We start from the raw sequence: 62,535 nt of genomic DNA on the forward strand, positions 1-62,535 counted from the left end.
TGGGTGGAGCTTAAGGGCTCCTAGTGCCCAAGCTCCGCCCATTGTGGAAGAGAGCCTCTGCCTCCTAGTCTTTTCCTGGCTGCCTTCGGATCAAGGTGTAGAACTCCCAGCTTCTTCTCCAGCACCAAGTCTACTTGTGTGGTGCCATGCTACCCATCATGATGATAATGGACTGGACCTCTGAAACTGTAAGCCAGCCCCAATTAAATGTTGTTCTTTATAAGAGTGGCCTCGATCATGGTGTCTCTTCACAGCAGTGGAAATCCAAACTAAGACATAAGCATCGGTTTGAGGATGGCAGATCCCCTGGACAGTTGTGAGCTGCCACATAGTTGCTGGGGATTGAACTTGGGACCTCAGGAAGAGCACCTAGTGTGCTTAACCACTGAGCCATCTTTCCAGCACCTGTCTAGCTATTTCTGATCTGGAATGAGTAGCTAAAAGACCTGTTGGATAGTGACGTAGCCATCCTGTTTGTTAAATTATATGTAAATCAAATCTGAGATGTATCACTGAAACACTGTTTGGGGTTGGGGTTAGAGGGGCCACTGAGTGGTAAGGAGCAGTTGTTGGCCTCCAAGAGCACCTGGCGTGTATATAATGTACAGACAGAGTGTGGTGATTTGAATAGGCGTGGCCCCATAGACCCACGTGTTTGAGTGCTTGGTATTAGGAAGTGGCATTATTAGGAGGTATGGCCTTGTTGGAATAGGTGTGGCCTTGCTGCAGGAAGAGGGGGTGGGCCTTGAGGCCTCATGCTGAAGCTACCCCCAGTTGATACACAGTCCCCTTCTGCTGCCTGCCGATCAAGATATAGAACTCTCGGGGTTGGGGATTTGGCTCAGTGGTAGAGCGCTTGCCTAGCAAGCGCAAAGCCCTGGGTTCGGTCCCCAGCTCCGAAAAAAAGAAAAGAAAAAAGAAAAAAAGATATAGAACTCTCAGCTCCTTCTCGAGCACCATGTCTACCTGCGTGCTGCCATGCTTCCCACCATGATGATAATTTCTGAACCTGTGAGCCAGCCCCAATTAAACGTCGTCCTTTATAAGAGTTGCATTGGTCACGGTATCTCGTCAATAGCAGTAAAACCCTAAAGACACGTATGAAAGGCAAGACACTCATAGACAAAAACTAAATCCTTTTTTTTTTAATTTTTTCTTTTCTTGAAAATAGATTCTTTTCTCATTCAATATATCCTAACTGTAGTTTTCTCTCCCTCTACCCCTTCCAGTTCCCCCCTCCACCTCCTTGGCCCTCTGGATCCACTCCCTTTCTGTCTTTCATTAGAAAAGAACAGGCTTCTAGGAAATAGCAACCGAACATAACAAAGTAAAGTACAGGATACAACTATCATTTAAAATGTGGAACGCTTCACAAATTTACACATCATGCTTACACAGGAGCCATGCTAAGCTCCTCTACGTCCTTTCCACTTTAGGTGCTGCCAGAGGGAATGCAGTCTAAACATTGTTTCGTTTTGTTTAAGATTTATTTATTTATTTCATGTATTTGAATACACTGTAGCTGTCTTCAGACACATCAAAAGAGGGCATCGGATCCCATTACAGATGGTTTGTGAGCCACCATGTGGTTGCTGGGAACTGAACTCAGGACCTCTGGAAGAACAGTCAGCACTCTTAACCTCTGAGCCATCTTTCCAGCCCTAACTTTTTCTTTAGTTCTTTTTTCCAGCATCCATGTTGATGGCTCACAACAAACTGCTAACTCCAGGTCCGGGGAATCTGATGACCTCTCCTGGCCTCTTTAGGTAACTGCACTCATGTGCACATACCGCCACACAGATATACACACACAGAGTTCAAACTAAATCTGGGGACTGGAGAGATGCTTTGGTCGTTAAGAACACTGCCAGCTCTTTCAGAGGACCCAGGTTCTAGTCTCAGCACCCACGTGGCTGCTTACAATTATCTGTAATTCCAGTTCTGAGCGATCTGATGCCACCTTCTGGCCTTCGCCGTGGTACCTATGCATGTATGCAAGCAGAACATTCATTCCCATTTTTGAAAAATCTTTTTAAAAAGACTGCTTGAAGATAAGACTAAAAGAGATCATAATAAGCACAAAAAACATTCAATTATAGGCAGGGCTCAGTGCCTGGGACAGAAAAATCAACAGGCTAAGTATACCATAAATAGATTTAACGGGACTCTGATTCGCCCACAGAGGGCTTGGTTTGAGTTCGCTGCTAATACGGTGTAAGTGGAAGGACAGAGGTGGGGTCACGCACGCTTGGGCGAGGATGCTCAATATTGGACGAGTCCAGAGAGGTTGAGGGGCTGGGATTCGGGCTTTAAGGAAACAGCTCAGTGCCCAGCTGCTCTTTTTAGTTAGGAAAGGACACATTGGTGCGATCTGGAAATACTCAAAGGGAACACAGAGGATTTAAGCTTGTTCGTGGTGGTTTCGGAGAGCTAACTAAGAACGGATGTAGCCAGGAGAAGGTGGACTCAGCTCACAATGGGGCTGCTTTAATGATTGGAGCTGTCCAAATATGGAGCAGGCTGCCTCCTGTGGCCCCCACCACTTCCCAGGAGGCCTGCAGAGGGCTGAGACCTGGCCAGGCCTCTTTTGCAAGTCACCTCCTGGCTTTTCTGTCTGAATAGCTTTTTAAACTAACCTGCTTTTTTTTTCCGGCTAGCTAATGTCCTCCTTTATTCGTGCCTCTGAAGGTCTTTGATCACACTTCATCTTTCTGCATTGCACGCTGCGTCTTTCCGTCTCTTCCTGTCCTCAAGTGATTGAGTATGTAGTTCTGAGCCTTGCTGGAAGACGGTAACCTTTCTTATTAAAGCCTTGCAAACCAGCGGAGTACAGCATTGCACACAAAACAAACTGAGCCCCAATTTTTTTTTTTTTTTTTTTTAAGGCAGGTTCTCACTAAGCTGGCCTGGAATTCACTATGTAGATCAGGTTAGTCTACACCTCATCCTCAGCTGCCTCTGCCTCCTAAGCGTTGGGATTATAGGTGGGCATGACTACGCCGTGCCCGTTTCTCCTTCTTTTTGAAGCGAGATAGACCCTTTTATTTGTTTCTCCCAACTTTATTTCTACATAAAAGTAACCAGGGATTCTGCCTCCGGGAGTCTGGGTTCAAGATCAGTTTTGCCAACCTCTAAGCAAGAGGGCTCAGAGATAAGGACAGGCTGACAGGAGACAAAGACCTAGTTGGCATGATCATATGCCTGGGGCCAATGCTGAGCTAAAAAATTATACTATTAGTTTAAGGGAGCATTCCAACCTTCAGTAAAAAAGAAACTTGCAAAGAACATTCCAGAAGGGCAATGGAAGATGGTAGGGGTACCTATGAGACTAAAGGCGTCATTTCTGGGAGCCCCATAAGGCAGCTTTGTTTTAATCCTAAGCTTCACAGCCAATCTCATAGGCCAGTGGTCCAGGGGCCAAAATAAATCCAGTTTATTCCTGAATGGAAAAAAAAATCAATACACTGGAGTTGAGCCGATGAGTGCTGGGACCTTTGTGCTGGCACAGCCCCTTTGCAAGTCACTGATGGGTTGAGGAGGGTGGGACTCTCATTCATTGAAACCGTACCTACTCAATAAATGCGCAGATGCTGGGGGCTAGGCCTTGTACTGAGTGTGGACAAGACAGACAAGCTCTGTTCGCGTGGATCTCAAATCTGGATGTCGTAAAAGACGCTAGGAGGCGGGCAGTGAGCAGCTAAAGGAAATGTACAGCGCGTTTTCCATAGATAAGTGTTAGGGGAGGAGACCCTTGAATAATGAGATAGCGGGCATACTGGGGAGGGGAGCGGCTTTAGATAATAAAAGCATCTCTCGGGAGGGGACATATAGATGCGGAAGATGGCCCGGGACGGGGGCGGGGACCGGGGCGGGAGAAGAACCAGGAACTCATGTTGTAAGGTGCACCTACAGCCTGTGAAAGAGGGGGCTACACAAAAACAAAGAAAGGAACAAAAAATGAAACCCAGTGAGCATCTCAAACAGAGAGGTCATGACCTTCCTGCTCTCAGCGCCTCTTGCAGTTGGTGTGAAAAACACGAAGGCAGGCAGAACTGGAGTACAAGGAGGAGGAAGACCCACCCGCTCTCCATCACCGCACCCCCACCTCGCAGGCCGTCACCTGATCCTCCAGAAGAGGCTGTGACCTAACCAGTTTCCACCTTGCTTCTAGGCAGTGCATTGCTATACACTAGAATTTTTGTTTGTTTGTTTCGTGTAGGGTTCTGTTGGTCCTATTCCAAGTATCAATCAGAACTGCATGCCAGCCTCCACTCCTTGGAAATAATTAAATGACGTACTTGATTTTTTTTTTTTTCAGTCGGGTAAAGCACCGTGATTTGCATCTGCTGAAGGCATCTATCTTAAGGCTTGAGGCGGAGCCTTGTGGGACGGACTTAAGTGTTGGGGGGGGAGGCGTTGCTAAACACTCAAGTAGACGAAATGCTTTATTTTGCAATCTATTTCCCTTCGTGGAGCCGCTTTTTGTGAAGATATTCGTGAATTCAATGCAAAGGTCCTCCTCCCTGTTAAGTATGGCTTCCCATCTTCCTCTGCCTTTTAAATTTATTTATTTTTTAATGTTTTAGACAAGGTCCAACATCGAAGGCTGGTTCTAAACTCAAGTGTCTGGACGTGACCTTGAACTCTTGATCGAGTCGCTTCCACCTCTGTGTGCTGGGATCACAGGCGGGCACCACACTTGGCTCTGTGTGGCCTCTTTATATTGGCAAAATTACGTTCCATGCTAGGCTCTCTACAGACCTCACCGACACAACAGATGATCTGTGGTTTAAGAATAGATTTGGGATTGAAGGCTCCTTTTCTCCCATTGGGGGAAGTGAAAGTCTATATAGCAGCCTTCATTTTTGAAGCCAAAGCCAAGCTACCTAGCACAGGCGCAGCTGTTACAGCATAACCTGTGACTTCTATGCAGACATGTGTCAAAGGCTGTGTGAGCTTCTAAAACCGAAATAAAACTTCCTCCTTCCTCCCCCAAGAGTGGGATTCCCTGTCGGGGCACAGAACCCGCAGGGGAAGGAAGGGCTGGTGTTGGCGTGCGATGGAGATGGGGCTTTCGGCTGGGGGTGTGGGATGCGGTGTTCCCGAGGCGACAGATGAGCGCTTTTGGCTGTGTGGGAAGGGAACTGCGGAATTCCTCCCCTTGGTTGCTGAGGGGGGCTCTGAAGGAGACATTAGGATGCAGAGCACGGCTCGCGCTGCCCAGGGCGCGGAGGCAAGCCAAGGACACCAGTCCCTGCGCGCCTCGGTCCCCGGCGTTCCGGCGCCTCCCTGCCACCACGCGGTCCCAGGAAGTCCCCCCTCAGCGGCGGGGCCCCCAGCACAGAGCGCCCACCCGTGAGCTCCGCGATCTATTCCTGCACGCGGACGGAATGGGAAAGCCGCGACCGCGGAAGGTCGGGCTCGCCCTCCGCCCGCCCCGGGCCGCAGCGAGCACAGCGCGGACGCGGAGGCGGCCTGCGCGCGCACACCGCGCGCGGCCTCGATCCGGTTACTGGGGACGGCGCGCGGGAGGAGGCGGGGCCTGCCGGCAGCGTGGGCGCGCAGCGCGCGCGCGGGAGGGCGCCGGGGGAGGGGGCGGGGCCGCGCCGCCCGCGCCGCGCTGGGCTCTCTCGGCCAATGAGCGGCGTCCACATGCCGCGGCGGCGGCGAGAGGGGAGGCAGCGGCGGATAAATGCTATTAGAGCAGCCTCCGCGGAGCCGTCCCCGACGCCACCTCCCGTCTCCTCCGCCGCAGTTTCCTCCGCCGCTGTCGGGGGTGCAGAGCTGAGGGGCTCGGGCAGGCGCGCCGCGCAGCTCCTCTCCAGTCGCCCGCCTCGCCGTCCTCCCCACCGAGGGCTCGCCCGGGCGCCCCTCCTCAGCCGCGCCGGGTCTCCTCAGCGCAGCGCCGCGGCCTGCGTTACCTGCGGCCGGCTGGCAACTGAGGCAACGCACACTCGCGGCGGGGCGGGAGGCTCGCAGCCCCTCGGGCGGGCTCGGCGAGGCCCGGCCGCGTGCGGCGGTTTCTAGGGGAGGGGGCTCGGGTGATTCAGCGCCCGGTCAGGCGGAAGCGGCCGCCGCCGCGGAGGAGGAGGAGAAAGAGGAGGGGACAGCTGTCCGCGCCCGGGCGCCCGCGGTGGCACGAGCCCGCGGCCCGAGTGCGAGGCGGAGGCGAGGAGGCCGCGGGGACGCGAGGCGAGGCCGGCCGGGGCCCCCGCAGCCATGGAGAACGCTCACACAAAGACCGTGGAGGAGGTGCTGGGCCACTTCGGCGTCAACGAGAGCACGGGACTGAGCCTGGAGCAGGTCAAGAAGCTCAAGGAGAGATGGGGCTCCAACGGTAGGTGCGGGGCGCCGGGGCTGCAGCGGCGCGGCGCGGGCCCGAGCGCAAGGGAAGATGGCTGACCCGGCTCCACCTCGTGGGGCTCGGCTCGGCTCGGCGCCCGACGGCTGCGAGAGGCCCGGCGGTCCGCGCGCGGGTCCGGGCCATCGCCGACCTCTAGGGGTCTCGAGCTGGTGACCTTCCCGGCGCTCTGCAAGCTGGGGGGGGGGGGAGGGAGGAGGAGAGAAAGAGAGGGAGGAGGCTCCTGCGGCTGGGCTGAGTCCCCCGCGGATTTATGAGGCGTCGATGTGGTTGAGAAACCCTCCGACCGTTTCTCGTACTCCCCAAAGTTGCACATCTGGCAGAAGTGATGACCCAGCTGAAATGACTGCATGGTTCAGGAGGCCGGAGAGGGCTTAAGAGCAGTTCCGAGACCATTGATTACCAGGGCTGCATAATTTTCTCGGGGTATCAAAGTGGAAAGAGGTCGTTCGCCGTTCGTGTGCCTATATCTGCCTTTCAGACAACGGTGGTGGTGAATTCAGCAGTTTTTGTAAAAAGCGCTAATAAAATGTCTTCATTCTTCTTTCTGCTCTCCTCCTGACACGTTGCCTGTCGGATTTCGGCGTTCTAGAATTGCCGGCTGAAGAAGGTAAATAATTCTATTAACGTGTTATTTTAGAGAGATGATGTGTGTGCAGACACCGACTGATTGATGTGGACAATTGACACAATTTTTTTTTCCTTCTTTTTCTAACAGGAAAGACCTTGCTGGAACTTGTGATCGAGCAGTTTGAAGACTTACTAGTTAGAATTTTATTGCTGGCAGCATGTATATCTTTCGTGAGTATTTAAGAAATTATTTTGTCTACCCCTAAAAGTTGAAAGTATTTCTTGATATACCAGAAAATAAATAATGGCCATTGAGTTTCCGTGTTTAAAAACAGTAAGACAAAATAACCCAAGAACTAGAGGAAAAATGTTAGAAGCTGTTTTGATAAGGTAATAGCCACTTTTGCAGTGCAGTGAGAAATGGATCCTGATTGTGCAGGGTCTCCGAAATGCTTGTGCCCTACCAGTTTTTAGTATCAGAAAGTTTCTCCTTGGAAGGCCTTTTCTGTTGGGGTTCTTCCATTGGTTATCATGTTGTAAGATCACACTAAGATGATGTTGGGCACTTTGTAAATGGAGCGGACAAAAGAAATAGTCCAGCTGCTTTGCCTCCCTGGTAGTGGCAAGGTGACAGTTGTTCCTGACAGTGACAAGAATGATGACGGCAGAGATGGCACCAGTGTTGACCAAATTTGGTCACTGACCTTTAGGGTGGCATCTAACCTGGACCCCTGTCTTGGGTGATGCCTAGACCAAGAGAACAAAGTCCAGCACTCTTGGTTTTAAATATTAAAGAGGGAAGGAGGGCAGAGGTGGGGTTTTTGTTTCTTTTTCTTTCTTTCTTTCTTGTTCTGGGTGTGCTTGAGCCAGTGTGGTTGCTAAGAAACTAGTGAAACGCAGACACCTGCCCAAGAAGGACTACTAGAGGTGGCAAGGGTATTTCTAGGTTATTAACATTTTACTACTGCATTTTCCTCCAGGCAGTGGACTTTATGGTTTCTTTAAAATGGTATAGTGGTGTGCAGATGCTCTTAGTCTTCATAACACACACCAATTTTTTGTTGTTAGAACATTGTTTTCTTATGCTATGATAGGAAGTGAAAATCATACAGTGCTGTTTTGGGCTTCACAAAACTGGTGACTGTATGGTTTCAATTAGGAATTCACGTTTAAGTCTGACCCAGGGGTTCTGTCTGTGATCATGGCCTTTATGAAGAAAGCATAGAGGATTGTTTAGAGAACTTACTGAGTTCAGGTAAAGGAAAGATGAATTTTTAACTATTTTTAAAATAAATGTTGGTGGCAAGGTGACCTTTAGGAGCACTTGTGTATGTGCATTTTGTCCTGAGACTCTAGTTTGTCGTGTTGTCTAAGTATTGCCTGGCCATTACTAGTTCAGTATTAAGAATCTTACCTGTGGTTTTCACTGAATAAAATGTAGACTCCCACAGCAAACCGTTCAGCATACTAGTGAGTCGTTTACTCTGTGCTTCTTATATATATTGTATATCGTTGTGGTTAGTGTCAATGGTCATTTCATTCGTAAACAAGATGAGTGGCGCTGATGACAGGGAGCATGGTGCCGGGTGCTAAAGTAGGTTCTGTATCTAGGAGGTCTTCAAGGTTTGTATTTATTCAGGCTGCATCTGGAAGTCTGTAATCATTCACTAAGGCCATCAAGGACTGGGAATTAGAAATTAACCAGCTGATACAGACAAGCTGCAGGCAAAGTGCGTCCTTACTGCTTCCTTTCGTACTACTGAGGCAGTCTTAGGAACATGCCACTTTTCAGTGAACAAGTTACTTGGATTTCACAGAGTTTCAAATTGTAGTGGACAGTTTGACTTTTTATCAAGCAGAATTAATGATTATAGATACATTTTGCATTGGAGTAATTAGGAATTTATTATTTCTAATCATTTTCAAATTTGAAGTGCTTAACATTTTTTTGTGATAAGGAGTTAGTGTTAGTAGTTGAGTTCATTTTCAACAATTACTTGGAATTCTTGTTCAGGAAATGAACTGTTAGGTTTTTGTGATCTGACTTGTTAAATGGCTAAAGAATACGTGTTTAGGAAGTGTTTTTTATGGAATTGACTGCCTTTGGTTTATGTGATCGAGATTGTGGATGGATTAGGATAACTCTTCAGAGGCCGCTTTAAAGCCTGTCCCAGCTCTAACCTTTAGTGCCTGTGGTTAAGTCTATACTAAACCATTAAAAAGAATAAACCTTTAAAAAGAAATAAACTCCAAGGTTGCTTTATTTCAAAAGAAAAGGTTCAGGAAGTGGGGGCATCAATACAGCTGGGATAGAGTAAGACCGTATCTTAAAAGCTACAAAAATGGAAAAAAGAAAAATTGCACTCTAGAAGATGGCCTTTGTTGATGTTCTTCATGGAGAGCTGATGGTGCTATATGGTGCTTGATCTGTTCTTATTACCTTCTAGTTCAGTTACTGCCTATGTGTGTATGTGCAATGTATGGGTATACTTGTTCAGGTATGTGGGTGTACTTGTGTATGAATGTGTGTGCAGAGGCCAGAAGTTGATATCAGGTGCCTTGCTTAATAATTCTCCTCACCTTACATACTAAGGCAGAGTTGCTGGATTAAACCCAGAGCTCACTGATTGAGCTAGTTCAGGTAGCCAGCTTGCCTCTGCCTCCTGAAGGCTTCAGTTACAGCCAGGCCACGCAGTCTAAGCTCAGGGCCTTACACTTAGATTGTAAGCACTGCCTGCCTAGCCCTTCTTCAGTTCCTTCTGTTTTGGTGTTTGTTTTTGATACAGGGTTTCTCGATGTAATCTTGGCCATCCTTGAACTCACTCTGTAGACCAGACTTATGGCCTCTGCTTCCCAAGTGCTGGGATTAAAGGCATGCGCCACCAGCATCATCTTTACTGTGTTGTAGACTGGTCTCAAGCTCCCTGTGTACGTCCAGCCCAGCCTTACCTGATGTTCTTACCTCACTTAGCTTGACTCTTAGAAGCCAGGATGGCAGGCTTGTGCCACCAACTTGAGATTATTTCTTTTCACGGCGTCCAAATGAGGGCCCCGACTTAGTTGTGGTAGTCAGTGTATTCTTACAGGCACAACAGGAGGATCACAGCCAAACGCTCAGGGTCTGCAGTAGCAGTGAACAGGCAGGTCTCATAAACCACCTGTTCTCTTCAGGTTAGAAAGATATTAATGATTTATTTCAAATATCAGATTAGTAAACTGTTAACTACAGTTAATGTTTTGCTCTGGCCAAAAAAAAAAAAAAAAAGAAAAGAAAAAGAAACCACATTAATGGTTACACTTGTGGCCCATGGGGACAGTTTAATTTTTAGTATCCACCAAAGCTGTTTCTTTTAAAAAGGTCAATTCAAATATGGTAGTGCGTGCCTGTAATTGTAATTAGTATTTGGTAGCTAAGTAGTGGGTTAGGAGTTCAAGGCCATCCTTGGGTAGACAATGAGTTTGAGGTTAGCCTGTGGTATACAAGACTGTCTCTGCAAAATGCATCTCCCTTTGCACATGGGTTAATTTGACACCATTCACTAATTCTGTTTCATTTGGGTTTCCATTCTCTTAGGTTAGTAACTTTACGTGTTCTACATATGGTCACCTAACTGGAATGCCTGCCCACTCCTCCCGTCCATAGTTAACACCTGACGTACACACTAGGGATAATGGGAACGTGGAGTCTGTTGCCTTGAATGATCCTTTTGAGAAAGTGAAGCAGAGGGGCTGTGGTAAAGGTGTTGACTCTAGGGAGAGGCGTGCAGGCTTTTAGTGGGTTCTGTGTAACCTCACAAGATAACCTTTGAAGAAAGATCTGCAGGAGAAATGAGTATCATTAGGGCTATGCTGGCATTAGCTGATCCATCTAGACAATAGTGGTACCAATGATAAAATCTGCATGGGTTTCTTGTTGCCCCAGTTCCTATTTTTACAATACTTAGATTGATTCTAAAGTACTTTTTTGTTGTATTGAGACTGGATCTGTCTTTGTAGTTCTGCCTGTCCTGGAGACCAGGACTATATAGACTGTGCTGGCCTTGAACTCAAGAAATCCTCTTAGCACTACTGGGTCATATGTATCTTCAGAACCTTAAATATAGGAACAAATTTGTTTCTAGGGTTTTGAGACACTTATGAAATATGCTATTTAGTTTGCTGGTTTCAATGATCCTCAGGAAGTGTTTGATAGTGCATTTTATGGTGATTGAAATTTTTATAAATTTTCTTAGTACAATTTAAAAAGTGTTTGAAGAGGAAACATTAATGTTTTTCCTCACTTTCCATACTGTAGGGATATACTCCAGGGCTGATTCTCTTGCCCCAGCCTCTGTGTGCTGGGGTCACAGGTGTGTATGGTATGGCCATGCATGGTTTTTTGAAGTGTTTTACAGAAGAAAATGAATTGTAATTTGTGTTAGGTTTTTTGGTTTTGTTGTTTTGACTGAAGGAATTTTATTTTATTTATTTATTTTTTGTCACTCAAGTTACTTAGCAAATCATTTATTGATAATCTTTTGTGGTGATACTGTAAAGTCCTTAACTTCCATTTCTTTGAAATAAATTTTTTTTTTCTTTTTGAGATAGGGTGTTTATGTATAACAGCCCTGGCTGTCCCAGAACTCACTCTGTAGACCAAGCTGACAAACTTACAAAGATCTGCCTGCTTCTGTCTTCTTATAAAATTCTTAATGTAAATTTTATTTACTGATTCAAAGGCACAGTGCAAGTTTCTGAAGATACAAGGAAGATGAAAATGGCATTTTTGATCTTTCTTCCCCTCAGCATATGATGCTGGCACTAAACCTGGGCCCTTTACCCGACATGCAATTATTCTCCCACTAAACTATACTCCAGCTTCTTTGCTGTCTGGGTGGTCTTGAGAGTTCAGCCTTAATTGAGTGTGGCAATACACAATTTTAATCCCAACACTCAGGAGGCAGAGGTAGTAGATGGATCTCTGGGAGCTCCAGGCCAGCCAGCCAGGGATACATAGACTCTTGACTGGGGAAGAAAAGCTCAGCTCACAATCCTGTCATAATGTGACAACCTTCTCTCCCATATACATAGCAGAACATGGCCTTTTTTGTGTTAGAACAAACTTGGTTTACTCATTATTCGTAGTAGAATTAGTAGTACTGCCAGGTTAAGTGTAATACTTGTAATACCAGTCTTGAGAAAGCTAGTGTAGGAAGGCTGATTCAAGTTGAAGGTCAGCCTGTCCTGGAAAGATGGCTTAGTGGTTAAGAGTACTTGCTATACTTGTAGAAGACTTGGATTTGGTTCCAGAACCTTCTTCAGGTGGCTCAAACCATCTGTAGCTCCAGTTCTAGGTGGCCCTTTTGGGTTCAGTGGATACCAGCATACATGATGTGCATATACATATTCTCAGGCACACACACACAACCTTAAAGTTATGAGCACTAGTAGTGCCATAGTGCCATTTCTAGTGAGCTTGGATGGAACCCCAGACCCTCCCGTATTTTAGGAAAATGCTCTACCTCTGAGTTACACACTAATCCAGAGATGGAGCTATAAAGGAATGTCAGTAGAAAGATACCTATCCTGCACTGCTTCAGCTTAAAACCTAGTGCATAGTGACTTGGAATAGGGCTGGCAAGTTAGGGGAAAGGCCCCGTTACTGTAACAACACAGTTCAGAGAGAAGAAGAAACACTGTCTTTGTCTAAAACTACACAGCCCTCTTCCTTTCAGTTCCTGGTGGGTTGTTGGTTACTCCTTTACTCCCAGACTCTCACCTCAGCTTTGTATTTAGCTCTACAAGCTCTTGTTTCATTGTTTCCCCACTTGTCCAGTATTAGACCAGAGCATCCTCTGAGCCCCTAGGGAGGCAGCAGTGAACAAAGGCAGTATAAAGAGAATCCTTGATGTCCAACCTAGTCTCAAAGAATTAAGACCTATTTCCCCTCTTGTGTAAATCTATTTTCTTTAACTGAGGAAAACCCATAATTATAACTAAACTGACCAGACCACAAGAGAACATCTGGGGTTTTCCTCCTCCCATCAGTTGTTTGTCAGGACTGGTTTTCCCATCTTTATAGCCCGATAGGATTTCTTATCAATAGAGCCAAAACCACAGACACCGAAAAACACTGAGCATAGATTTGCTTTATCAGTTAAATGTGATTGATCTTTAATTTGAGATACAGGATTTGAGTTTCTGGGTCATTTATTATTTTACGGTGGACTATCTTTAAGAATTTTTTAGATATGTGAATATATATGTATGTTTGTGTTACTGGCAATTTAAAGCTGAACTGGGGCCCTGGAAGAGCAGCAAGGGGCGCTTAGCCACTGAGTGTCTCTTGAGCCTCAGCTTTGTTTTTGTTTTAATGAAGTATTCAAGAAACTGCTGTGAAATTCTCCCTCATCCCTTGTATTGGAGACTGACCCCAGGACCTGGCATATGTTAAGCAAAGTCTCTAGCCACTAAACTGTCTTGAATGGATGGTCCTTAAACTTTAAATAGGTTTGGATGATATTCTTAGCAAATTTGGTCTCTAGTTTCTCACACAACAATAATTAGTCTATCTGTAGAACCTTCGAGTGTGGGTAACCTGTGCTTTCTATTCAACAGGACTCATGGAAGGCAAATTTAGTGCACCAGTCAAATTGGGATTCTTGCATTTGATAAATAGTCATGAGAACAGTCACATCTCTTGACTTACTAAGGTTTTCGTTACTCTAGTAATTCTGACACTGCTCGCCTTTCCTTCGCTCCAGCTGTTGAGGGATGGTGCCCTAAGTTGTCGCCAGGATTGGCTGCCAAGAAGGAAATTCATACCCACTTTAACAAGGTGTGAAGCTTATCTTAGAGTCACTAATGCCTCACTGACCTTTTGGAAAAGGCCCTAGTCACTCATGAAGTTGAGCAATTTTTCTTCTTTAAGTGCTAATTAAATTTCTTATTCTGATATGTTCTCCTTGGCAAATGTTTGGAAGGCTGTATCAGCAGCTGTGATCCTGCATCTATCAAAATTTATAACTTCCTAGAGAAGTTTTCATTTTGGCGGAGATCCTGGCCTTAATACTGGGCATGCCCTGTTGAAAGCTTGCAGTAGTGTTTATCACATTCATTCTGGTCTCCTCCTGCCCTACTTGTCAATGGTAGTGGACATGTGTCAGAGCCTGTATACTTTTTCTTTGATGTGATTCTTTGCTAGCTCAGCATTGTTCCTCTTGAGAGTTTCATACTGCCTGAATCACCTGTTGGTAATTTGCTATTTGTGGGTTGTTTTGTTTTTTAAAAAACCTCATTGAGAATAAATGCTATGTGGGCTCATTACTTTAACTTTATTTTACTTATAACACAGGGGTGTACACACGCGCGCGCGCGCGCACACACACACACACATTGTGTGTGTTTGTTTGTTTGTTTGTTTGGAGACAGGGTCTCTTTATTATGTCCTGGAACTTAGATCTACTGGCCACTGCCTCCTGAGATCTAGGATTGAATGTTTGGGGGAGGGAGGGTGTGCACAGGTCACATGTCACATGATTATGGAATCAGTTTTCTCCTCTCCCTTTTCTGTGGGTTCCAGTGATCAAATTCAGATTGTCAAGCTTGTAGAGTATCTTTACCTGATGAGCCATCTTGCTAGCTCCTATATAATCTTTTAAAGAAAAGGTCTTCATTGTGAAATGTGTTCATCTTAAGCAATACAGCCTCCCATCCCATCCCACCCCCACATGCAGAGCAAAGCCTACCTTCCAGATTCAGTCATTCAGGTTGGCAGTTTCTGATAAAATTGCCACTGACATTTGTTGGCGCCTGGCCCTAGAAAATGGAAAGCTTGTGTGCATATATGACATGGACATTGTCGTATGGAGATCAGAGGACAGATCCTTCCATTGTGAGTTTGAGAATTGAACTCAGATCATCAGACTTGCCTAGCAAGTGCTTTTACCCACTCACCGTCTCACTTGCCTTTCTGGGTAACTTTTAACTCAGATCTGCAAGGCTCGCCTGTGTCATGACCCTTTTGGGGCGGTTGAATGATCCTTTCACAGAGGTCATCTAAGGCCATCAGAAAACATAGGTATTTATATTACAGTTCATAACAAGCAAAATTACAGTTATGAAGTAGCAATGAAAATAATCATATGGTTGGGGGTCACCACAGCATAAGGAACTATTTTAAAGGGTCGCAGCATTAGGAAGGCCGAGAACCACTGCCTTGGATGTTCTTTGTTGCCTCACCGTGTTCTCTTTATCATCTTTATAGTATCTTGGTTATTCTGGTTGGTTGGGTGAGAATAAGGATGTTACCTCAAGCTGGCAATCATCCTGTACCTTTTTGGAGTAGTTTTCCTTTTACCATGTGATTGAATTTCGATCACTCTAGGCAGCAGGCCTTTTACATAATATGCCGTCTCCCCAGCTCAGTTTATTTTACTTATTTGGAGGGGGAATTCCTGTAATTTCTGAAGTGCTGTATTGCAGTACTAGGTGCTGTGTGGTAAATTGCTTTAAAAATACATCCCCAGTCTCAGAAGGTCTGATGTGACCTTCACCACCACTGAGAACTTAGGGATTAACTTCTGAGAAGTTGAATTTGAGTGAATAGTCAATTTTTTTTCTCTAAATGATTGTTTGGTTGGTTTTTTTTTTTTGGTTCTTTGAGCCAGGTTTTTCAGTTTGTAGACCAGACTAACCTTGAACTAACAGGGATCCTCTGGCCTCTGCCTCCCAAGTGCTGACATTAAAGGCATGTAACATCACATCTGATTTTGTTTTTTGTTTGTTTGGTTTTTTTTGTCTTTTTAGAATTTTTTTTTCTTTTTCTTTTTTTTCGGAGCTGGGGACTGAACCCAGGGCCTTGCGTTTGCTAGGCAAGCGCTCTACCACTGAGCTAAATCCCCAACCCTTTTTTGTCTTTTTAAACTGTAAATTCAGGCCATATATGTCTATGAATTGATGTAAATTTTTAAGAAGTTTTTTATTAATTGATGTGTATGGGTGTTTTGCCAATGTGTATATTTGATTACCAAATGTGTACAGGGCCCTGGAGGGCAGAAGAGAGCATTAAAACACACACACAATTAACTAAATCAGTGTGGGTATAGGTGTTTACCTTTATTGTAATAAAATCAGGATTTTTAAGTTTATTTGAAATATTTACCTATGAAGTGAATGAGATTCCTTCTTCCCATCAAAATAAAACAAAACAAAACAAAACAAAAACTATTTGTGCTCTGACGTTCCATTTAAAAGAAAAAATCCTTTTAATAAGAGTTGTTAAGAAGTTAATCTTAACTCAGGTAAGAAAAGGATATAAACCAATTGTTTCCATTACTACATTTTGCCTTATTTTTAAGAACAAGGGTTTTTATTTTCTATAATAACTTCCACAATGTGATCTTTTATTATGAAAGTAACTAAGCCTAAAAGCACATAGTAGGTCTAACATGTGCCATTTTCCTTTTAGGTTTTGGCTTGGTTCGAAGAAGGTGAAGAAACGATTACAGCCTTTGTAGAACCTTTTGTAATTCTGCTTATATTGGTAGCCAATGCAATTGTGGGTGTATGGCAGGTAAGCGAAAAGTTTCTGCAGCAGTGTTAAGTGTTACATTGTAGTAATCTGGTCATTTTTCTAAACATTAGCTGTTTTGTTTTTTTGTTTTTGTTTTTGTTTTAACATTTTATGTATGTGAATACACTAGCTGTCTTCAGACACACCAGAAGAGGGCATCAGATCCCATTACAGATGGTTGTGAGCCACTATATGGTTGCTAGGATTTGAACTCAGGACCTCTGGAAGAGCAGTCAGTGCTCTTAACACTGAGCATCTCTCCAGCCCATTGTTTTTATTTTTTAAAGACAAGGACTATTCACAGAGCCCTGGCTGTCCTGAAACTGTATATACCAAGGTGGCCTGGAATGCACAAAAAGAATCCAGATGTGGTGAAACAGCCCTTTACTCCCACCCAGTCCTTACTTGGGAAGCAGAGACTGGTGATCTCTGTGAGTTTGAGGCCAGCCTGGTCTACAGAACAAGTTCCAGGACAGCCAGAGGTATACGGAGAAACCCTGTCTGAAAAAAAGGCTGTGTGTGTGTGTGTGTGTGTGTGTGTAGGGGGAATGGAGAGTGAATGTGGATGAGAGGCTGGGCGTGGTGGATCTTGCAGTGTAGCACTGAGTAGTTGGAGGCAGGATCTTTTGAGAGTAGTCTGAGCAACAATAGGAAGACGCCATTTTCAAATAAGAACGTTGATAACGAGAAGCTACAGAAAACCAAAGGATGTGAGGACTGTACTCTGCCTTTATACTTGATGATGATTTTTGAAAATGTCTCTTATTTTCCTTGGCTGGCAGAATAGGAAGAGGCTGTAAGAATTCTTAGAACCTAAATTGTTTGCAATTTCTCTCTATTACATAGGCTTTGCCTGCACACAGGCTGAAAGCTTATTTACTATAGAACAGAAATTGCGTCCTTCAGAATTGCTCCACAGGGATCTACCTCAAACAGACCAACATGCTTTGTTTAGAGTTTGACAAGACGGTCGTTTTCAAGTTGGCTTTCTTTTCCCCTTCAGTGTTACTTTAGAAATGAAGTAGAATGCTTAACATTCTTTGTTTGGTTTTTTTTTTTTTTTTTTTTTTTTTTCCGGAGCTGGGGACCGAACCCCGGGCCTTGCAAACCTCCCCTTGGCCAAATCCCCAACCCCTTTTTTTTTTTTTTAAATATTTATGTATTTTTGGTAACAGCATTTTAGCCCAGGTTAGCTGCAAGCTCAAGAAAGACTATTCTGTGTCAGCCTTCCAAGTATTTGGGATCACAGGGGATCGCTGGACCATTCGGATTGCCATCAAGCGTACTTTACAGTCCTGGGGTGGGTTTAACTCCAACTCTCAGGAGGTGCAGGCAGAAAGCAGTTTGCTGGCCTCTGTTTTAATACCCCACCCTCACCCCCATGTTAAAATTTTGAGGCAGGATGGTGGCCAGGCATACCTGTGACATCAGACTCCGTTTTTTAGGGGTTTTGTTTTTGTTATTGTTTTTGTTCAATACAGGGTTTCTCTGTGTGGTCTTGACTGTCCTGAAATTCACTTTGTAGACCAAACTGCCTTGAGCTCTAATGTATTGTGTTTTGTTTTTGAGGCAATAGTAGCTCATAATATAGCCCAGGATGGCCTCCAACCCACAATTCTCCTGCCTCAAACTCCAGACTGCAAGGATTCCAGGTATGCATGACCACATATTTATTTTATTTTTGAGACAGGGTCTCACTAGATAATTCTGTCAGGCCTAGAACGTACAGAGGACCTCTGTCTACTGTACTGAGTTAAATTAAAGGTATGTATCACCTTGTTTGGCCTGGCTTTTTACTGTATACATAAGTTTGTAAATGTTTGTATTAAAAATGCCAATTGTTGCAGCTGAGAGATGGCTCAGCAGTTGAGAGCACTGACTGCTCTTCCAGAGGTCCTGAGTTCAAATCCCAGCAACCACATGGTGGCTCACAACCATCCATAATGGGATCTGATGCCCTCTTGGGTATCTGTAAAGACAGAGCACTCATATGTAAAAGTTTTGTTTTGTTTTGTTTTGTTTTTTAACCAAAATGCCAGTTGTTTAGTACAGGTGTCATTAATAATGCTTTTTAATATTAAAGATTGTAATTGTAATTTCTAATCTAGAAATATTTAAGCCAGGCAGTCTGGTTTACCGTACTTGGTTTTCCTTTATACAGGAGAGAAACGCTGAAAATGCAATAGAAGCTCTTAAGGAGTATGAACCTGAAATGGGCAAGGTGTATCGACAGGACAGAAAGAGTGTGCAGCGGATTAAAGCGAAAGATATAGTTCCTGGGGATATAGTGGAAATTGCTGGTGAGCTGAGTTCCTTTTTATTTATTCCTACAGTTTATTTTTAAGGTTCTTTTCTCAAGGTTCAGAATTATATTTAGCTTTTTGTGTTTAGAGGTTTTTGTTTTGCTTTTTAATTTTATGCATGTGAGTGATTTGCTAGCTCAGGACTGTCTGCACTGCACATGTGCCTGGTACCTGTGGAGGGCATTGGATTCCTTGGAACTGGAGTGAGCTGACATGGGGTTGCTGACTGAACCTTCTCGAGCCCTGTTTTCTTTAGTAATTCTATTCAAAATTAACAAGTGGGTCTCTAACCTCGTACCTTCTCTCCCCCCCACCCCTTAATTGTATTTGTTCATGTGCTTAGTCTGCGTGTTTGTCTGTGTAACTTTAGTTATGTGAGCTGCCATGTAGGTGCTAGGAATTGAAGCCTGGTTCTGGAAGAGCAGCCACTGCCCTTAACCCCTGAGTCATCTCTCCAGCCCCTCCACTTTCTTTTTATAGTTGTCGGGTGTTTTGCTGCTGTTATAGTTTGTTTCCGTTGTTTTTAGAGACAGTGTTTTCCTGTAGACCAGGCTGGCCTTGAACTCAGAGATCCACCTGCCTCTGCCTCCTGAGTGTTGGGATTAAAGGCATTGTTAATATTTTTAAAAATGGTGAGGTAAATAAATACTCAAAAAACAAAGTTGGATATTCAAAAAAAAATAAAAAGAATGAATTTTAAAATTTGAATATAGTCAGTTGTCATTCCCTACATTTAAGGCTATGTTCCTTTGACCTATTTCTGAATCCTTCATGGGCAGTGCTAACTCCCTGCTAGATAGCCACTTCTGCACATGCATTATGGGAAGTATGGACAGTGTTTTGGCCTTGTGCTCATGTGCTTGCTTCTTGGATTTTGATCATTCTAAGAGGTGCAAAACAGAGATCGCTAGTTTTTTCGTAGTTTTTTGTTTTTTGTTTTTTTTTAAGCGTCTTGCACTTCTTCCTTTTTCGTCCACTTGGTAATGCTGACCAAAGCATGGGATCACAAGTGTGGGTTAAATGCAGCTGATAAATGTCTTTATGATAAAATTTGCTCTGCAGGACAGATCTAAATGTATTTAGGGATAGGCACTTAAGTGAGTGGATATTTTGACAGTCATACAAATGTGTGGTTAATAGCCACCAGCCGCTCTAAATATGTCCTGTTCACCTTCTCTAGTTGAGGAAAATTAATCCCTGTTATGTCTAATGTACACACATGATGACCACATGTGTGGCATGTACATGAGTCACATTTCAGTTTGCTGGTGGCTCACATCACTGTTTGTAGCATCTCAGTAATACATGGTTGATATGCCATACAACCTTCTTTTTATTTTTTTTTTTTTTTTTTTTTTTTTTTTTTTTTTTTTTTTTTTCGGAGCTGGGGACCGAACCCAGGGCCTTGCGCTTGCTAGGCAAGTGCTCTACCACTGAGTTAAATCCCCAACCCCGCCATACAACCTTCTTTTCCACAGTGTTCACAGAGTTCTGTAGCCATCGTTAACTCCAGACTTTCATCCATTCAGAGAAATCTCTCTTTTCTAACAACTGTTGTTGTCTTCCTTTCACTATTCCCTAACAGCTTGTTTGGATTGTTATGTATTTACTTACTCTGAGATGTCGTGCACAATGTATGGTGCTTTGATATCCAGACACATTATTTTGTGTGACCATTACAGATGGCTTATGTAAGCCTTTGACCTATCTAGAACACACAGTCATGTAAAGTTGACTTGACAGAGAGTAAGATTACAATGCCCATCACTCATTATTTCTGCATCATTTTTTTTTTTTCTTTTTTTCGGAGCTGGGGACCGAACCCAGGGCCTTGCGCTTGCTAGGCAAGTGCTCTACCGCTGAGCTAAATCCCCAACCCCTTCTGCATCATTTTTAATGCCAGAATATTTCTGATGAATGGAAACATAGTAGACAAGCTGTATTTAATCGTACAGTAAGGGAACGTAAGTGGTTCTAAATTTTCTCTATTAATCTGTTAATCTTATAAATGTGAATTAAGCTATAATAGCAAAAGAGTGTCTGAATTTAGATTTGGCAGTGGCTTTGATGCATGCCCTGTGGGGGCTTATTCAAGGGTACTGTCTGCATCACTGCCTTGGTAACAGGATGAACAGTGGCACAGAGCGTAGTTACGCACGCGCTCCTATCCTGCAGCGTCCTCTGGAGTGAGCTCTACCTTAAAGTTATCGTGCAAATGATCCGAGTGACCCAATCTCAACACAGAATTGCTTTCAACCTTCTGTAAGGAACAGATTTTATATTTCCTGATTAGTTGCTCAGTAGTAGGGACAGCACTTTCCACATTTACTCAGTAATACAGAGGAATAATTCTTGTTGTTTTTGTTTGGTTTTTTTTTTTTTTCCCCGCAGCGGGGGACCGAACCCAGGGCCTTGCGCTTGCTAGGCAAGCGCTCTACCACTGAGCTAAATCCCCAACCCCCAGAGGAATAATTCTTAAACCTGACTATTTAAAGAATAATAATGAGATTAAGTAACATAAAGCCAGCCTCATGCAGGGTGGCACACACCTTGGCACTTGGGAGGCAGAGGCAGGAGGGATCTCTTGAGGTTGAGGCCAGTCTGGTCTACATACTGAGTTCTAAGACAGACAGAGGTACATAGACTCTGTCTCAACCCCCCCCGCCCCCCCCATATAAAATATGCACATATGTGACTTTGCTAGGCCATTGAGTACAAGGCAAGGTTATGGCAAGGCAAGAGATAACCCAATTCATTGAAGAAAGCCAGCATTGTCTTCCTCTGCCTAAACGCAGGACAGAGAAAATTTACCTCTACAGAATTAGGCAGTTAAAGTGAGTTGAACTTCTTTGACATAGTTCCCTCTAGCCCAGGCTAGTCATGAGTCATTAGGTCTATACTGCCATCCCATCTCTGTAGATTCTAAGGAACTTTATGAATGTACAGTAAGGTGGTTAGTTGTGACCATGAGGCTTGCTTGCTGGGTTTTTTGTTTAGTTGGTTTTGTTTTCTTAATTTCTTTTAGGAAGCCATCAAAGTCGAGCAGCCTAGCTTTGTCTGTTTAACAAGCACAATCTTACGAGCTGGGCAGCCATGAGAGCAGAGATCAAAGCAGGCCATGGGATTTCAAGCGTTGGCCTCTGTTTTGGTGTAGGTCCTTATAAACTCAGGCCAGGTTTGAACTCAAGATCTTCTGCCTGCTGGAATTACAAATGTGTGTGACTATGCCAGATTGGCAGATTTGGGGTTATTTGATGGTTGTGGTGAGGGGGGCATTGTGATAAAACCAGATGGTATTTTGAGTTCTGTGTTATTTACAGCAAAGCCTTTTTTAAAGCAATCACTTAAAGAGTGTAAGAATAAGATGGACACTCATTTCTGTGGTCCCAGCACTTAGCATACCACTAGTGGGGGGGGTGGTAATTTTGTTGTTTGTTTTTCTAGGCAGGGGGAGTCTGCGTAGATAAACCTAGAATGCTATGTAGATGAGGCTGGCCCCCAAGTGCTGGGATTAAAGGCATACATGACCATGTCCCCCTGTTGTTTATCTTGCATTATGGGTGTTTCCTGAGTATAGGTGCCTGCAGAAGCCAGAAGAATACATTGGATCCTTTGAGACTGGGATAACAGATGGATAACTGTATGAGCTTCTATATGGGTACTAGGGATTGAACCTAGGTCCTGTGGAAGAGGAGTTCCTAACCCCCGAGCCGGAGTTAGGCATCTCCCCAGCCCTGTTTTTTTTTTTTTTTTTTTTGGTTTTTTTTTTCGGAGCGGGGGACCGAACCCAGGCCCTTGCGCTTCCTAGGCAAGGGCTCTCCCCCTTAGCTAAATCCCCAACCCCAACCCAGCCCTGTTTTTAAGTACAAAAACAAAGGCTATTTGGTTGGTTTTGTTTAGAGAAAGCCTAACTTTATGGGCAGGTTGATTGTTTAAGTCTGAAGTGGAGCTGGGTGGTTTCTGAATTTCTAAAAGTTCCTACTGTCCCAGGATGCTGTTTTTGTTTTAAAATGACTACAGCTTTTGCAGAATACCAAAGTTCCGTTCACAGCTTCCGTTCCATGGATTCCTCTGGCGTCTGTACGTAGTACATATAAATTCAGACAGGCATATGTGTGAGCGCACACACAGAGAACAAATAAAAAGAAAAAATAGTTTTCCAAGATACGATTCACTGTTTTGCCCTGGTTGGCCTGGAGCACAGATGATCTGCCTCTTCCAGAGCATAAATGTGGATTCTGTCCTGCAGATCATACTAACATTTAAGTATAGTTTAAACAGTAATTACCCTGGGTGAGCAATTTATGGTTAAGCAATTTAATGAGATATTAGTTTTTTATTTACAGAAAAGGTGTGCGCACGCTTGCTTGCTCTTTCACCCCAAGAGGGCCTTCTGATCCACCATGTGGGTGCTGGGATTTGAATTCAGGATCTCTGAAGGAGAAAACCAGTGTTCTTAATTTCTAAGCCATCTCTCCAGCATGCAGGGTTTTATGTGTTTATAATTGTCAAACTGGACCAGAGAGATGCATAGCAAGTGCTTTATGCACTGAGCCATCTTTCTGGTCCGCACCCACATAAAACATGGGGATGCATGGCCTCTCTCCTCTGATCCTGTTACTCTATTGGGTGAGCAAAGGAACTCCACACCAAGTTGGCTACACTAGTTGAGGTGAGCTCTGGGTTCAACATGGGATTCACTCAGTAAATAAAGTGGGGAATGGTTGAGGATGACATCTGATGTGAACCTCAGACTTCCACACACATATCTGTCCTGTCCCCTTATTTATTTGTTTATTTATTTATTTATTCATTTATTCGTTTATTCGTTTACTTATTTATTGTGGTAAAGATTTATTTATTGTATATGAGTACACTATAGCTGTCTTCAGACACATCAAAAGAGGGCATCGGATCCCATTACAGATGGTTGTGAGCCACCATGTGGTTGCTGGGATTTGAACTCAGGAACTCTGGAAGAACAGTCAGTGCTCTAACCACTGAGCCATCTCTCCAGCCCCCCAAAATTTTTTAAAAGTCAAACTTATATTTTAAAAAAAGGGCAAGAAAGGGCTGGGATTTAGCTCAGTGGTAGAGCGCTACCTAAAGCGCAAGGCCCTGGGTTCGGTCCCCAGCTCGAAAAAAAAAGAACCAAAAAAAAAAAAAAAAAAAAAAAAAAAACAAGAAAAACAACCTAGTAAAGTGTTGAGCGTGTTTGTTTTCCTTCAGCTTTCCCTCTGTGAAGTTGTTTCACAGTGAGGATGTGAGAGAACAGAGCTGCCTAGAGATAATAAAGGTCAGGGCATCTAGACTCAGGCAGTAACACTGGAAATAATAACGTGGGTTGTTTGTACAAATAAAGTCCTAAATTCTTCATGTTAGCATGTATGTTAAGCAAAGCAAGGACTTGAGTTGAGCTCAGCTCAGGTCATACCCTTGAAAAGACCCTCAGTTAAGTCCTGGCACCCAGTTTGGGAACCTCACAACTGCCTGTAACTCAGCTCCAGGAAGATCCCAGGCCTCTGGCCTCCTCAGTCTCCTGCACACACCACACACATGCGCATAGATAAAAACAAAGCTTAAGAAAAAAGAAGAGCGGGCTGGGGACTTAGCTCAGTGGTAGAGCTTACCTAGGGAGCGCAAGGCCCTGGGTTCGGTCCCCAGCTCTGAAAAAAAAAAAAAGAAAAAAGAAGAGCCACGACTCCCAGTTGGAGCACTGGCTGCTCCTGCAGAAGACTCGTTCCTTTCCCAACACCCACTTGATGGCTCAGAAAAAAGTAACTCAGTTCAAGAGACTCTGGCACCCAGGTCCAGGGCATCCAACATGTCTTGGCCTCTGCAGACAACAGACACACATGAGATAAATGCAAGTCTCTCTTGATGGGGCAAAATACTTTTTAAAAGTAAGTGTAGATATATTAAGCAGAGTCTTTGAGGTCAAAACCCTTTAACATTGGGAGGACAGGTCATAAGACTGAGAGATGAAGCACTGTGGGAGGTTCCCCCACCCCCAACCCCTCAGACCGGGACAGACCAGTTGATCTTGAAGCTTGACCTGATTACATGGGGCTGGCATTTCCTGATTTCCCGTAGTTACACCCCCACCGCATGACTCAGTAGTACTCACAGTGTCACTTTCCCATTCTTGACACTGAGGTTAAGATGGGGGGGTTAAAACCGTGGGAAGCAAAGGCTTACCTTTTCTGAGGTACTGAGACTTGAAAAATACAGTGTTTCAGCTTTGCTTGTGTTAGAACATTTAGAGGATTGGGATTTGGAGAAAGTGGCTGGGACATGAGAGTAGAATGTGATTCCTGCTTCCATGAACTAATGCGCCCTCCAGAAGTAAACGATGCGGCTCATAGCTCAGCATTTCAGGGCTTTCTGAATGCGCGCTAGAACTCTGCCTGCTGACTGAACTACATACCCAGCCCGTCCTCTCTTCATTTTCAGACCGCATCTCACTCAGGTGTCCGTGCACACCTCAGCCTCCTGAGTTAGTGTTAATACCAACCTGTACCACTAGGCCGAGCTTCTGAAGTCTCTTACCTGTCTGTCTTATCCATCAGTAAACACTTTATTTAGCTTCCTCTAGGTGCCAGGTGTGGTGTCTAGTAAGAAGCTATTGGAATTTTTTTTTTCTTTTTTTCGGAGCTGGGGACCGAACCCAGGGCCTTGCGCTTGCTAGGCAAGCACTCTACCACTGAGCTAAATCCCCAACCCCTTTGGAATATTTTTTATAAAGACATTTCATATTTGTGTTTTAAAAGAAAGCTCCCCCAAAGCCACCATGGGAACAGATTCACAGTGCTGTGGTGCTTTGTAATGTTTCCCCCTTGTTCATGCTGAGACCTACGACAGCTTAAGGAAAGGGGGCTTTCAAGAGTAAAGAATGCCATTTTTTTCTATATAGCCAGAAAAATTTAAGAAATATAAATTAGCATTCAGGAGACAGAAGCAGGCAGATCTCATGAGTTTGAGGCCAGCCTGATCTACAGAGCAGATTTCAGGGTAGCCAAAGCTACACAGTGAAACCCTGTCTCAAAAAACAACAGAAAAAATTTATTACAACTTATTTCAAGAGCCATTTCATTCATAAGACAGCTTCTGATCTTACTTTTTGAAAGGGCTTCTTAAAGTTATATATGTATATATTTTAGTGTACATAAAATTGATTAAGGGGTTGGGGGTTTAGCTCAGTGGTAGAGCGCTTGCCTAGGAAGGCAAAGGCCCTGGTTCAGTCCCCAGCTCAAAAAAAAAAAAAAAAAAAAAAAAGAACCAAAATTGATTAATAAAAGTTTGCTGCTAGTAAGTTAGCTCTTTTGATAAAAGTTCCTGTGTTAAGCCTGACAACCTAGTTGGATTTCTGGGGCGTGGTAGAGAGAACTGATTTCTGTACATTGTCATCTGACTTCTACTTAAAGACTGGCACGGCACACAACTAAATAATAAAAATGTAATTAAAATTAAAAAAAAATTTTTTTTGAGACAGGGTTACTTGGTGGAGCCCTGGCTGTCCTGGAACTCACTCTGTAGACCAGGCTAGCCTCAAACTCAGTTCCTCTACCTTCCAAGTGCTTGGGACTATAGGCATGCACCCCACACCCAGCTAAAATAAGAATACTTTTTATTCACCTACATACGTGTATGTTTAAACTATTTTCCTTGTGTGTATCATTTATGTTTAGGTAGAAAAAGATGTTTATGCATCCTTAATGCTCCTTGTAGGGCAAAGAAAACTTCCATTCATTTGTAAATTATGCAAAATAATAATTTTTTAAAACTTACTCTTAACTGTATTCTTGGTTGCCTAACCTTTAAATTGTATTTTTGTTCAGAGTGAAAATCAGTATTGTTATGGAAAGGAAAGGGCTAAGAACTTAAGGAGCCAAGAATTACATGTGAGCAGTGTCAGGTGTTAGCAAATGGAAGGAGGTTTATAACAGATACGCTCGTTCTTCCTGCCTCAATCCAAAGAGGAAAAAAATGTGGAGGAAAAAATTGCAGAGCACTCCCTTGGCAAGAATAAGAACTTTCCACTACCGAGTGCCCTCAGGCACTGACAAGCCCATTAGGGAACATTACTGGATGTGATCAGCAGTGTTGCCTTGCCTGCTTCCCAGGCACAGCCGTCTGAAACTCACAGAAGCCTGTGCTGTAAAGGAAGTTAATATTTCCTTTATAAAAGGGGTTCCCCACCACCACCGGAGCTGGGGACCGAACCCAGAGCCTTGTGCTCGCTAGACAAGCGCTTTATCACTGAGCTAAATCCCCAACCCCTTTTTTTTTCCCCTTTAAAAAAATATGAGACAGGTCTTACTTTCATAGATTTTTTTTTTATTTTAAACTCCTTAGTAGATCTGTTTCCAGATGTGCCAACCAGATTGACCCTTAGCAGAAGATGTGAAGGAGTCATAGCAAGTTAGAGAAGTCTCTCATTCATTGAGCTTCCTGAAGTAAAACTCTCTTTACTTCCTGGCCTTGGTGAAACAAGGTCATGGGTTGGCCAAGTTGATGCAAAAAAATGCTAGCACATGATGCGTTGTGACAACTAACCTGGGCATACTTCTTCACGCCTGTTCACAAAGACGGTCTTGTAATGTGAACAGCATAATGCTACAGCTGTAGGATGCCACTTTGTAAGTGCTAAGCAGTTGGGCTCCCCTCCGGAAGCCAGTATTTCTGGTGTGCAAGAGAATGGAATGGAGACAGTTCTAAACAAGCTCTTCAGAATCTGAACCTGTGGTTATGAGTATTTTCCCCACACTAGCTTTGTTTTTTAAATGTATTTCTGTGTGTGGGTGTGGTGTGGTGTGGTGTGGTGTGGTGTGGTGTGGTGTGGTGTGGTGTATGTGCACACCAGAACGGTTAGAGAACAAGTTAGGAAGAATTCATTGTCTCCTATAGGCATGGTTCTGGGGATTAGACTTCTAGTTGTCAGGTTTGCTGGCGGTCGATTTTACCTGCTGAGTGAGTCATCTTGCTAACCCTCCTTGTATTAAATTTTAACACTTGATCTTAGCCAAATGCTTGAGAAGTGGTGTAAGATGTGAGTCAGCAGAGGGAAATGGTCACATAGATTCAGTCAGCCCCGTCAGCCTGAGACTCACTGTCCATGGGAATCAGACTAGACTGCCGTTTGACCTTGTGGAGATCACCTGCCTCCCAAGAGTTGAGAGTCAAGGCCTGGCATCAGGTGTTGCCTGTTCATGAGTCTGATATACTTTTTTTTCTTTTTCTTTTCTTTTCTTTTTTTTTTTTCTTTTTGGAGCTGGGGACTGAACCCAGGGCCTTGTGCTTGCTAGGCAAGCGCTCTACCACTGAGCTAAATCCCCAACCCCTACTTTTTTTTCAAGATTTATTTTTATTTATATGAGTACACTACAGCTGTCTTCAGACACATCAGATCCCATTACAGATGGTTGTGAGCCGCCTTGTGGTTGCTGGGAAATGAACTCAGGACCTCTGGAAGAGCAGTCAGTGCTCTAACCACTGAGCCATCTCTCCAGCCCCGCAGGTGTACATTTTCATTTTGTCTTTTAAACTGTTAACTGAAGTTCTGTTTAGATCCAGTCACTGTCACGGTGATCCAACACAATTGGAGTAAGAACAGTACTCCTTCCGAGTATGATGGTGCACGCTTAATTTCAGCGTGGCCCATGGAGAGTCTGGAAGATCTTTGTGCTTCAAAGTCTGCTTGGTCTACCCAGTGACACCTAGGACAGCTATGGCCCATGGAGACCTTGTCTCAAAAAAACAATGCTCATAGGAAGTAAGGAAACAGAAAACAGCACCTCCTATTCTTTAGAATCTGGAATTCAAAGGATTTTGGAATAAAGAAAATCCCTCACCAAATACAGGCACATGGCTTCAGAAAATCTGCCACCCGTGGGATTCTAGAAAGAAGCCAGTCCTTATCATACAAACCCTCTGGAGTTTGGGGGTCCCAAACCAGCCAACCTGACTTAGCACCTAGTCAGCAGCTTACAAAGAAAGCAAGCAGTTTCTTGACTTGGTGAGGTCAGCTCCCACAGTCACCATGACAAAAAACAATTCTCTCTAGGTGTGGTGGTCAAGCACACCTTTCATTCCAGCAGTTGGCAGACAGAAGAAGGTAAATCTCTGAGTTTGAGGCCATCCCGGACTACACAGACAGACCACGTCTCAGACGAGAGAGAGGAAGTGGGGAGAAGGAGAGGGGGAGAGAGAGGGACAGAATAGAATAAATATGACACCTATAGGGCTGGAGAGATGGCTTAGTGGTTAAGAGCACTGACTGCTCTTCCAGAGGTCCTGAGTTCAATTCCCAGCAACTGCATGGTGGCTCACAACCATCTGTAATGGGATTCAGTGACCTCTTCTGGTGTGTCTGGTTTGTTTTAGCTCTAGGTAGTTACTTCAGTGTTAGATTGAGCCAAAGTCATTTCCTGTGTATTATGGGCAGCTTACTTTTCTTTTACTCAGGAGATAATCACACTGAGAAAAAGTTGTACCTGATAGTTGAGTATAATGTCTGAGGACTACATTAACCACACAGCCATTTCATTCCTGCCTAAGACCATGGAGCTGACCAAAATTCATGCGTGCGTGTACTTTTTTTTTTTTTAACTGTTCAAGGCCAGTTGAAAGACCTGATAGTCCCCTGGGATCATTTAGGCACGAGAGGAACTTTTGGCTCCTTTGGTCTTTGTTTCACTAGTTATTCCATTTGTGTGAGGATAAGTCAAAGGCCTTATTTGACAACTGCTTTACTAGGAAGTGTGTAGGAAGTTTTTCTGTTGGTTGACTTTTGTAGTCTGGACACTGATTAGAATTGATTAGATGAGGTCTCCCTGGCACACCCTGGGATCTAGCTGACTTTAGAAAACAAGGGTAAAAGTACTTCTTTCCATCCCTCTGGCCATATTATATAGGCCTCTAAGTAGAATTATTGAACACCCAGAAGGTCAGTTACTCCAGTCAGGTACTAACACCAAACACTTTATTACATGTATATTTTAGAACGTTCTTGTAATTGTTGATCTTTGACCTTAGACACTTGGGTACCATTTACATCATCCCATTTTCATCCTTTACACACCTTAAGTAAATTATTCAAAGCTAACTTGCATAAGCTTTCTGCTTTTCCATTGTAGAAACATCCACCAATATAGATTTTTTTTCTTCATTAAAATGTCTTTATTAAAATACAGTCTTTTACACATTTACCGGTTCCCTTTCTTAACATGAGAAAATAGAATTAATGATTTCTTACTAAATTTTTGAGAAATTTCCCGGGGGTAGGATGTGACTAAGCAATTCACCCTGGGAGCCAATGTTAGGCTTGCTTAGAATTGGCACAAAGCTTACTAAGGCGTGCAGGCGACCTCAGAGTCAAACTGAAAAGTCTTTACCCAGGATGCAGCGGGGCTTTCCTTTAGCCACATAGGTAGTTCTCCCTTTCCCTAGGCTTCCCAGCCTATTACCCTAGATCTTCCATAAGCTCTGGAGGCTTTGTGTGGTTAAGGTTTATTATAAAATTGGCTGCACGGCTCTGCCCGTTTCCTCCTCTTGTTAAGGAGTATGGCATTTAGCCTGTGCCACAGTGAGCATGAGACAGCGTTGGTTTAACTTAGGTCAGACGCCCTGCGTTCTGAGAAATAGGCACGTTTACCTTAACTTTTATCTGTAGGCAGGTGCCCTGCTGTCAGTGGAGTTTTATGTTTTCTGTGTGACTAGTTACATTAAGTGTGAAGTGTGCACTGTAAGCACTCAGTGTTACTTTGGCTTTTTGTTTGTTTTTTTAAAAACTCAGTGACCACATGAAACAACCATTTTCTCTTGGGCAGGAGTGAAAGGCTCCCTCAAGTGAAGAGAGCTCCAGGTTTCAGTTGGAGCTCTGTACAAAAGAACAAGACCGATGAGCCAGCAGCAGTTCAGTTCAGCCCGAGACAGAGGGCAAGGCTGGGTGTGCGTGAGAAGAGAAAGGGCAGCGTGGGTAGGCTGTGTGGCTGGGGCATGAGACAGGGGGGCACACACAGTGTAAAACGTGTCACTGGAAGCCCAACAGTTCCGTGAATAGCGGTACAGCAGAGTAACGGTCTTCATATTAGGGGAAGTGGTCGACCTTATAGCGCTGCCATAGATGTTTCATTTAGTATGTATGTTTAGGTATTGGCTTTACCTCACTCTAGTGCTGTTTGTGTTATTCAGAAATTTTAACCTGTACATTCATTGCTGGGTGTGGAGGCACGGCTTATAAGCTCGGCATTCTGAAGGCAGACAAGAGAGTCTGAATGGAGATCTTGTTTCAGGAAAGCAAGGATTTGTAGTGAGTGGCTCACTTTCCTAACATATACATGGTCAGTCTTCAGCACCATTAAAATGTGGGTGGGGTTAGCGAGAGAAGGCTTGTCGGTTAGAAGCACTACCTGCTCTGAGAGAGGTCCAGAGTTAGGTTCACCTACATCAGGTAGCTTCCAACCATCTTCACTCTAGCCCCAAGGGATCTGACGCCTTTTCCTTGACCTCCATGCACACATACACAAGAGCGTAAACATACACACCCCACTTCTCTTCTCTCCTCACCTTTTTGGGGACAGGTGAGGATAGGGTTTCACTGTGGCTGTCTTGAGTGTTCTGCCTGCTGAGGTTAAAAGTAGCATCATAGTTTGCCCCTTCTATTTTATTACACATGTGTGTATAATATGTGTGCATGTGATGTCTCAGTGTGCTACAGAGTGTGGAAGTTGGTTCTCTTCTCTGTTTCCAACATGAGGTCCAAGGATTAAATTGAGGTCCTCAACTTGCTCTATGAGAGCTTTACCTGATGCCATCTTGTTAGCATTAGACAATTTTTCCTCTTTTTAATTGTCTGATAGGTATTTTGCCTACTCACGTGTCTAATCACCATATTTCCAAAGAAGCCAGAAAAGGGCATGGGGTCCCTTGGGATTGGAGTTAAAGGGAGTTCTGAGCCACCATGTGGATGTTGGGAGACAAACCCAGGCTCTCTACAAGAGCAGCCAGAACTCTTGACCTCTTGAGTTCTCTCTCTAGTTCCCTTAGATGGAAATTTGTAAATACAGTTACTGTGTACCCTCTCAGTTACAGCGCAGTCATGAATAACATTAGCTATAGATTGCTAGCGCCTCTGTGCCTCATTGGACAAAAGTCTTGTCTGCAGCTCCCGTGGGATCATTACACCAATCATCTCAGACATCAAAGAAGCGTTTGAAATTTTCCATTTAGAGTTATAATGCTTCCAGTTGACCTTGTACTCACTTCACAATGTTGAAAGGCCCAGGGAATCAGATTAACTTATAACATGCAGAAATAATGCAATTAAGAGAGTGGTGGTGGCACCACTAGGTATCTTGGCTGAGTGAGAGGATCTCCTCAAGTTCAACACTTTTACGAAGTCTGTCTTACAAACCTACTTGAAAAAAAAGCCAGGCCTGGGCACTCCAAATTGACCAGTTGACAAAAACCAGCTGGTATTTTTTGTAAGTTTTTTTTTTTTATTTTGTTTGTTTGAACATTCTTTATCTTAGTTTTTACTTTGATTTGGTTTTATGTTTTTGTGGGGGGGGTTATTTTTGTTTTTTGAAAGAACATAAAGTTGGTGGGTCTTGAGGCAGAGAGAGTCTGGGAGGAGAAAACATGATCAAAATATATTGTATGAAAAAACCTTAAATTTAATCAGAAACAAAACCAGAGTCACCAAGATGGATTAGCAGTAAAGGTGTGTGCCGCCTTCTGATGATCTGAATTCAGTCCTTGGAACCCACATAAGAGACAACCGACTTCTGAAAGATAACCTCGGACCTCATTCATGTTGGGATGTCCCCATGCACATACAAAATAAGTAAAAATGTAATACAAATTTTAAAGGCTAAAACAAAAAATAGTACATTTACAGATTTTGGGGGGGGCAATTTAGTGATTTGTTTGTTTGTTGAGGCAGGGATTCACTACTTAAGCCTGACTTACCTGACATTCCGAGACCTGCTTTTGCCTATGGAGGACTGGTGTCAAGCCTGGTCTTCTTACCCCTCTTGTGTGTGTTTTGCGTTGCCTTTTGCTTTACTGTCTTGATTATTTGGATGTGCTCCCTTTGCTGTCCCATGAGCAGAGTGCCCTTGCAGTGGAGGGTTTGTCTTACCCGGTTGGAATGTTGCTCTTGGTTGCATAAGCATTTCCAGCAGGAATTTCCACCCTCACCTGTGTGTCCCTGTAGTAAATGCAAGGATGATCTTTATCCCTGGAGGGTTTGGACCTACCAGCTTTGTGTGCTGCCTTGCTCTCGTAGGCATAGGGGTGTTTATTTCATGCACTAGAGCGGCAGGGGTTGCATGTCAGATACCCTGCATATGAGATATTTGTATTACGGTTCCTAAGGGTAGTAAAATTATTACAGTTATGAAGTAGCAACAAAATAATTTTATGGTCAAGGATCACTACAGCATGAGGAACTGTGGTAAAGGGATTAAGCATTAAGGAGGTTGAGAAACACAGCAGTAAATTCTTTAGAAAGCTAGCTATAAATTCTCCTGGGTAAAGCTCTGGAGAAGCGCTAACAATGCAGCGCGAACTTCTCGGATGGGATGGCTGTTTTGGTGTTTTCCAAACCACTTTGGTTGCCTTTCAGAACATCCTGAAAGTCTCACACTGTGAGGGTGGAGGCAGTCCCAGGCACTGCCAAGCAGGCTGTCTTCTGAGCATGCCCAGTTCTCATGCAGATGTGCGTTTCTTTGGCGCTGTTGAAGACTACAGCTCTGGTACTGTCCCCAGGGAGCACATGGGACTTTGCTGTGGTCTCCTACTGGGTGCATTATAGCATCGGGCTTTATACTCACCAAGGGCTCAGCTAGGAGCCCTTTGGGACTATTATAGGAACTCTACCCAGGAAACAAATTGTTGACTGAAAGGTTTTAAGGTTATGCAAGAGATTTATTTGATAATTTAAAAGGTAGCAAAGGTCATAGGGTGAAATGTCTCCACTGTGGCCTGTGACCCCAGCGGTGCTCATTCGTTACCATTACAGCCTCTACCGCCCTGTGTGTGTGGTTGATCTCTGTCACTCCCCATGCAGTGCACAGGTGTCCTGGGACATTTTCACTGCAGTGTGAGTAGAAAGTGATCACAGCTTTCATTGCTTATAAAGTCAAGAATAAGCTTTACACAGTTAGAGAGGAAGAGCAGTGAGTGTCGTGGCTTTTAGAGGGCAACACAAGTCCTGTCCATGCCTCGTTTCCCTTCTGTCCTGTACTTCAATGTCTAGAAGCACAGGTAAACCATGACAAGTTAGCACTTTGTGACACAGAGTATTGGATGACTTCATTATACACATCTTACATTGTCCTTTTTAGCACTGGGAGAATTTTCATTGATTTCTGCATTTGTCTATCTCACGTGCTGCTTGCTTTTTACATTCTTATTTGGAGTAGAGACAGCTGCGGGCGGGCAGTTCTCTCCTCCCATTGCAGGGGTCATACCCAGTCTTCAGATTGGCCTTCCAGTGCATGGCTGCTGCCCAGTCTCACTGACGGATGGTTAGCTTTTTTTTTTTTTTTTTTTCCCGGAGTTGAGGACCGAACCCAGGGCCTTGCGCTTGCTAGGCAAGCGCTCTACCACTGAGCTAAATCCCCAACTCCCGGATGGTTAGCTTTTTACTTAGTTTATGGGTGGTGTGGGGAAGAGAGGACAACTTTGGGGAGTTCTGAGAACTGAAGTCATGGTTCCAAGGGACTCTCGTTCCTATGCTTGCATGGCAAACTAACTAACAACCTGTGCCCCAGCCATGTTTGTTTGTTTTTACCCCTTATGTAGATGTTTAGATCTTGTCCAGTAAGCATCTTATTACCAGACAGCTTTGACTCAGGTCAAATTATTTCTTGCCATTTTGAAGGTTAAAGTAGCATTTCTACCGCTCTGTATTTGTGTTGTGAAGTAAATGATTTTTCTTTTTTTCGGAGCTGAGCTAAATCCCCAACCCCATTTTTTTTTTTTTAAAAGAGCCATTTGTTTCTGTGTTGCTTCTCTGATGGACCTTCCTGTGTATTTCAGACCTATTCCGTGTATGTGTGTTTCTTATGCCGATGAGGGAGACCTTCCAGTCCTGATGTTGTGGTGGGAATTACCTATGTGTGTACCATAGGTAGCCACTCAGTTCTGGGACCACACCCAGCCCTGTCTACCCTCTGACCCCCAGCCCCCATGTAGCTTGCTTTAAATATAGAGTACATTGTAGTGTACATTGGGAGTGTTCTACCCTTGATCTGTTCACTCTGCTCACAGAAAAGTATTCTGTTGTGTTGTGCGCAAGGTTTTTGGTTTTTAAAAGCATGTTTGATATCAAATCATTCATCTTTAGGTAACCACAAAAGTTGCTTACTTTAACTGCTCTCTTTTTTTTAAACCTCTTAATTAGTTGGTGACAAAGTTCCGGCTGACATTAGATTGACATCCATCAAGTCTACAACTCTGAGAGTTGACCAGTCGATTCTTACAGGTAAGTATTAGATGTTGGAAAATCACTCAGATTCGGAAGCCTCCGACCTCTCAGCTGTATGTCGGTGCCTGCCATCCCTTTGTGGCATCCTACTCTAACTGCTCTAAGATGCTTAATTCTTAGAGTTACCATGATCCGGGGTAGAATGATGCCTGCAGGCAAAGTTGTCAGGTTTAAAAAAGTGGTGGCAGGCTGAAGACATGGCTCACTGGTAAGAGTACCAATCGCTCTTCAAAGGACCTGGGTTCAGTCTGCAGCACCTACATGGTAGCTCACAACTCCAGCAGGCAGAGCACCAGTGCATGTTGGAAAAAAGGAAACCACACAAAACATTGCTTGTTAGCCAGGCATGACGGCATACACTTTTAATCTTAGCACTTGGGAGGCAGAGGCAGGCAGTTCTCTTGTGAGTTCAAGGACAGCCTGGTCTACAGAGCAAGTTAAGGACAGCCAGGGCTACACAGAGAAAAGAAACCCTGTCCCAACAAAACACACACATACACTTTCTCTTCCCACCCCACACACATTTAAAAACAAAACTAATTTTAAGTGTTAACCTCAATAGCAAGTAAATATAAATCTTAAAGGCTGTCAAGATTTATTTGGGTTCAGTGTTTTTTGTTTTTTTTCCTTTTTTCTTTTTTTCGGAGCTGGGGACCGAACCCAGGGCCTTGCGCTCGCTAGGCAAGCGCTCTACTTGGGTTCAGTTTTAAAAGTCTCTAACTGATCATGATAAGGTAGGTCCACCTGAGGCTTCTCCCCCAAGATTTATTTATTTATTTTATGTGAGTACACTCTCGCTCTCTTCAGACACCAGAAGGGAGCATCAGGTCCCATTACAGATGGTTATGAGCCATTGTGTGGTTACTGGGATTTGAACTCAGGACCTCTGGAAGAACAGTTAGTGCTTTTAACCACTGAGCCATCTCCCTAGCCCCCAGTCACCTGGGCTTTAGGGCTTGATTTTATATAAACTGCTTAACTAGTTAAATTCCCTTTAGCAACATCAGATTCAAGTTATTTAAGCCATAAAATGTTAGGGAAGTGACTGGGTTGTATACCTGAAATCCTCGGGGTGTGTCTAAAAATAAGAGAAAACTGAGAAAGTTATCAGAATCTTGAAGGTCCCCTTTTTTCCTCTTGGCTTTTTGAAGCAGGATATCCTGTAGCTCAAGCTGTCCTCAAACTTGGTAATACCTGAGAATAATCTTGAACTGCTCTTTTTACTGTCTATACTTTCTAACTTGGGCTTAAAGCATGTGCCACACACTTGGCTTTGTATGGTGCTGCAGACTGACACCAGATTTTGTGTGCTAATTAAGCACTAGGACAACTGACCCATGCTCCCAGCCCAACTGAATGTTATACTACAGTCATAGGTCAGATAGATAACCCTAGCTTGACTATTCCAGGAAATATTTCAGGAGCTTATTTCAAAATTAGTCATTTTTAAATTATACTTTTTGTATTCCTGACATTCTTTACCCTGAGATTAATTTCCATTACAAAGTTTTCCTCGTTTGCCTGTTTTGAATAAATGAGCCCTGTGTTCCTTTTCCCATGTTGGCAGTGAGTATGTACTTTTTCACTTGTTTTGAGACTGGGTCTCATTGTGTTGCTCATCCCTCAAACTAGATGTGTACATAGCACATGGCGGCCGTGAACTTGCATCTTTCCTTGCCTCAGGTCCTGTGTGTTGGGATTATATGTTACCCACACCCACTCACGTTGGCAGTGATAAACAGTGGGGATGGGGGGTATTGGGGATGCCTCAGATGGCGCTAACCACCCTGTCTGCTAACCTGCATAGGTGAATCTGTCTCGGTCATCAAGCATACTGACCCTGTCCCTGACCCACGAGCTGTTAATCAAGACAAAAAGAACATGCTCTTTTCTGTGAGTATTTTCATCAGATGCTGGGGGTAGGGTTTCCTGGGGGTGAACCCAGGTCCTCACCTAAGAATGTACTTTTATTTGGAGATGGTCCCTGTCTTAATTAGGGTTTCTATTACTGTGAAGAGACACCGTCACCACAGCAACTTTTATAAAGGAAAACATTTGATTAAGGGTGGCTTACAGTTCAGAGGTTTAGCCAATTACTGTCATGGCAAGAAGTCCGGTGGCACGCAGGCCGACGTGGTGCTGGAGAGGGAGACAAGAGTTCTACATCTGGATCCTGAGGAAGCAGGAAGAGAGAGTGAGGCACTAGGCCTGGCTTGAGCTTCTGAAATCTTAAGACCACACCTCATAGTAATGCTACTCCCTGTAGTACATGGCGGCCATTTTCACTCAAGCCACCAACATCCCAACGTTCTGATTTTTCCTTCTCTTTTTTTCTTTCACTGGCCTCTCTGAGTGACCAGACTTCAGAAAATACCCAGTTATTCCAAAGATGATGTGTGTCAGCTGTCAAAAACCCAGCATAGCTGGGGACAAAACAGCGATTGCTGAAGGCACTGGCCACAAAGCAAATGAGCCCCACTGGAAACTGTAAAATGGTGGCTGCGTGTGGGACTGGATTTTTTGTTTCAGTTGCCAGCAATGAAATGATTAGCGCAAACCTGTTTAAAACTCCATTTGTAACAGGAAAGTCATCAAGCCTAGGAAGGGTGCTTTTCACACCCCGCGGGCATTGCTGATGCTGCTGGTCTGTGATTTAAAAGAGCAAGGGTGTTTGGAAAGAGCAAGGGTGGCACACCGTGTGAGCCTAGGTGAAAGCGCGTGCGTGTCTGTCTGTCTGTTTCAGCTGATAATGAAATTTCCCCAGTAGTATAGAGTGAGTAGGTACCATGTGGAGTCCAGACGATCTAGCGGTTAGTATTTGATATGCCGCTGACCTTATGACGAGTTCCCTCTTCTCCCTAGGGCACAAACATCGCTGCTGGCAAAGCTATGGGAGTGGTGGTGGCGACTGGAGTCAATACTGAGATCGGCAAGATCCGGGATGAAATGGTTGCAACAGAACAGGAGAGAACACCCCTACAGCAGAAGCTGGACGAGTTTGGGGAACAGCTTTCCAAAGTTATCTCCCTCATTTGCATTGCAGTCTGGATCATTAACATCGGGCATTTCAATGACCCAGTTCATGGTGGCTCTTGGATCAGAGGTGCCATCTACTACTTTAAGATTGCAGTGGCCCTGGCTGTTGCTGCCATCCCTGAGGGTTTGCCTGCTGTCATCACCACCTGCTTGGCTCTTGGAACTCGAAGGATGGCAAAGAAAAATGCTATTGTTCGAAGTCTGCCTTCTGTGGAAACCCTTGGTTGTACCTCTGTTATCTGCTCAGACAAGACCGGCACACTTACCACAAACCAGATGTCCGTCTGCAGGGTGAGTAAGGAATGTCCTTTGTGGTGCTCCCACTTGGTGGAAGGGGAGAATTAACTCCTGAAAGCTATCCTCTGACCTCTGCATGTATTCTGGACACACAAAAATACATGTTGAAAAAATTAATACTTTCCAACTATGTTGGGAACTATAGAATAGCTATAAAACTTACAAATTTTTATTAGAGAAGTAACTAGAGGTCTCATCCTGTCTCTAGATGTATGTGTTCCAGAGGAAACTAGTTAACTTGCTGCTGAAGTCAGCTGCTCTTTCCACACTAAACGAAATGGTTTCTCCCAGACACACATCAGCAGATGCTTGCTTATAAGTTGTCATTTTCTGTCAGGTTAGCCTTGCTTTCTTCTCTTGTTAGAACATTGTTTGAAGTAAAATAAGAAACCTTTTACTGTGCTCTGTAAGAATGGAAACTAGGGGGGCTGGAGAGATGGCTCAGTGGTTAAGAGCCCTGACTGCTCTTCCAGAGGTCCTGAGTTCAATTCCCAGCAACCACATGGTGGCTCACAACCATCTGTAATGGGATCCGATGCCCTCTTCTGGTGTGTCTGAGGACAGCTACAGTGTACTTATAATAAATAAATAAATACATCTTTAAAAAAAAAAGAAAAAAGAAATTAGGCCCAGTGACCCACAGTGTAATCACAGGTCCTGCAGGTAAGGTGGCAAGATCAAAGATTATCCTTGGCTACACAGTGAGTTTGAGGCTAGACTGGGCTAAATGAGCCATTATCGCATTTTAAGGAAGAAAGCAAAAGAATTGAAGCTAGGTGTTAATGGCATATGCCTATTTGAGGCTGAAAAATAGAATCTTAAGTGATGTTGTGAGGGTCAAATTTTCAGTAAAGAGTCAAGTTAGATTTTCTTACAGAAAATGAGAGCAACACACACACACACACACACACACACACACACAGTAGTGCACACCTTTAATCCCAAAACTGGAGCTGAGTCCCTGTCTCCAAAAGGAAGAGGGGGGGGAGGGGGCAAGCAGCTCCTGCGCTGACAGACACTGGCCTGGGGCCTGGCTGCAGAGTGCACCAGGCACTGCGGCATCGTCTAACTTAGCTTCAGTGTTTGACCCTGAGCTGTGAGTCTCCTCTTCCTCCACCTCTATGCCTGTGTTTAAAGCACAGCTATGTAATGATGTCCTCTCAGCTACTTGATAGAGAATTCTAAGCATTTAAGACAAGGATCATTTGCTGACTTCCGAGTCCCTCTCTGTATTTGGGTAATCCTAGACTGCATCACACTTAGGTTGAAGGCTGTCTCAGTTCTGAGTGTTGAATAAGAGCAGCCGTGTGAGGGTGAAACTGGGGGAGCGTTGTTCAGACTTTTTTTTTTTTTTTTTTTTTGGAGACAGGGTTTCTGTGTGTAGCCCTAGACTTCCTGGAACTAGAACTTGTTAGATCAGGCTGGCCTCGAACTCACATGGTTCTGCCTGCTTCTGTGTCCTGGATGATGTGACTAAAGGCCTACACGCTGCCATCTAGCTTAAACCACCCTCTTAAATGACAGGATTTTCCACTGTAGACAAAGAATCATTGTTTGTATATCTTATAAAGACTTTTAATCTGTATTTCCTTTTAGATGTTCATTCTGGACAAAGTGGAAGGTGATACTTGTTCCTTAATGAGTTTACCATAACTGGATCAACCTATGCACCCATTGGAGAAGTGTGAGTAAGCTTCGTCATCTTGGGATCTGTCCTTGTAGTGACTGGTTGTTTAGAGCATCATGGGGAATGGATCTAGAAAACCTTGATGTTGACAGAAGCATGGCTTGGTCATAGATCTAAAGTATGCCTAGGATACGGAAACCTTGCTTTGAAGCACTGAAATAGCAGGGAGTGCCACGGTGGTGGTCAACGTGGCAGGTCACAAGATTGTAGCTGGCCTGGCCTCTGGGAGAACCTGTCTCAAAGGTGTGCTCTCTTAGACGTGCAGAGGAACTGTTGCTGGATGGCTGACTGGCCGAGTTAGTGGTTTTATTGAAACAATGTCTTTTGAAGCCTAGATTTTCTGCTGAATTGTTCTCCACTTACGAGTACATAGTGGGGCTTTGATGAGAATTTCTGCTCATTCAAGCTTTCTGAGTCTGTTTAGATTTGTTCTTTCTAAACCCATATTTTTACCCTTGGGGGGCTGTTACATACCTACAGAGTTCAGGGCCATCCTGGGATAGAAAGTGAGATCTAGTTTCAAACAGATGGGGTAGAGTTAAAAAGCACTTTCTCTGTAGGCGAGGCAATGGGCGTTCCATCTCAGGAACCTTGGTGGCGGAAGGAGAACCTTCCACAGTTTGTCCTCTGACCTCCTCTGCATGTGTGCTGCATTGTAGCACACAGCCTCTCACACAGAGAAGTGTTTACGGGTTTTTATTTTGTTTTGATCTTGAGTTTGAGGCAAGCTATGATCCAGAAATGTTTTTCTCTTTTAATAGGCAAAAAGATGACAAGCCAGTGAAATGCCATCAGTATGACGGGCTTGTAGAGTTAGCAACGATCTGTGCTCTGTGTAATGACTCTGCTTTGGATTACAATGAGGTAAGACTCCTCGTAAATGTCCTGACCCCGCTCAAGGGTAGGGTGAGTGGAATTTTAAAAAGCCATCTTTTGTACTTGGAAAGATTAAGTTCCTGATGACACCCCCCCCACCCTCCCATTTCTCATCCATGTGGCCTGGCTGAAGAAAGCCAGGTGCCCTTCATAGCGCTGCAGCTGGGGACTGCAGTTGTTTGACTAAGATAAATAGTGTGTCCTGATGTTCTGACCGCTGATGCACCCTGTAAGGACCAGAAAGGGCTTGGGCTACAAGTCTTTCTGAGCGTGAGGGTGAGGACTGTACTTGTAAACATGGATTGTGGTGTATCCTGGAGCACAGTCTGAAGCTTAAAGGGTTGTTTTGGTGGTGGTAGTAAAGAGTAATAACCTAGAGGAACCTTTTAAAAGTTAAATAGTGGGGTCAATTATTTGCTTTCCTTCTCAAGTTAGGCCGCTGCCAGAGAGTGCTAACTCATTAGAATAATAAACAGCGACCTGGAAAGATCGAGCACTTTAAATGAGAAAACAGTTAATGACTCAGTTTAATGTCTCATGGGTACTGTCTTTTCTGGGATGGACGGGAGGACAGCTACTCTCCTGACACTGACTTCTTTTGACAATGCAGGCGAAGGGTGTGTATGAAAAAGTTGGAGAAGCCACAGAGACTGCTCTCACGTGCCTGGTAGAGAAGATGAATGTATTCGACACGGAGCTGAAGGGACTTTCTAAAATAGAACGCGCCAACGCCTGCAACTCGGTCAGTATTTGAGCTTGGGGCTTTGTGTCTTAGCCGGACCACTTACATTCCCCTCCTTCATTCCTCTGTTGATTGCACGGTTGTTCTTCCTGATAGTCAGTCAGGTAAGATGGTCTCTCGTGCCTATAGTCCTAGCACTCAGGATGCAAAGTTGTAGAATGACATTCTCCTTAGACAAACAGCTAAATCACTTTAAAAAAAATCAAAAAACCAGCAATCATTAGTGAATTGTCATAGGTGCATCGCTAGGGCTGCCTTTCCCAAGGAAGCTGCAAGTGAACTGTCCTTAGCCCTGCCTGCATTTCATTTCCTGTCTCTGCTGGCCCTTCAGCAGCACAGAGAGTGAATTGTATGCTTTTAAACTTAGAGCTGTCCCTTGCCCTAACTTTGATCGACACCCCATTTGTTTAGCTCACTGAGAACAACTGTGGAGTAGCATTCACTTCTGGTTTCTCCAATCCATTCCAGTCAGCTCTTGCCTCCGCTGCCCAGTCATCGAGACCTCGTGTGACTTTGTGCTCATCGGTGGGGATTGTTTATAGTTGTTAAATGTCACAAAACAGACGGGCAGCAGTCTGGGTTTGGACTGGAGCCAGAGCTCCCTGGTTAAGATGGCTGCTCCTTAGTCACCCACCTGGCAGCAAAGAACTCTTTGTATCTCCTGTTCCAGAGGGTCAGAGGTTGCCTCTTCTGGCTTCCATGTTCCCGGCATGTGCGGTGCACAGACCAGATTAAAGTGGGAGGTCTCGGAGAGATGGCTCGGGTTAAAAGTACTGGCTGCTGTCCCGGAGGATCAACCCAGGTTCATTTCCAGGGGATCTGACCTTTTCGCACATGCGTGCAGGCAAAACACCAATGTACATTAAAAAATGAACACTAAAACATCATTTTGAGAAATGAAAAAAACAGAGCTATAAAATGGGGGTCCTAGTCTATCCTAGAAATCAACCTAATAACTGCTGTGATGGAAAATCAACAAAAATTCAGAACATTTGAACAACAATCACCAAAACGTGTTTACTATTTTTTACCGTTTTTGTCTTTATTATTTTTGTTCTGTTTTCTGGTTTGTTCTTCCACAACATTATTTCTCAGTGTAGCCCAGGCCGTTCTGGAAGTTGCTCTGTAGACTAGGCTGGCCAGAACTCAAGAAACCTGCCTGCTTCTGCCTCCTAATCCTAAGCACCACAACTGTTTTTCTTTTTCTTTCCTATTTTTTAGTTGAGGCTGGGGGTGCTTTTTACCATTTTCAGATGCATAGAGATGACTCAAAGTAGAAAATACTGCTGTTACGAAGCAGGGCTCAGTAAATCACACAGACTATATTTAAAAAAGAAAAAGCCAACTCCCCCGATGATACTGAAGTGGGCACTGGGCTATCAAGTCCTCTGGATTTGTTTTCAGAGAGGTTACTTCATGCCTGTTGGTTAGCACTGTCGTCAGCAGGAGGGAGCATCAGTGAACAGCTGTCTAGGTTAGATTGGCATTTAGGGATTCTCTTGAATTAATTCAAGTGGAAGAACTAGAAACTGTCGAGCACTAGTTCGTGTGCATTCGTTCTCGGGTTTTTTTTCTTAACAGACTTACTTATATTATTTATACAGTGTTCTGCCTGCACAGCAGAAGAGGGTACCAGACTTCATCTCAGATGGTTGTGAGCCACCATGTGGTTGCTGGGATTTGAACTCAGGACCTCTGGAAGAGCAGTCGGGGCTCTAACCTCTGAGCCATCTCTCCAGCCCAGCTCTCTGCTCTTAACTGTGGGTGTGGTGTGTCTAACTCTCTCAGGTTTTTGCCATAGTGGTTTTCCTGCCAGGTTGGCTGTGACTTGCCGCAGACACACCTCCTCCTCTAGGTTGCCATGTTCAGGATTTTCGTGGCCAACCTAACCTGGGTTACTTAGTTATCAAGATACCATCTCACAGAGGGGACAGAGAGTTAGAAGTCACTGCGACAAGTTTTGGTTGGAAGAATGTTAAACTGAAAACTAATGATTGTAGAGTTAGAATTACAACTCGGCATGTGTTTGAGGAGGCTGAGTTTAAGCTCTCTCCAAAGCCGTTACAATCTGTCTGTAAACTCAACAGATGAAACAGATGAAAAGTCGACAGGTCATCTAATAACTTTCAGCACTGTCATAAGGAATTTTTAAAAATGCTTAATTAAAAACATTAAATCTACAAAGTATTTTGTTTAAAAAAAGTTCTCAACTCACTCATCCTGCATAATCCTAATGCCAAAGGTGATTCAGTGTCAGTGGTGCAGGACGCAGGACGCAGCCATGGGTATTGTATCAGCTGCCCCTCAGCCTGAGCAGAGCCATCCGCCAGCATCAGCATGGGCAACCCCGCCTGTCCAGGACCTACGGTTGTGCACCTCCAGACCATCATACTAGAGCTGTCGTTCTACTCTCTAACTCTATTTCGGCTTGCTGTGGCCTTGTGAGACCAGCCATTATGAAGTTGAATAAAACAATTTTGTGGCTGCTGGATAAGAAATGATGTATAAACGGGACAGTAGTCAGTCAGTCAGCAGGAGGCTACTGAGTGCGCGAAGGAATTGACAGTTGCCACTCTGCTCCCTCTGAAGTTATGTGTCTCCCAGGCTTGGCTTCTCTTCCAGGGTCTCTTTGATCTCCCCTGGCCTACCAGGAATTAGATATCTACTCCTAATCTCTGGCCATTTTTGTGTCTAGTTACCCCCATGATGTCTTTGACTATATAATGTTAAATACTTTGAATGTTCTGAGTCTGATGGGGCCATGACAAAGCGCTCTATAATACAGAAGAATGTATTTGCTGCACCCACAGAAAACACTTAGTGAACCTCACTGGCAGAACAGTGTGACTGCAAAGCTTTGCCACACGTACCCTGGACCCACACCCTGTGCCATTGGACTAGTCAGCTAGCTGCCACTGTATGAAATGGAGTTCCTTGTCTCCCTTTCAGAAATTCTTTATCACTGTGTAGCTGGGGCAACCCTTGAACCCCTCCTGCCTTGGCCTCCAGTTGCTAGGATTATAGGCAGTAACACCACTGCAACTCTTGAGTTCTTAACAGCCAGCGTTGAAAGCTTCCATTATCCTCCTGCAGTTTCCCCCTGTGGCCTTCAGTCTGTCTGTGTTCTGATCTATCCCCAGACCAGAGGACACTTTCACGAAGGTGAGGGCTTGCTGCTGCCTTGTTCACTCCCATGTAGGTTCCAGAAGAGCAGCGAGGTGAACACACATGAGCGGGCAGGGAAGGCCCGAGTGTCCGAGCAGATGGAGCACGTCTAGGAGTAGTAATCCCACAGTGTTCCTTCTGATCCTCTCCAGGTCATAAAGCAGCTCATGAAGAAGGAGTTCACTCTAGAGTTCTCACGGGATAGAAAATCAATGTCCGTCTACTGTACACCAAACAAACCGAGCCGGACGTCCATGAGCAAGATGTTTGTGAAGGCAAGTGCTGCACAGACCGCCGCTCTCACCAGGTAAACAGCAGCTGCAGCTGCTGACCCGAGTCTCCCGTTCTCAGGGCGCTCCTGAGGGTGTCATCGACAGGTGCACCCACATCCGAGTTGGAAGTACCAAGGTCCCCATGACGCCTGGTGTCAAACAGAAGATTATGTCTGTCATTCGGGAGTGGGGCAGTGGCAGCGACACACTGCGGTGCCTGGCTCTGGCCACTCATGACAACCCGCTGAGGAGAGAGGAGATGCACCTGGAAGATTCTGCGAACTTCATCAAATATGAGGTACCTGCACCTGCACAGTCACTGTCCAGCCTCTGCTGCCAGAGGACAGGCAGATGTCCCTAGCCAGGCCCCAGGAGTCACCCTTGTTTGGATTGCTGCTTCAAACAGAAATAGTTAAGGATTTAGTAAATCTGCTTTCAAAGCTGAATAATCAAGACAAGTTCAGACACGCCTGTAAAGCCTGACGCAAACCTTAAAAAAATTAAGTATTGGTGAAAAGTGAGTGATTTCCACTTCTTCCTTAGACCAAAATGCGATATCAGGGTTGGAAGATCCTCACCAGAAGGAGCAGCTTTGCTGTGGCACTGACACTGCCAGCCTCTAAGTCTGACTCTTTAACACTTTGTTCCCACCCCCCACTCTCTCCTCCCCACCCCACTCCATGGATGCATTTTTTTTTTTTTTTTTTTTGGTTCTTTTTTTTGGAGCTGGGGACCAACCCAGGCCTTGCACTTCCTAAGTCTACCACTGAGCCAAATCTTTAACACTTTTTTTTTTTTTTTTTTTTTTTGGTTCCCAACCCCCTTGGCGCTCTCACTCTACCACAAATCCCAGCCCCATGGATGCATTTTTAAATGTGAGGATTTAGACCAGAATGATTTGATGTGGGTGTTGCTCGGTTGTCCAACACTGCTTAGCATGACCAGAGCCCACGTGGAAGCAGCAGGCTGAGGCAGAAGACTGGCACACTGCAAGTGTCAGGACTGTGTCTAGTGAGCCCTTGGTGCAACCAAGGACAAGCAGAAAGAGCAAATGTCAAGCTTCAGTTAGAGCGAGAGGGAGCCGCCTGGGCTCTCCTGTGGGGGAAGTGAGCTGTTTGAACTCACATGGTTCTCTCGATTTAGACCAACCTGACTTTCGTTGGCTGTGTGGGCATGCTGGACCCTCCCAGGATCGAAGTGGCCTCTTCTGTGAAGCTGTGCCGGCAAGCGGGCATCCGAGTCATCATGATCACTGGGGATAACAAAGGCACTGCTGTGGCCATCTGTCGCCGCATTGGCATCTTTGGGCAGGATGAGGATGTGACATCAAAGGCTTTTACAGGGCGAGAGTTTGATGAATTAAGCCCCTCAGCCCAGAGAGACGCCTGCTTAAATGCCCGTTGTTTTGCTCGAGTTGAACCTTCCCACAAGTCTAAGATCGTTGAGTTCCTGCAGTCCTTTGATGAGATCACAGCTATGGTAAGGTTTTAGACATGGGCAGTGGTTTACATGGTACTGAAAACAGTGTTTGTGCCTACAATCCCAGCATTTTGACTGAGGCATGCCTGTGTTACCTAGTGGCATCCTGTGCCTAAAAACTAAACCAAAAATGGCATGTTTTTTAATGTATAAAAAATACTCATTATTCAAGCATGTGTCTGAGTTGTGTGATGACCTTAAATTATGTGATCACACACAAATGGCTGAGTTTTGAGTGTTGGTGTTAGGCACTATAAGCAGGTGTCCAGTCCCTTAGCTCCTCCTTTCTGCGTCTCTTTGGTGAGCTCACATGGCTGCTCTTATATTTTCTTGGTAAAGTGTTGGACACCAGCTACTGCTCTGTCCGCTCCTTGTGCATCAGCCTGCCCCTGCCCGAGGCGTGCGCGTGGGCGGTGACTGAGTCAGCTGACTTCCCTTTCAGACTGGTGATGGTGTGAACGACGCGCCCGCTCTGAAGAAGTCGGAAATCGGGATTGCCATGGGCTCAGGGACTGCAGTGGCTAAGACGGCCTCTGAGATGGTGCTGGCCGACGACAACTTCTCCACCATCGTGGCCGCTGTTGAGGAGGGGCGCGCCATCTACAACAACATGAAGCAGTTCATCCGCTACCTCATCTCATCCAACGTGGGGGAGGTGGTCTGGTGGGTGTCTGACTGCAGCTGCTGTGCTGTCTTCAAAGGCTGGGGCTGGGATGTCGAGCGTTTCAGTTTGCTGCTCCTGTTACGGCAGATTGGGTTGTTAGCCCGAGAGGAGAGAAGTCTGGGCGTCTCTGCAGCTGACGCTCCTTACCTCGGGAATTAGTTTCTTTGCTGATCACAGAAAGTCTAGGTCCTCTAAGTTTCATATGAACTTTGACAGATGTTGTCTGATGCTCCTGGCTTGGGGAGAGAAACGACTTCCACACTTCCAAAACTCACGGAGTTCTTTCTCTTCTTCCCTCAAATGGAAACAGTATCTTCCTGACGGCAGCCCTGGGGTTTCCTGAGGCTTTGATTCCTGTCCAGTTACTCTGGGTCAATCTGGTGACGGATGGTCTGCCTGCCACTGCGCTGGGGTTCAATCCTCCAGATCTGGACATCATGAACAAACCCCCACGGAACCCAAAAGAACCGCTCATCAGCGGGTGGCTCTTTTTCCGATACCTGGCTATTGGCTGTGAGTACAGTTGTCCTTCGTGTGGGAGGATGCTCTGCGGTGCAGGTCACTAAAAGCCTCTGTTGAGCATCCTGTCCTTCCCTGGGTATAGAGAAGCAGCAGTTAGACATCAGACTTTTATATTTTCCCCTTCACAGAGTGATACAAATTTCCACGCCAGCGCCCTCCCCTGTTCAGAGCCCCAGGCTGAGATTTGAATGGGTTATTACCTAGGCAACAAGAAGAGTCCCACTGGCAGAGGCTAGTACCATTTTCTGTCACAGTCGTTCAGGTTAAGGAGCTCCTCTGGCCTTTACTATCTCATGGAGCAGCTGCCCTTTGGGAAAAAACAAAAACAAAACTCCCTGTCTTTTAAGCAGTGCCCTGATGCACGTTGTAATTCCTGTTAGCTGTGTGCTCCGCAGTTAGTGATTGTGACCATGGCATAAGCCAGCCTCAGTTTTGCAGACATCGTGAAATTGGTGCAGAATGGCCTCTGCCTTAGACCCGACTCTACTGCCGAGGGCTGAGAGCCAGCGCTATAATGGCTGTCTTGGCTGTGGCTGGAATGACGCAACTACATAGTGTCCAACAAGGTCACATCACACCTGTGGTGTGACTTGGTTCTATCTGATGGCACGGACCTGTGCACCACCTTGTGTCTGTCGTGAAGCCTGCACCAGCTCTGTAGCTCTAGGACACTGTGCAGGGTGTGAGGTGGGCTCAGCAGGAAGGTTTCCTCACGAATACTACAGAGCTTGCCTAGTTCCTTTTTAGACCAGAGACCCTGTCTGTAGTCAGCCGCTCTGCTCTGGGCTGTGTTAGCCTGCAGTTGGCAGTGCTGTCTGCAGCCCCAAGTCAGCAACATCCTCTTTGTTTCCAGGTTATGTTGGCGCTGCCACCGTGGGTGCTGCTGCGTGGTGGTTCATCGCTGCTGACGGTGGTCCGCGAGTCTCCTTCTACCAGCTGGTATTTAGCCACGTTTATTTAAGCCCCTGTGTAGTAGAGTTAGTTCTTGTAAGCCCTTGGTCTTTCTGTGGTTTGGGATGGTCTTAGGCTCAAACAGTAGTTTCTTCAGTAGCTCCAGGACCCAGGGCTTCGCTGTGTTTGTGTTGGTGCTGGCCGTGGACTTGGTGTGGAGATTTGGGAAATACTCCCAGCCGACCGGGATGTTTGCACTTTTGTTGCAGAGTCATTTCCTGCAGTGTAAGGAGGACAACCCAGACTTCGAAGGAGTGGATTGTGCAATCTTTGAGTCCCCGTATCCGATGACAATGGCACTTTCTGTCCTAGTCACCATAGAGATGTGCAATGCCCTCAACAGGTGAGGGAGTCCTGTGGGCTAAGGTCCTAGGGTCTGTGAGGGTCATGGCTGATAGCTCTTCCCTTCCAGAAAATGACATAGTTTTAAGCTATTGTCTCCAGGAGACAGTGGGGGTGTCACCATCATGGACACCTAATGTGGCAGAGTGTGTGAATGGGACCAGCAGTGTCAACTAAGCCTGCACCCTAGGGAGTGGAGCATAAGAGGCTCCATCTGACAAAGCCACGGACGGTGTTTCCAATGGCTCTGTCTTTGGTCATCACCAGCTTTGAGCCTGCCAAGATGGGCCTGCCTGCGGTGCCAAAGCCCACAGCTCACCACCACACCCCACCCCACCCCACCCCCCGGGAATCCTAGAGTTAGGTCAGCAGGCAGTACCACAGCCGCGTCACTAACCCGTTGCCCCCTCCGTGTCACGGACACATGCCTTCACCTCTGAGGTCACCTCTCTTCTCCCCTGTAGCTTGTCTGAGAACCAGTCCCTGCTGCGGATGCCCCCCTGGGAGAACATCTGGCTCGTGGGCTCCATCTGCTTGTCCATGTCCCTTCACTTCTTGATCCTCTACGTGGAACCTTTGCCAGTGAGTCATTGTGACCCCAGGCTGGGTCTGTGCGGTTCCTCTCAGGTGCGGTCAGAAGCTTGACACGGCCTTCTTTGTCTCAGCTCATTTTCCAGATCACACCGCTGAATCTGACCCAGTGGCTGATGGTGCTGAAAATCTCCCTGCCTGTGATCCTCATGGACGAGACGCTCAAGTTTGTGGCCCGAAACTACCTGGAGCCTGGTAAAGAGTGTGTGCAGCCTGCCACCAAATCCTCCTGCTCCCTGTCGGCATGCACCGACGGCATTTCCTGGCCCTTTGTGCTGCTCATTATGCCCCTGGTGGTCTGGGTCTACAGCACAGACACTAACTTTAGTGATATGTTCTGGTCTTGACTGACAGCGCTACATGCAGAAGATGTTTAACTTAATCAATTAATTTTTTATTGTTTAAAGCAACTGTCTATTTCTGCTGAATTTTCACATGAACATATTGGCTGGTGAAGGAGGTTTCATATCTAGATTTTGTTTTGCTTTTTCTGACTCCAGTGGGACAAGATTTTCCTTTTTTTTATACACATAATTAAAGTGTCCATTGACATGTACAGAGAACTAACACTATTTTATGCAGATATTTTTTTGTAGATGAAAAAAGCATGTACAGTGTTCTGTTTCATACTCATACTTGTACAAAGATCGTTGAGCCAGCAGACATTGTCAGCAAGTTAATTGGCAGCAGACTTAGGAAATGAATGTGTGTGGTTTTTAAAAGAAAAAACTAAATAGCATGTATTGTGTCTTTTGCATGATTCTCTGGATTTAATTTGGTATCACAGTCTAATTTTTATTCATAAGCCAATTTTTCTGCACTGAGCAGAGTCCTGCTACCTCAGTCAGTATTTTTGGTTTGCCACTCCCTGCACCCTCAGCCTCTGTCACCCCCAGCCCACCCCGGCCCGCTCGGCTGCTTCTGTAGGTCTGATGGTTCTGTTTACATCTGTCTCCACGAGGTTTGCCTGTCTCGCTTGTGCAGAAAACATTGCTCCAGATCCAATCGACTGGGTTCTGTCCCTTCGCCTAGTTTTTAAGGTTATTTATTTAAATGTCTAATGTATTTTATTGTAACAGACATTGTTTTGCCAACATTGCCTATTCAGTGGCACTTCACAATCTAGTTTAAAAGAAAAATAAAACATTTTAAATGGACAGAGGAAAATAACTGTCTTGTTCTTAATGGCCTTGAACTACCTATGATCAGTTCAAATTCCTGAGCTTCTCAGCTCGGAGCCTTAGTTTCCTGTTCCTGAGAAGAACGTGTTCTGCTGCACAGTAGGGATTATCTATAATGTACAGGCACGATCGTCATGTGACAAACATTTACTCAAGTTTCTGCTGGCCTGGTGTATGTAGGCTGGTGTAAGGGCAAGTGTGTGTGTGTATGTGTGTGTGTGTTTTGTAAAATCTGTAAATAGCACATGACCAAATGAACTGTATAGAAATATTTTTATTTGAATATGGCACTAACCACCACCACGACTGACCGGACGTTTGCGCATGTTCAAGGTCAGTCTTAACGGCAGTGTGAGTCATTAACAGTCCTAACTGTGGTGTTTTCCTCCAATGCCTTCCAACATCCATCAACTAACGTGAGTATCCGCCCCGTGGGATGGGGGTGCTGTGGCCTGTGTACAGATGGTGCCACTGAATAGGAAACATGGCCCTGGTCCAGTGAGCTGCATGGCGCCTGTGTCCACCAGGCAGCCACTTCCTAAGGAAACAGGGATGTCAGCCACTCGCTGCGCAGGTTACCATAGTGTAGACACTGACCAGGACAGTGATTCCTGGGAGCTATGGGAAGGAGGGTCTTGTGCCCTGGCTGATCTCAGGCTGAAGGAGCTGTATGTATTCCCTCTATTACCAAACTGACACTTGGCACGAACCATGGCACAGGCCGAGGAAAGCCAGGGAAATCGCTGCCCCTGCATAGGTGACTTTTGTCATCTTTCGAGGACATGCCTCAAGCCTCTGGTGTGCAGAGGTTTGGGGATGCTGCCTCCCTAAGGGTTCTGAGGAGCCTCTGGTTGCTGCAGGGGCAGTGATTCTCAGGAAGCAGCCTTCACGGCAGAGTACAGCTGAGTTGAAGTCAGAATGGTGGAGTGCTGGGCCCTAACACCTTGCCAGGAGGCTGGACCAGTCAGCCATTCTGATGTGGTCCTTAGTTCAGTGACATCTACACATGAGTCGGCCCCTAAAGGAGCTAATTCTCCCTGATGGTGCTGTATAGACAGTGTCCAGAGAGGACCTGTTCAACACCAACAGTAGATCACTGCTGCCCTGACCCCTCCAGCCACAGCCACAAGCAAGGCTGACGTGACCTCCCCTGGCCTAATAGACCAAGGCTAACAGCACAGGCAGCCTGCTGCATGTAGTCAGCCCTGCCCCTCACCCAGCACCCTCAAGAAGGGACAGCATTTACTGTCAGTGTCATCCCCAACCCACTAGGGCAGTCTAGCCTGGAGCTCAGCCTTGAGCTTTTCCTGTATGGACTCTTGAGCAAAGCAGTGTAAAGGCTCCACCCTGCAGCCCACTCTGCAGACTTCAGGGGGTGCCTTTCCCAGAGAGCTAGCAGGGCTAAGGCTGAGGCCACCTCACAGCAACTGCTACCACAGCATCCTCAAGCTAGGGACTCGGGCCTCAGGAACATCCAAGGCCACGGCATTGGCTTGGTGCCTGCAGAGCCCTATGAGCCAAGAAGCATGGGTGCCCTTGGTCGTGAGCTACCAAACTCCATCAAGACCAAGCCTGCAGTTGAGAAGAAAGCCTTTCAGGCTACCATAGAGAACGGGGAGGGAGCAGGAAGTCCTTCCCTCCCGTGCCATGCCACTCACTGCTCCACCTGCCTCACTCACCCTCTGCATGGCTCTCAGCCCTCGTCCCTGACATGCCTTCTACTTCCTGTCTCCTGAGCTTCCTTAGGAGCCGGTGATAGGAGGCGGCCCAGGGCAGACACCAAGCCACTGCTTCTAGATGTGCCTGGGCACCTGGGACACTTAGTCAGAAATGCTGGTTTTGCATCTAGACCCAATAGTGCTCTGTCCATCTGTCCCTGTTGTTGTGTCTTGGGAAGTTGTTCTAACATTGCTCTATGTTTCAAAAAGCTGATTTCCTCTCTCTTTCCTTTTCAGCAATACTGGAGTAACCGCTTCCTAAACATTGCAGAAATGTAAGGGTGTTCGGGTGCGTGCATGTGCGTTGTTAGCAACACATCTTCCAGCCCTCTGCATGACTGAGCTTGGGGAAAGAGAAATAGAACAGTCCCCAGCTCGCTGTGTGATGTGGAGGAAATGTGTATTACCAGTGGGGTTTTAGCTGTTGAGTCAAAATAATAACAAGTGTACAATTTAGCATAAGGAATCGGAGAGCCTCTCCAGAGAAGTCGGTTTCTTTGCTGCAAGAAGAATGAGGTTCTGAACCCTTATCCAAGAACAGAAGCCATCAGCCAAGTCTCCACATTTCTCTGCAAAATGTCGTAGCCTCTATAACTGTATGATAGTGTAATGCATGCCTTCAGTTGTAAGTGGCCAGATCGCGCTACAGTGACATTGAAACCTGCTCTCTAATTGGCCCTGTACAGTTTGCTTATTTATAAATTCATTTAAAACACTACAGCTGTTGAATGGTTACAACCTAGGCCTCCGGTCCTAACTTCAGTTGTTCTCCTCGGTGTGCAGCCAGCTGTTCCACACTGTATTATTGTAACTTATTTAATGAAGTCAGAAGCAGTAGACAGATGTTGGTGCAATACAAGTATTGTGTGCATTTATCGTAATAAAGTGCTCCGCGTCGGTTCAGTTCCTCACAGCTTCTCACAGTGCATGTCTGACTGTAGTCTGTAAATAGAGGTCAGTGTCCGTGCTGCTAACAGGTATCGCACAGACATGATTTCAGGTAAATAAATCGATTCTACGATAAACCCTCAGCAGAGCGGTGGCTGGTTTATAGGAGGGTGGGGACGGGCACCGGGGCCTCTCCTGGGAGACCAGCTTTGTACTTAAACAGGCAGGAAGCAGAGCGTTCAGCAGAACAGGCCTTTCCACTCAGTAGAAGATTCTGTACATGAGCAGCCTCAGAGGCACAGTGACTGCTGCCCTTCTGTTTAAAACAGGAGACAGCTGAAGTAGACCTGAAGGGATCCTGAATTCTCCCTTAAACTGCCATCTGGCCTAGGCTTCAAATGAGGCTCTAAATTCCCTAAAGTGGTCCTGGCAGCTCCTGGAATAGAACAGCTTTTTGACAACACCAAGGGCCACGATGGCTCAGCAGGTCAAGGCCTTTGCCGTGTGGTAAGCCTGGAGACCTGAGTTCGATTCCCAGAACCCATGGTAGGACCGACTCCATCCACAAAGTTGTCCTCTGCCCTCCACATCTGCCCACATTCCGAATAAAAAACGAATTCTTCAAAACCCTTCAGAATTATAAGACCACTGTCCCCAACAGTTCAGCTCAGATTCAAAGGAGAAATTTCTCAGAATGAACAAAGCCAGGGTCTCATTAGAGACCAGGCTGGTTTGGAACGAACGTCACCTGTCTCTGCCTCCCAAGTGCTGGAAGGTACATGCATCACAGATGCCCAGCACAGACATCCCGTTCTTTACATTTAATAACTTCAAAGACCACTGTTTTAATAATAGGTTGTTTTGTATGGATCAAGGAGGAAGTATGCTAAGCACTGTCTGAGGGCCACTTGAGCCCTTATCGTTGGCAGAAAGAAACACTTCTGTATCCTTCTGGCCCAATCTAGTACAAATGGATCAAAAGGCTTTAAAGCCTAAACTACACTTCGGGAGAAAATGCCTTAGAAGTGTGCGAGGGTTCTGTTCTGTGTCAGCTGTGCGTTTTTCATGGCTGCTGGGAGTGCAGGCCCCCTGGAGAACATGTGGGTGTCACCTAAGAGGCCCAAAGCCCTTCACGACCACTCTAGGCCTCACAGAAAGCTACAGCAGTTAGCAGGGGACAAGCAAAACTGTCAAGTGTGAGCTGTAAGAGACCTGGATGCTTGAGTCGGAATTCAGGGTCAACACAGACCCAGCACCCACATCACTAGGACCTCAACAGTGTGTGTACTTAGGTGAGGCCTCACCACGAACGAAGGCTCTCACATCCTCATATTTTTCAAGTACAAGAAGGAAGCTCGGCCTTTCTTGGCACGTCCTGAAAGCCTGAGAGAGAGAACGACCAAAGACAACAATCTTAGCCTAAAGGCAGGTGATTAAAATCTAACACTCCACTCCAGAGTCAGGACAACGGATTCTCATACACTGAACAAAGAAGCACTCACTCTACACTGGTATTGCCCTGTCTGGCCACTCTTGAGGGGGTTGCTTATCCCCAAGCCCCAGTGTTTTTTGTTTTGTTTTGCTTTAAGTCTCATACTGTGGTCTAAAACTGTCAGGCTGGCCTCAAACTCACAGGCTGTTCCTACCTCCCCAGTGCTGGGATTAAAGGCCTGCATCACCATGCCCAGCTTCAGATCTTTTTTTTTTTTTTTTCTTTTCTTTTTTTTTGGATCTGGGGACCGAACTCATTCAGATCTATTTTTAAGTGCCCGTACCCAACACTTCACTTTGCAGTTTCCCAAATATGTTCAGACATGAAGAATCCATTTTAGTTGTGTAGGTAGAGGCTCAGCCCAAACTCCGTATACAGCTGAACCTGCCCTTCCTGTTGCCTCCACCTCCCAAGTGGGCTCACCGTGCCTGGCTTCCCACTACACTATTGGCTTGCAAAAGCTGGAAATAATTGGCTGCCACCAATAAGATCTAGAGCAGCGGTTCTCAACCTTCCTACTGCTGCAACACTTTAATGGAGTTCCTCATGTGGTGACACCCAACCATAAAATTAATGTCACTGTGTCATAAACTGATTTCCCTAGTGTTATAAATTATAACATAAATATCTGATATTCAGGACAGTCTTAAGAGACTGTCAAAGGGGTTGGGGATTTAGCTCAGCGGTAGAGCGCTTGCCTAGCAACCACAAGGCCCTGGGTTCCGTCCCCAGCTCCGCGAAAAAAAAAAAAAAGAGAGAGACTGTCAAAGGCTCATTCAACACCCCAAAGGGGCCAAAGTCTACAGGTTGGGAACCACGAATGTAGAACATAAACCATGGAAAAAGACAAGTCCTCCAGTTCATTCTGCCTAGAACAGCCCGTGCGGAAGGCTGCTCGGACATTTTTGGAGTATGTGCTGCACAAGTTCCAGGCCAGCTTGAGCTACAGAACGAGACCCTGCCTCTAAAAGCCAAACCAAATGGAAAAAAGGGCTCGACTGGTAGAAGTGACTAAAGCCAGGCCTGAAAACCTGAGTTTGACTCCCAGATCTCACATAGATTACTGATTCCTCTAAGTTTTTCTCTGACTTTCACATGTGCTGTGCTTATGTGCACACAATTTTTTCTTAAAGAGGGGCAGAGTAGGGTTGGGGATTTAGCTCAGTGGTAGAGTGCTTGCCCAGCAAGCACAAGGCCCTGGATTCGGTCCCCAGCTCTGAAAAAAAGAAAAGAAAAGAAAAGAAAAGAAAAGAAGAGAGAGAGAGAGAGAGAGAGAGAGAGAGAGAGAGAGAGAGAGAGAGAGAGAGAGAGAGCGCACCAGTTCTGGGTTATCTAACGCCCCCTTCTGGCCTCTGTGGGCACTGCGTGCACAGGGGCACAGTCATACATGAAGCCAAAACGTAAGTGGTTTGGTTTGTTTGAGTTGGGTTTTTTCCAGACAGGGTTTCTCTGTGTAGCTCTGACTGTCCTGAAACTCACTCTGTAGACCAGGCTGGCTGGAACTCAGAGATCTGCCTGCCTCTGCCTCCTGAGTGCTGGGATTAATGGCACGAGTCACCACTGCCTGACTCAACCACCCCTCCCCCACGTAAAATCTTTTAAAGGTGACAAAAATTAATTCCTTGCCTCAATGGTTGTAAACAAAGGGCTCCAGGATACAGGTAGCAGATAACAAAGACATCGGGGTTGGGGTGAGGATGTCAGAACCATCGAGTCACTAATTGAATGGGCATGGATGGCTCTAGCTTAGCTCCACCCACAGCTCGAGCACACTGAGCACCGCAGGCTCCTGACAGAATGTCCACCCAGCAGCAGGGATCGCGCTTACTCCCACTCAGGCTTCCTAAGACCACGTTCCATGGCAGGTTCCAAACAGCGTGGGCCAACCAAGTGCAGGTGCAAATAATCACAGGTCGGCATTGGCGTGAACAAAGGTTAAAAGGACACAGCAAGAGCTGCGTGGCTCAGATTCGCCAGCAGTGGTGAAGGCAGCCTCCCTCCCAAAGGAGGCTGGACAGTGTGGGCAGGGAAGGCCACAAAGCACAGACCGGGCGGGCAGGTGCCACTTCAGCCAGGCAAGCAGATTAAACACCTCAGTGGTGGGGACATCCTGAGGCAAGCACCATTGGTCCCTAGAATGCTTCATACCTCAGGCCAATTACCAGGAAATCATCTGACAAAATTCCAAAAAATTCCTGATGAGCACCCAAAAACCTCAAGATGATCCAAAGTGCAAAGTGCATGGAAAAAAGGTGGTCACACAAATCATGGACCTGGTGATGGGGTTGCACCAGAGACAGATCAGCAACTGAAGTTGATGAGAAGACACTAACCGGAGTGCAGCAGGGACCACGGTCAGCTGGATGCAGGGGAGAGCATCAGACACTTCCATGGCACTGCACCTTGAATGGCGAATGTTCCAGAACAGGTAAAAGACCATGATCCACAACTGGAAGAATCTTAACTTCCAGATAGGATTCAAAACAAAACAAAACAGAGCTGAGACACAGGAAACTTCAGAACACAGAAAATATTTCACCGCAAGGGGGTGTGGTTGGGGGAGGGGAAGTGATCCTTTGCAGGAATGACAGTGAGGCCACCTGAGGGGACTTCCAGCAGCCTAGAAAGACCGCACAAAATTAACCAAGGTGACAAGGTGTTTCAGAGAGACCGTAATTCAGTTGGGACAATAGATGGGCTTGAGGTGACCTGAGACCTCTGTCATCTAGGCCAAGGAGACAAGTTTATTTCTGGCTTGGACATCAGTGCTGCTGTTCTAAGGGAGCTGCTGAGAGAATGGAAGTAGCCGTAGCCATGGAAGCAGCAGCAGGAGAGGCCTAGGAGGACCTGAGTCAGAGGTTTCTATGTGACAGGCTCACTGAACTCCTCTCAAAGTACCCACAAGCTAGATGTCACTCTAGGACCAACATGTCACTCTGCTCACTGTTCCTGTGCAAAGCCCCAGCGCTGGCTCCTCAATGACCAGCTATGCTCCCACTGTGTAGAATGATTGTTTCTCCATGAAAACTATTAGCAGTTATGTGAGTAGAAAAGTTCCCGAGTGCTTGATCTGCAACCATTGTACAGCTCGATGCTTCTTTCCCATGTATAAATGACAGAGTTCAAAATCAGGTTTGGTGGCATAAGCTTTTTTTTTTTTTTTTTTCCTTTTTTTTCGGAGCTGGGGACCAAACCCAGGGCCTTGCGTTTGCTAGGCAAGCGCTCTACCGCTGAGCTAAATCCCCAACCCCGGTGGCATAAGCTTTTAATCCCCGCAAACAGGAGACAGAGACAGGAGGATCTCTGAGTCTGAGGCCAGCCTGGTGGTCTATGTGGTGAGGACAGCCAGGGCTATGTAGAAAGACTCTGTCTCAAAAAACAACACACACAAAAAGGACAGAGCTGAGAATATAAGTATGGCTGCTCCCAGAGTCACAGAAGTAAGATACCCGAGTATGTGGGTAAGGACTCCTGTATCCCAGGCTGGCCTCAAATTTGTTATGTAGCTGAGGATGACCCTGAACTTCTATTTCTAGAACACTATTTCTCTCTCTTTTTTTTTTTTCTTTTTTTCTTTTCTTTTTTTCAGAGCTGGGGACCGAACCCAGGGCCCTGTGCTTGCTAGGCAAGCGCTTTACCACTGAGCTAAATCCCCAACCTAGAACACTATTTCTACCTCCCAAATTACAGGCATCTCACCTAACTACATCTTTAAAGAACAAGCACTGTCTGGGTGGCAGGGCAACCTTTAGTCCCAACTCTTGGGAAGCAGAGGCAGGCAGATGTCTGTGAGTTTGAGGCTAGCCTGGTCTACATGTGAGATCCTATCTCCAAAAATAAACTGAAAGAAAACACCGTGAATCCCCTGGGTAGGTCTGGACTCATTGGCAGGGTGCTCCGTGGCTTTGAGCTTGGAGGTGGCAGGCCCCATCTGTCCTCTGATGGCCGGGGTGAGGGGTTCTAGTCTCCTGACCCTCGGGGCAGAGTCTTGCTCTCTCCCTGGCTCCCACTCAACCCCTGAGGTAAATCCCTGCTGTCTGTGGGCTCACGGAGGCATTGCTTTATGCTGGGGGGTTGGTTTGAGTTGTTGCAAACCTCAGGTTCTGCAGGCCTCGGGTCTGGCTAAGGGCATCAACCTTTTCCAAAGCAGGCCGGGCCTACAGATGCAGGACACTCACGTCCAGGGGAGGTTCGACCCCAAAGGTCCAACCACACGCTCTAGCCTAGGCCTCCAGGGATGTGCTGACACTTGGGACAGGCAGACAGGACACAGGCATGGAGAACCCAAGGCCCTGACAGAGACCCGAAAGGAGGAAGCCTTACCCCACACAGAAACATCCAGGAGTCATGCCACAACCTTCAGGCCACGTGAACTGACTTTAGCACCACCTTGGAGGAATGAGTTTCTCTAAGGCAGAGCTAGGCAGAGCTGGGTACAAGGAAGTATTCTGAGGCCCCAGCCAGGCCTGAGAAAACAGTCACCACCAGCTCCCAGCACCAGTGAGGAGTGGCCGCCATTTCAGACACGGTCCTCGCTCTCAATCCCTAACCTACAGTTTAAGAATGAGTACCTACAGGGAGATGGGACAATGCAAATAGGACAGGAAGGGGACAGATCCAGCCTGGGCTACCATATTCTCATAGAGTGGACATCTGGCCAGCCCCCTGGAAAGTTCCAAGAAGGCTCACTCCACACTCTGCTAGGGACTTATCCAAAGAAGGAAAAGCTGGGAGCTAAGAGAAGCCGCCAGAGGGCTGTTTATAAAGACAGGCTCTACAGATCTAAGCGGCGGGAGAACCGGTCTCAAGACACCACCACCCTGGCCAGACTGGCTGGCAGCCTGAGAGCAGCGAGGCTGAGCATGACAACTGTCCAGAAGACAATGCCAGAGCACTGGGGGTGAGAGGCATCATGGGTCAGAGGACCATGCTCCGGGAGCCACATCATGTGATCTCAGGGTTGAGCTGGGGCCAGCCCAGAGGCCCATATATTAAATGCCTGGTGAACCCTAAGCCAGGGCGGGTTGGGTTGTCCCGGGACACCAAGGGTTCTAGTCTGTCACCTGAGAGTGACTGCCAACTTCCACAATGACCTCATGACATACTCCACCCACAAGAATGTGACCAGACTCTGTCCTGGTGCTGTTAGATCAGAGTGTCTCTGACATCACAGACTAGGCTGAAGAGAAGCAACAGCACAGCCACACCAGGGCCCTGCACACCACTAACAAACGTAGCCAGGGACAGAGCAGCCGAGATCCAGGTCCGGCAGAGCCTGGGTTTTCATTTCAGACTGCGTGGTGGGCACAGATGTTTCATTTCAGACTGTTAATGGTTTAGCCGGGGGATCACAAGTTATCTCTATACACTTAGGGGTAAAATATCCAATTTACTCTTAATTACTTTCAAAGCACTTCACAGGCACGAGCTACATTCTTAACAGCACACACAGCACTGAGGCGTCCGTGCCCGGTGCTCGGGATGAGCGGAAGCAGCCCCATCACCTGTCCTGTAACTGGGTCCTTTCCTGGGTGGAACATTCTCAGAGTGCACTCGAGGTTTCAGTTTTGTGACCATGACAGTCCACTGTTTCGCAGCTGGACCACGGTCTGTGTACAAACTTAACTGGAAGCCTGGGTTGTTTCCACCTCTTGTCAGTGGTGAACACACGTGTATTGTCCCTGTCTTAGCTTTTATTCCTTTGGACATCCGCCCCAATTTGGAATGGTGGATCCGAGTGTTGAAACTTAGGGTCCACCAGACTTTTCCACATGGCCACCTTTTCCATCAGACTGATACTGTTCCTTAGAAATCGCCATTTCCTATTGATGGCCACTAGGAAGGCAATTTATAAAGTTCTGGATTCTTTATGGACTTGTAGGTGCTGAGCAGTTTGTAAAATAAACTCTCTGCTCTGCCAATGAGGAACATTTAAGAGTCCAGGCAAACCCCACGCCCCGGCCCTGGCCCTGGCCCTGACCCCGGCCCCCGCCCCCAAGCACGCTGGGCGTGTCTACTGCTGACCCAGGTATGGAGGAAGTTTGATGGCAAAGCCAGCCCTTTGTGCCCCTCTACCTCCCCAAGAAAGGGGTGGCAGCTAACGCCGCACCCTCTGCCCCAGGGGAAGGAGGCTCCGGGTAGGGTGGAAAGTCTGAACACAATGCTTACCTCAGCGGCTTCCCCAGAGGCCATGATGAGGTGTATGTCCAGTCCAGCCTGTGTCTGTCATCAGCAAATGATGTGGCCCTGAGAACTGGTCTCGGCAAAGCTTGCACTGACCGTGTTGGATTTACTCTGGCAGCAGCAGTGACGCTACGGGTCTGGGCCTGCCCCAGGTGAGCTGGGTTTAAGCTTTAAGACCCAGATGCCACAGGCGAGGCCAATTAAGGCCCATTTCCCCCACTCACGAATGGCTACAGGGCGGAGCTCCAGGACCTCTCTGAAGGCGGGCTCAAGGCCAGTGTGCAGGAAGTTGGGCAGAGCAAAAATGCCCACTCCCCAGCCCAGAGTCCCAGACCTCAAAGTCTGTGGTGCTGAGAACCACACCCACATGTGAGACGTTACCTAGGAGGGCAGAGCTGAAGCTGGTTTTGTGTTCTCAAGGCAGGGTCAGAAACAGGTGTGCGGCCATCATGGCCCTGTGGATGGATCGCTCGTACCAGACCCTAGGCCCAGCAGACTCAGCAGTGGGGAGAAGTGCATGGGAAGGGCAGGGCAGGGCTACAGATCCCAGCGGTGAAGATTAGCTGCTGGCATGGCACCAAGGGTATCTGTTGTGGATTAACTAAGAACAGCCCCCAGAGGCTCATAAATTTTAACGCTTAGTTCCCAGGAAATGGCCGTTTGGAAGGATTAGAAGGGCTGATTAGGTGTGGCCATGTTGGAGGAAACCCATGCTCAGCCCATGTTCGCCCTGCCTGTGGATCAGAATATAGCCATCCAGAACTGGTCTACACAGTAAGGTCTCAAAAATACACGATAAATAAAGTATCAAGCCTCACGAACCCGCCTGCCTCTGCCACACCGGTGGCCTGCCATGAACCTGTCAGCTTTGCCCATGGTGTCTCTTCTCTGTGAGTGACTGAGACCGCCAGCCTGCTGTGCCAGGGTCTCGAGCTGCTGGATTCTCAGGCCCGGAGTCAGAGGCTGCAGGCAGAAGCATCTAGAGCAGCTGCCCCAGCACTCTGGGTGGGGAGTGACGAGAGACCAACACTTCACCCCAGCTATGACACAGTAAAGCCACAAGGTCCACGTGACACTCACGCAAGTTAAAGGACACCTTCACTTTATCTGGTTTAGGAGCACGATGTTCAAGTGGACAGCCACAGGGCTCCCAATCCTGATGCTGTG

General features: G+C 45.9%; 1 protein-coding gene and 1 non-coding gene across 2 annotated transcripts; one reads left to right on the top strand and one right to left on the bottom strand.

The window, feature by feature from the left end:
- Positions 1-1,353: 1,353 nt before the first annotated feature.
- Positions 1,354-1,459, bottom strand: LOC116885991. Its single transcript, XR_004386066.1, has one exon. It is a non-coding gene; the product is annotated as a U6 spliceosomal RNA (small nuclear RNA).
- Positions 1,460-6,073: 4,614 nt separating this feature from the next.
- Positions 6,074-53,836, top strand: Atp2a2 (ATPase sarcoplasmic/endoplasmic reticulum Ca2+ transporting 2). The gene is given in 22 exon segments (XM_032887019.1): positions 6,074-6,337; positions 6,954-6,971; positions 7,080-7,162; positions 16,380-16,484; positions 18,646-18,784; positions 35,199-35,279; positions 37,090-37,175; positions 38,145-38,609; positions 40,212-40,245; positions 40,248-40,299; positions 41,064-41,166; positions 41,789-41,920; positions 45,238-45,360; positions 45,437-45,655; positions 46,501-46,836; positions 47,279-47,499; positions 47,811-48,013; positions 48,876-48,961; positions 49,183-49,316; positions 49,780-49,897; positions 49,981-51,503; positions 53,043-53,836. Coding segments are annotated over 21 exon segments (3,129 nt in total). The 5' UTR covers positions 6,074-6,219; the 3' UTR covers positions 50,254-51,503; positions 53,043-53,836.
- The last annotated feature ends 8,699 nt before the right edge of the window (positions 53,837-62,535 follow it).

This window comes from Rattus rattus, chromosome 16 (assembly GCF_011064425.1).
Source record: "Rattus rattus isolate New Zealand chromosome 16, Rrattus_CSIRO_v1, whole genome shotgun sequence".
In the NCBI taxonomy this organism is placed as follows: domain Eukaryota; kingdom Metazoa; phylum Chordata; class Mammalia; order Rodentia; family Muridae; genus Rattus; species Rattus rattus.